This window comes from Salvelinus sp. IW2-2015, linkage group LG5 (genome assembly GCF_002910315.2).
Source record: "Salvelinus sp. IW2-2015 linkage group LG5, ASM291031v2, whole genome shotgun sequence".
Classification (NCBI taxonomy): Eukaryota; Metazoa; Chordata; class Actinopteri; order Salmoniformes; family Salmonidae; genus Salvelinus; species Salvelinus sp. IW2-2015.
This window is the reverse complement of record NC_036844.1, coordinates 3,561,459-3,623,407: the sequence shown is the minus strand read 5'-3', so window position 1 is coordinate 3,623,407 and position 61,949 is coordinate 3,561,459. Positions and strand designations below refer to the sequence as shown.

Genomic DNA, 61,949 nt, shown 5'->3' with positions numbered 1-61,949 from the left:
GAACTACCAGGCAAGTACTAGAACCTCTATCCCCTACAGGCTCCGCGTATCAACAATAGCGCCTTCCAGACGGAGCAAGTAAGCACAAAATACGATGAACGTACCACCACACACACAACCCACCAACCGCGAACGTTCCAGCCATGGCAGCTCCCCGCATCCACTGTAGAGGATTCACCATCCCACCTAGTCGCTGAAGCATAGAAACCAAAACCATTCCCTCCTCACTATCGACAACCCCGAACCGAAAATAACCAAAGCTTTAGCACAGGCCGAAACGCACTACTCATACCCTCAGTGGTCGCCCTGCATCAAGCCAGAGCCAGACCAGCTTGACCACTATAGTTACTGAGGTGTGTCCTCCCCCACAGCACTCCCGCTAGCCACAAACTACACCGTCAGCTCTGGTTCACTCCTCGCGCTTACACGGGCTCACTCGCCAGCGACCGCCCAGACTTGGAGAAATTAAAAAAGTACCAACTGATCGGCTTTCTAGGTACGATCTTAGCAAACAGACTCACCTCCATCCTTGGCTTGGTACTCTATGTCGCTCGACTGGCACTGCTACTCATGCCGCGACGCTGAGCTCCGTCACTAGGCTAAGGCCTTAGATAACATACCACCCTTACCTTCCCCAACTCCTAATAGGGTGGTCCCCTGCTACCCCAGGTAGTGTACCTGCCCACTAACCTGACCCCACCCAGGACCGAAGGGGGCGTCCGAGACCTGGCAGCTCAGCTCCTAGGTGAGCGTAAAACTTGTTGTTGTGTCGGTGTTCAAGTGGGTCTACGGAAGACCCTAATGAGTCCTCGAACACCGAGAGAGCAGTCAGGCGACTTACAAGTATAGGTCCGAACTCGCTGCCTAGTGGTGCCAAGACCATGTGTGCTGCAGCGCCCAAAAACGACCACCACGGCCAGACTAAGACCATTACGGTCCAGAGAAGTGCAAACGTGATTACAGGCCCAGCCCCTGCCAGATTGCAACCCATGCGCATGGTCTCCCCGACATCGCAATTACCCCCACAGGTTGACTCGTGGCCCTGCGGAGAACAGTTCCGAATCAGCCCCAACACCCCGAATCTGATCAGTAGAAAATAGGATAAAGACCATTCATTCTGATCCAGAGAAAAAACAGGTTTCCTGACCTCCTCTGGTCAGACCAACTGCCCCACCAACATCCCACGTTTATGTTCCCACAGAAGACTCCAAACCAAATACACCACAAACACCCTCTGAGGTGGTGATTTATGGAAAGAGGAGTAAAGGGTGGAGATCAACCACACGTCCTAAGCGTAGGATGGGAGAAAACAGAGATGGGTGTATAACAATGCTCATTCCCAAACAGTTCCCTTCTGGGTACCTTCTTTAATCATCCCGTTTCTTCTCCTCAAACCACGGCGCAGTGAGAGATACTTAGTTTTAGACACAAAAAAGCCTCACCTTTCCACCACACAGGTATACCCTCATTCAGCTACTTACCCCCCACATCACCCACCCTTTGCTTTTTCGCTCATTCTCCTCGTGTCTATCATCCAGCAAATGAGGGTCAATTAATAGAAGACTTCAACGTCCTCTGGTCCATAGCAGGTCGTGCTTGGCCGCTGTAACCTTGCGTGTCTGCTAAGATTTTAGCGATACAACGTCCCCTGCGTAGTTTTACTAATGGTTTTTCTTTTGAACTGTTGTGGTCCCACTCTCTCTCAGGTCATGACCAGTTTCTGCGTGTCGTCTGGTCCTGAATAACTCACCCATTCCTCAAATGATCATTGAATGTACCCCACGAGGTGAGTGCTCTTGCCTGGAACCCCAGACGAGCCTTGATTGAACCGTCATCTTGACACTTCTTCACCAATTTCTAATAATTGCGCCAACAGTTTTTGCCTTCTCCCCAAGCTGCTGCCTATTTCCTGTAGCCCATCACAGCCCTGTGGCATGTCTACATTATCCCTGATGTCCTCATACAGCTCCTTCTGGCCAATCTGGGAAGTTGGACTTTGATCTGAGTGTCGGACATGTTTACCTCTTACAGTAACCTTCAAACAGGCAGGTAATACGCGCCTACGAGGCCCGAGAACAGGAGGGCCCTTCCTAAAGAAAACCAATCTTACCGGACTAACGCTCGTGAGACCGGAATCTACGGTGTAGTGATCAAATACTTATCCATTGCATAAATGCAAATTAATTACTTAAAAAATATACATGTGATTTTCTGGATTTTGTTTAGATCGGCTCTCACAGTTAAGTGACCTTATCTGATAAAAATTACAGCTCAACATGCTTGTAATAGGAAAACCTGCAAAAATCGCAACAGTGTATCAAATACTGTTTCCCACTGATATATCAACTCGGCAACACAAAAAACGGCCAATTTTCAGTACCCTGTCTTTCAACATTATTTGATTTTAACAAATTATTATCCCACATGTCTTCATGTGATAAAGGTTATTTTAGACTCACTGTTTCCCAAGTGTCAATGAACCATAACCAATTAATGAACATGCACCTGTTTGGAAACGTCGTGCGACACTAAACAGCTTACAGACAGTAGGCAATTAAACCAGTTTATGAGAAACATGAGACACTTAAGATGCCTTCTGACTCTGAAAAAACCCAAAAAATATGCTCAGGGTCCTGCTCATCTGGTGGAAAACATGCCTTGGCATTGCGGCAAGGAGCATGAAGACTTGCAGATGGGCCAGGCAGAAATATCAAGTCCGTGACTAGTCTAGAAATACTCGAAACAGCACTTCGAGGAGACAAGCAACGGACAGCGTAATACTTAACAAATAGTGAAAGACATTCTGTTCTACTATTACGTTGCCCGCTCGATGAGACCAGTGGGAACAACACCTCACCAGGATGCGGACATGTTCCGAACATCCCCACCGGTGGAAGGTACAGGAGGCATACAATTACTGCGCCTCGGATTGTACACAGAGGAACGCACAAGCCCTCCAGCAGGGTGGCGGCCAGTCAGTCAATCTCCTCACTGATACGTGCCGCCTGGACACTGTGGTGTATCCTGGGACAATGCAGGCCTTGCACCATGGGCAAGACATGGGGTTTTACTCGATGCTTAGGAGTCAAAACAACCCGAATCTCTCAGTAACTAAAACCAGTCTCGTTTCGCTATTCAATTTGGACGCACAAGGTGCCATCTGACTGGGCAAAGATGCCACACTAGCATGAGTAACGCCTTTAGAGTCGTCACCTCAGTGGGTGGAATGGCGGATTCGTGAGTGTATAGTGTAACGCACAAGCACCATTGGATGCAGAGTAACACCACAAGGATGAACACGATACCTGCTGACGGTATAGCATACCCCAATGGGCTCAGGTGGGCGCGTGCGGGGTGGTAACGCGACGCAATGAGCTAAGCATGCTTGTAGCGTTGCGAGAGTACTACTAAACAGAGTAGACACCGGAGATTTCCAGCTGGCGGTGGTGTAAGCAGGGCATAGGTCAAAGCGCAAGCGGCGGGTGCGCTCGCTCCTCTCATACACGAAGAAGATTACGGCTTACTAGATGATATTACCCGGCATGCCACTACGGTGCCAAGGCAGCCTCAGTCGGACATGACCCATCCGATCGCACCTAATCCACATCAATTCTCATAGATGGCTTACAGTACTAGTTATACGAGAAAGATTCCTACACACTAGTACATTGCCTCGTACAAAAAGGTAACAACCCAGCGGAACTGCAGTAACAAGACACCCGCTGAGAACGACGAAAATGCTGCACACTAAGTAACGACAGACGACGAATAACGAATGCTCGAGATACTCTGTGAACTACAACACGATAAACAAGTACAATAACAAAATGACGAACGAACGAAACGCCTCCGTACTGGTGCGCAACAAAACACAGACACAGAGACGAACCACCCACTAACACTGGAACAGCCACAACTTACTACGTTTCAAACACGAAACGAACGTCAAAACCTGTCTCCTGAATTGCAGATACGACATATAAGGCTGATTACAATAGACCTAACAAGAAAACACAAACTATCAATAATACACCAACCCCACAAACATCCACTACGTCATGACACCACACAAAACATACACTACCTAACAGACAACAGTCAGGAACGCCGGAACATAACCCCTCGCCTCAAGGGAGGAACTCTGGTGCGCACACTCAGCACAAAGTCTGGCGGAGGGTCTGGGTGGGCAGTGCTGACACGGGTGGTTGCACCCTACACCGTCTACACTGTTCGAACCAATAGATCTTCTCGACCTCAACACAGATGCATGCGAATCGCCAAAGGACTCTAGCTTCTACACTCTCTTGTCCAGATCTGACCACCCCAATAGTTCCAACCTCGCTAATTATTGACAGACGAGCAAATCCACTCCTAAATAACTACTAGTCTCCGAGTCCCAAGTGTAGCTGCAGGACAGCGAGGTATGTCCAACGTCGATGGATGTCTTTTTGTATGAGAGAATAGCAGAAAGGTGGCCATATTAAGCAATCTCACAGTAAAAATAGAGTATTTGTAGTCTGCTAGTAAATACGTTGTTCGACATGATTCCATATATTTAATTCATAGATAGTATTGATGTTTCTTATTCTACAATGTGAAAATAGTAAAACTTGATGTGCTGTACATGAAACAGTGATCACTCATCATAGGGGGTACTTTAAACCATCTGATCACCTATGTGATTGCTAAAACTCACCTGATAGAATGTGTTACACCTAGTCTCAGCACTGCTTGTTTTGGTATGTAAAAGCTCATTTGTTCATCAACGCTTTACCTCGCATTATAATACAACTGATTAGACTGGCAAGAATAATAATTTTAACTAACAAGAGTAAGATGTGCGGCAACTCCGTGGAAGTGCTGTATCTGAAGAGGGCGAGCAAGGTGCTCCTGAGGGACAATAGATAACAGCAGCTCTTGCATCAGATATCTAGTGAAAAGGCAGTCTCGCGGCTGTAAACGTTCCTACCTAGACCTCTCGTACAGACGGCGTTCTTTGCTGTTATCTGACGCTCTTGGTCATCGCCTCATGGCAGAGCATGACTGCGTCTGAGGACGCTGGATTGCAAGAGGTGATGAAGATAAAAGTGCTGCGTGCGTCGGTGCTCTGGTACACAGCGTACCTAGACGAGTGGTGTCTCAGTGCCTTCTGACACGCTGCCCCTCCCATCGAGTTGCACAGGGACCTGATAGTTACAAACCATCTATACGCTCCCGCTCTCTGATCTCAACTACTAGTGGACCACCGGGATTGGCTACGCTCAAAACGGGGCCTTCCTCGCCAAGAGTGTCATAGGTATGACCCCATAGGCCTGAGTTTACTACTTTTTAACCCTTTTCTTTGACCTTGCCACGTTCACTCGCTAGCCACCCCACACTTCGGTCCATGCAGTACTCGCGATCCACTCTCTGTCTCCTGTCTCGCCCTTACGCCTCTCTCGCAGACTCGCTGCGTGTCTTACATATCGAGACTAACTATGTTAGCAAAGCTCATTAGCTCTGCTACCTTGTAATGTGAGTTGGTGGACGGAATAAGCGGTGGAAGACTGGATAAAAGTAAAATAATATTTTAAATCATTCCTACTCTTTTAAAAAGGTTTAAAGATTCCAGCCCGTTCTGTGAGCCCGACCACATGTTTTCATGCGGCTGCTCCTGACCGCAGTACTGGGTCCTGGTTTCCTTCAGCTGGTTGTTGGTGTTACTGCTCCTATGTCGTCGGCGTCGTAAACTGGCTGAAAAACAGCCTCTGCGGCCACGCTCTCAGGTGGCCACGTCCATGCGAGCTCTTCCACTCTCTTCTTATGACTACGTGAAGCTAGAGACCTTGGTCGTGGTGCACTATACCTCCTGGCAGAGAATACCTCGTATCTCTCAGGCTTACCAAAAGCTTACTGGCAAAGTCAATCCTATTTATAGTCGGTGAGCGCCTGCGTACACTCTATAAGTCTATGATTTCGCTGGATGCCTGGTGAGCTGTGCCCCTGCACCTGAAGACAGCAGATCTCTGTTACTGGTTGGCGGACATCTGCTGAGATTAACTCCCGATCACTGAATGTGTGCGCGTGCTCGCCATAAGATACTGTTGTCTGGTTGTGTCGCGCTTCGCGCAGTTGTACTGCGTGAATCTAAGAAACAGCAAATTAGGTCCTCTTAGCGGCTTCGCTGTGCTGACTAGATCACTTCTGACGGTCGTACAGGTTTACTTCTGAGCGCTGACATTTTAAGATAATGGCTCCGGACAGAGAGAGCGGCACTGGATCTCAGCGATCTGAGCACTAGTGCTAGACTGGAATTGCTGCCATAGTGAGCATCGGCGCGCGTATATCCGATGGCTCAGATGCGCTGGGGATAGAGCGGTTCGCACTATACTGCCTATCGCGTCAGATCGCGTGCGCGTATATAGGGAATAGGAGACCATACTGACTGAGTGCAAAGCCAATGTTAATGTAGCCTCTCTCTTTGCAGCTTTTCCCGTGGTTTTTCTCCCCGCAGCGTTTAAGGATCACCTGATTACGCCATCACTGATCTGCTCAGCTTATTCCCGCTAATCAACCGTCGTTTCTCTTTTCGTCATTCTATGCGTCATTGAGTATTAAAACGAGTAGCGGCCTCTCCGTCAATCTGCAGTTACTGGAAGTAATAGTAATCATACTGTTGTGACGCGTCACATGTAATGGGTCTTCTTTCAAGTTGAAAAATAAATCAGTTGACGTCAACATGCGCAGCAAATTTAAAATTCTAGATTTTTTCTGCTGGGTTAAGACCCTTTGGATACGGCACATGTTAGCCAGGGGAACCACCGTGTGTCATTGCGTCGGACAGGGGTGCCGGTGATCCTCTCACTAGCGCATCTCAGGGCTAATGAGACCTAACTGCATCCAGCTTCATGCCTAACCAGTACTGAGCATCTACACTTTTGCTGTCTCAAACCAGGGGCTAAACACTCAAGCGAGCTAACGTACGACAATGTAAGTCTGTGTTCTTCTGTAAACGTCGTTGACATGCATGGCGCTCCAGAGGTACGGGTCGTGTACACCGGACCAGGTGAGACAAATGTAGAAGAAAGGCCCGGTCAATCCGGCACCATGTCAGTGGTGCACGCTCAGACACAACCATCGCAATGCACTGAGGTGGGTCACGCACATTCAGCTAGCATCGTGAGACGGGAAGTGTGGAAACTACATAACGACGTGTCTACACCGGCGCCTCTCGAGCCTCCACTTTCTCATTGTGAAGTCTTACCTCTTAACAAGACGGTGCGCAACGTGGCTAGTGCTGTGACGAGTGATCTCAGCCAGCAAGGCCACACTCAGCAATGGCTACTCGTGCAACACTTTGCCCGCCATTCTCACTCTCTCTGACACTCACATAGGAAGAGTCAGCTTGCTACGATGAGAGAAACGTGATACATGGGTGCTCTAGTGAACGGACTAACAACGAGAAGCGACCTGCGCCCTGCCTGGCGTGTGTGAGTAAGCAGATGCTTGTCACCTCAGGCCCACCTCGTCCGCGTCTGGCCGCCTCCGTCCGTTCGCAAACGGGGGATCGGCGCGGGCCTCGCGGAACCGCCATCCGCCGCGCCACCGACCGTCCGCGAGCGATACGTAGAGACGCACTCCCCTTGCAGCATTAGCTGCCACCTGACCTGGTGAATGCTCCCCGTCGCCCGACCAGTGCCGGTGGAAGGTGGCATAACCGCACCCCGGGCTCCATGTAGGCGAACGGGACACCATTGCGTAAGGCCCCCTGGTGCCATGGTAAGCCCCGGCCGCGAGACGCACTGTAAAGGCCAAATATGTAGGGCGGGCTTCACGACATCCGCTCAATACTCATCTAGCTACAGTGCCGCGAGGTGGAATAAACCCGCACCCTCGCGGGCTATGCACACGTACAGGAGACACCGTGCGCTCTACTGCGTAACACGGTGTCTGCCCGTACTCCCGCTCTCCACGGTAAGCCTGGGAAGTGGGCGCAGGTCTCCTACCTGCCCTAGGCCCACTACCTCTTAGCCCCCCCCCAAGAATTTTTTTTTTCTTCATACGAAGAGGAGGAGTAGTGATTCGACCAAGGTGCAGCGCGTTGAAATGCCATAATGAATTTTATTAAACAAGAACAAAAACTAACTATACTTGAAATGATTACAAAATAACAAAACGAATGTAGACAGACTAGAACGACGAACTGACATAAAACACGCAGAAATAACGAACAAGTACTTAATACAAACAAAATGACGAACGAACGAAACAGTCCTGTATGGTGCAAACAAACACAGACACAGGAGACAACCACCCACAAACGAACAGCCAACCTATATATGGTTCTCAATCAGAAGACAACGTCAAACACCTGTCTCTGATTGAGAACCATATAAGGCTGATTACAATAGACCTAAACATAGAAACACAAAACATAGAAATGCCCACCCAAACTCACGTCCTGACCAACAAAACATACAAAACTAACAGAAAACAGGTCAGGAACGTGACAGTAAGGTTAAGCTCTCGGCAACACACACTTCCGAGTGTGTGGTCGACCAGCTTCATTATTGCAATAATTACTCGATATTAAATAAGGATGATTGTTTGAAGAAATGACAAAGTCTCTTTCACATGATTAGAACATCCCATGACACATGACAAACAGAAAAATGTATGATTGGCAAATAAAATCTCACAAACCCGATTGCCATCATTGGAGATTCAAACTTGAGCAGAATACCTTAACATCCATACAAACACATCCAAATTGATAGCACAGTTCCACCACATTGCCGGGTTCTTGGCAAAATCTACCGCAAATCACAACACCAAGGTGGTTGTGCTGTCTCTGGGCTTGAACAACAAAGTGCAAACACAGAAACAAACACCCATAGGACAACTGCAATCACTTCACAGTAAAGCAACAGCGATGTATCCCAATGCAACTATTTACTTCCTCATCATCAATTACTCACCCCACCTGTCAGAGAAACAACAAACCTGCTGAAATATATTAACTCACACATCGTCACACACTACAACCCCCTATTAGAAATAAACCATTTAGATTTCCACACAGAGAAAGGCAACACACATTGGACATCAGATACGGCGGCAACAATACTTAAACATTGGATGGAATAGCTAAAATAGTGAGGGAGGGTATGCCTACATCACAGCCCCTCCACCAAGACACAAACATCCTTAATCTTTCATCCACATTTCACTTATCACCCTCTGAGACTCGACTGCTGGAGAGGGGACTCACTTTTATCCCCACACCACTGCATTCTGACTATGGGGACCTCCAGAGGGACGGGCAGCTCCGGACTGAAGGGCAGCTCCGGACTGAGGGGCAGCTCCGGACTGAGGGGCAGCTCCGGACTGATGGGCAGCTCCGGACTGATGGGCAGCTCAGGACTGATGGGCAGCTCAGGACTGAGGGGTAGCTCAGGACTGAAAGGCAACTCCGGACTGAAGGGCAGCTCCGGACTGAAGAAGACAGCTCCAGACTGCAGGCAGCTGCTGGCAGCTCCTGCACGGCGGACGGCTCTGGCAGCGCGCTGACTGCGGGCGCTCTGGCTGCTCCTGACTGCGGGCGGCCCCTGCTCCTGACTGGCGGGGCTCTGGCGGCTCCGCGGGCGGCGTCTGGCGGCTTCCTGACCGCGCGGCAGCTGCTAGGCAACGGCGGCGCGGACGACGGCGCGCTCGGTGGCGGTAGCGGCGCTGGCTGGGACGGGCGCTCAGGCGCGCATGGACTGGACGGGCGCTCAGGCGCGCTGGCCGACGGCGGCTCAGCGCGCTACGGACGGCGGCTCAGCTGCCTGGCGGACGGCGCTGCCAGTGCGGGAGCAGAACAGGCCATACTGGCACTGAGGCGCACAGTAGGCCTGGTGCGTGGTGCCGGAACTGGTGGTACCGGGCTGGGAACACGCACCTCAGGGCGAGTGCGGGGAGCAGGAACAGGAGGCCTGGTACGTGGCGCCGGCACCAGAGGGCTGGTGCGTGGGGCTGCCACAGGAGAGCTGGTGCGTGGGGCTGCCACAGGAGAGCTGATGCGTGGGGCTGCCACAGGAGAGCTGATGCGTAGAGGTGCCACAGGACGTGCAGGGCTAGGGAGGCGCACAGGAGGCCTGGTGCGTGGGGCTGGCACAGTCTTCACCAGACGGCTAGCACGCACCTCAGGACGAGTATGGAGAGCTGACTCAGGTGACATCAAATCCCGGACACGCTCCGTCGGGCGGATGTCGTGCATCATGCACAAACACAGCAACTCCCTCATTTCTCTCTCCTCCAATCTCCCCATTAATTCCTTCACTGTCTCTGCTTCACTCCCCTTGCTCACCTCTAATTCCACCCCGACTGGCTCTGGTTCCATCCTCGGCTCCTTACGGTAAGCACGGGGAGTTGGCTCAGGTCTCCTACCTGGCTTAGCCACACCCCCCGTGTCCCCCCCCCCAAGAAATGTTTGGGGCTGCCTCTCGGGCTTCCATCCCCGCTTTCGTGCTGCTTCCTCATACTGCCGCCTCTCGGCTTTCGCTGCCTCCAGCTCTGCTTTGGGAATGCGATATTCCCCAGCCTGTGCCCAGGGTCCCTTTCCGTCTAATATCTCCTCCCAAGTCCAGTTCTCCAGGTATCGCTGCCTCTCGTTACCACGCTGCTTGGTCCTTTCTTGGTGGGTGATTCTGTAATGGTAGTCTTCGTCCTCCTCATCTGAGGAGTAGGAAATGTGCAGCGTGGTGAGTATTCATATTTTTTTGGATACTTTTAAGAAAGAACAAAACAATAAACAAACGGAATAAACGAAGACGCTACAGTCCCGAAATAGTGAACACACGACCATGAACAACATAACAGGAACAATCACCCACAAAACACACTACAAAACAGGCTACCTAAATATGGCTCCCAATCAGAGACCAATGACAAACACCTGCCTCTGATTGAGAACCATATCAGGCCAAACGAAAACCCCACATAGAAACACAACACATAGAACCCACCCAACTCACGCCCTGACCAACTAAAACAAAGAAATACAAAAGAACTAGGGTCAGAACGTGACAACACCAACATAGATATTTTGTCAGGTTTAGCAGCAGTGAAATCTGCACTCCGGAGATATCCAGATCCAGATAGACCAGACTCACACCTCCTACAGCTTCTACAACTTGGATTAAGAGACAATGATTTCACATTCAATAATAAACACTACTTACAGATTCATGGGACGGCGATGGGTAAAAGGTTTGCGCCAGCCTATGCTAATATTTATATGGCAGACTGGGAGTTGACAGCCTTGGCTAAATGCCCATTGCGTCCCATGTTTTATAGACGATACCTGGATGATATCTTCGGAGTGTGGGAACATGATCTGGTACATTTCACAACATTCATTGAAATACTAAATAACAATCATCCTACCATAACAGTTAAATATGTCATTCACACACATACAATCGACTTCTTGGACACAACCTTTTTTCCCCAGATACTGACACGTCTCTTTACAAACAAAAGTATATTTCAACGACACAGACACACACGCCCTACTCCACAAGTCCAGTTATCACCCAAAACACACGTTCACTGGCATTGTCAAATCACAACTCATTCGATTTCATAGACTACGTACACAACAGAAATACTTGAATTCAGCCACACAGACCCTCTTTAGTGTATTGGGGAAGAGGGGATGCTCAAAGCGGTTATTGAGGTATATAAAGGCAAACACACTAACAGGCTTTACCCAGAACAGAATGCTTGATCCGCCCAACCCTAACACACTGGCAGACCTCACCCAGAACAGATTGCCTGATCCCCCTAACCTTAACCAGAACCCCAACCCTAACCCTAACCTTAACCCTAACCTCCATAACTTTCCCTGCAGAACTCTGGACCAGGCACTGACTCCTGACCTGGGCGAAACGCCCACATCTATTCTTATCCCTTTCCCGATTCTGGGTCCGTATACCTATCCCCCCCATCCTATCCCTGTCCTCCACCCTCAGACTTTTCCCAGACCCACTGTTCCTATTTCCCCAACAGACACAGAACCCCAGATTATACCCATTATCAGCACCTTCTCTGACATAAACAGACTCCTTCATTCCAGACTCAAAGTCGCTTTCACCCAAACACAACATACCCACTCCAGGAATTCAGACCTACTGTATATCAGCATGCTGCAGGAACCCCAATCTAAGGGATATCTTAGTCTATGCATAATTTTCCAATAAACCCACTCCTAAACCACCTATTGAACAACAGTACTATAGACAATTCCCACACATTCAAAATCCACATGCACAAACCTCCAGTACTATTCCTCAACTCACGACCACAGAGCACCAATAGTGTCTATGCCATAACATGCACATTATGTCACAACATTTATATAGGAGAAACCAGTCACACAGTCTTGACACGCCTCAAACAGCACATCTACACGTATTACAAACACACCTGGTAAAACACTTTCAAAACCACCCTACAACCTCCCTGTCCATTACCAGTCTGGAGATGAAAGCTTCCTGGACCACAGGCCAGGGAAGAGCAGCTGAATCCAGGTGGATATCAAAACTTAAGACCTTGGCTCCACTTGGTATGAATAGTAAGGAGTAGTATGAAGCATTGACTGTGGGAGTTAGTGAGTGCCTAATTAAGAGAGCTGGAGGGGCCACCAACACGAGGAGGAAGTTCAAATAAAAAATGATGTATTTATTTGCTCAATCTGGTTTTGTCTTTTTTATATTTAATTGTATTATATCAAGCAATTTAGCATAGCACTTATCTTGGTAGCACTTCATCCCTTGGTGGGATTTACAATGATGTACTTATTTAATGATTTATTTATTTAATTGATCCAGTTTGCATGTTTTATTACGATTTTATTATATAATTAAAAAAAAAAAGTTTAACCTTTTTACCCTCAGCACTTTATTAATAATTATCTTCATCCTGTTATTGAACTGTCACCCAACTGTTATGGGTGGCCCCTCGGAGCTCTCGGGCTCATGTTCTCCCACCCTCTCCAGTCCGGTCAGATGTACAACATAGAAACGGGACAGAAAGTTGTCATAGGCCCGTGCAACCCAAGGTTTGATACCAGCATAAACAGAAACCCTCTTAAATCTAAACCTAACCCTAACTCTTTCACATTTGTAACACAAAAACTGTGTCTCCCATCATATGCTGAAGTAGTGGCATGGTGGATATTGCCTAAATCATGATTTTAGACCATGTTCATGTAAAACAGCTTAAAAAGTTATTTCAAGCTTGAAAAACTTAAATATAGTATCCTACATTAGTCCTTCCAGTGCTGAACTAAAACATGATTTTAGATCCTGTTCATGGAAAATGGTTTAAAAATATGTTTCTCATTTGTAACAAACACACTGTGTCTCTCATGTCATATACTGACGTAGTTGCAGTGTTGATATTGCCCAAAACATGATTGTGGACCATTTTCAGGGAAATCAGCCCAAAAAGTTATTTCACATTTGAAATACAATTATAACACACAAATTGTTTCTCCCTTCATGGGGTGAACTAGTGGCATGGTGAATATTGCCTAAAACATGATTGTAGACCCTGTTCATGGAAAAGGGTTTAAACATACACTACCGTTCAAAAGTTTGGGGTCACTTAGAAATGTCCTTGTTTTTGAAAGAAAAGCAAATTGATCAGAAATTTACATTTACATTTACATTTAAGTCATTTAGCAGACGCTCTTATCCAGAGCGACTTACAAATTGGAACGTTCATACATATTCATCCTTGAAATACAGTGTAGACATTGTTAATGTTGCAAATGACTATTGTAGCTGGAAACGGCAGATTTTTTATGGAATATCTACATAGGCGTACACAGGCCCATTATCAGCAACCATCACTCCTTTGTTCCAATGGCACGTTGTGTTAGCTAATCCAAGTTTATCATTTTAAAAGGCTAATTGATCATTAGAAAACCCTTTTGCAATTATGTTAGCACAGCTGAAACTGTTATCCTGATTAAAGAAGCAATAAAACTGGCCTTCTTTAGACTAGTTGAGTATCTGGAGCATCAGCATTTGTGGGTTTGATTACAGGTTCAAAAAGCAAAGAACTTTCTTCTGAAACTCGTCAGTCTATTCTTGTTCTGAGAAATGAAGGCTATTCCATGCGAGAAATTGCCAAGAAACTGATGATCTCGTACAATGCTGGGTACTACTCCCTTCACAGAGGAGTGGGAGGCCCCGGTGCACAACTGAGCAAGAGGACAAGTACATTAGAGTGTCTAGTTTGAGAAACAGATGCCTCACAAGTCCTCAACCCGGTAGTTTCATTAAATAGTACCCGCAAAACACCAGTCTCAACGTCAACAGTGAAGAGGCGACTCTGGGATGCTGGCCTTCTAGGCAGAGTTGCAAAGAAAAAGCCATATATCTGACTAGCCAATAAAAATAAAAGATTAAGATTGGTAAAAGAACACAGACACTGGACAGAGAAAGATTGGAAAAAAGTGTAATTGGCAGACAAATCTAAGTTTGAGGTGTTTGGATCACAAAGAGTAACATTCGTGAGATGCCGAAAAGATGCCGGAGGAGTCCTTGACACCATCTGTCAAGCATGGTGGAGGCAATGTGATGGTCTGGGGTTGCTTTGGTGGTGGTAAAGTGGGAGATTTGTACAGGGTAAACGGGGTCTTGATGAAGGACGGCTATCACTCCATTTTGCAATGCCATGCCATACCCTGTAAACAGGGCTTAATTGGAGCCAATTTCCTCCTACAACAGGACAATGACCCAAAGCACAGCTCCAAACTATGCAAGAACTAATTACCAGAATACCAGTCTGCTGGTATTCTGTCTATAATGGAGTGGCCAGCACAGTCACCGGATCTCAACCCTTTTGATCAGTTTTGGGAGCAGCTTGACCGTATGGTACGTAAGAAGTGCCCATCAAACCAATCCAACTTGTGGGAGGTGCTTCAGGAAGCATGGATTGAAATCTCTTCAGATTACCTCAACAAATTGACAACTAGAATGCCAAAGGTCTGCAAGGCTGTAATTGCTGCAAATGGAGGATTCTTTGAGGAAAGCAAAGTTTGAAGGACACAATTATTATTTCAATTAAAATCTTTTGCAACTCATTTCATGGAAAACAAGGAAATTTCTAAGTGACCCCAAACTTTTGAACCGTAGTGTTTGTGCAGTGCGAGCTGAATACGTGACAAATGGTTAAAACTACAAGACCCTCTGAAAGTCAACGAGTGAAGAAGACTAGATTAAGACATGCACCTCCTGCAGCTCTACATGTAAAGTAGTCGAATTTTGAGCAAAGACACGAGGAAGATCTTATCAAACGACCATTGGAATGTCTGATGTATCCATTCTAACAAACATTTCCAGAACAAAGAAAGCCTACTACTACAACTAGTAAGGACATTGTGACCTCTGGTAGACAGCCAGAGACTTACACAACCAGAAACTTTCTGTCAAACTATTCATCACAGACGGATCGAGGAGTTTCAACAGAGAGAAAAAGACAAAGACATCTAAGCGTAAATATATACATTGAAATTCATTTCGAATGAGCGGTTGTTCATGTGCAAAGTATTCACATTCCCATGAGGGTATTGTTCAACTGTATGTATGATAGTTGAATTACTTTGTCTCTCCTTCTCCCACTCCTTCTTTCCTCATGCCTTTCATTGTGTAACAAGCCTTAATATCGGGTTTGTCCACTAGGGACTTTTCATTGCATTATGTTAGTAATCAATTCAAGCTATATTGTGTGTGTTTATGTAATTCTGTGTGATTATTTAGTTAGTTAGCAAATAAATAATTAAGGCAATTAGTGTATCGCTGAATCATCATTTAGACTAGGGTTCATGCAGATTTGAAGTCAACGATGTTCAGAGTGAGACTGATATTTCAAATGATTGACTGCTATGATAGAGATTCTGATATTCTTGAGTTAATTTGGGAAACGGTAACTCATTAAACTTTTCCCGTGATGCCCCAGGTTACTAATGAGTTAATTGTTACATGATTAATTTAATCACTTTATAATTAAACATAGTTAATTATTCGATAAATAGCATGTCATCACATTAATGATCGTCACGTCACGACAGTCAAGACCGAGTCTGCGTCTCTCACATGGGTAGGCAGACCATTCCATAAAAACGCAGCTCTATAGGAGAAAGCCATGCTTCCAGCTGTTTGCTTAGAAATTATTGGGACAATAAGGAGGCCTGCGTCTTGTGACCATAGCGTATGTGTAGGTATGTACGGCAGGACCAAATCGGAGAGATAGGTAGGACAAGCCCATCTAATGCTTTGTAGGTTAGCAGTAAATCCTTTAAATCAGCCCTAGCCTTAACAGGCAGCCAGTGTAGAGAGGCTAGCACTGGAGTAATATGATATTTTTTGGAGGTTCTAGTCAGGATTCTAGCAGGTGTGTTTAGCACTAACTGAAGTTTATTTAGTGCTTTATCCTGGTAGCCGGAAAGTAGAGCATTGCAGTAGTCTAATCTAGAAGTGACAAAAGCATGGATGCTTTTTTGGACAGAAAGTTTCAGATTTTTGCAATGTCTACAAAGATGAAAAAAAGCTGTCCTTGAAATATTCTTGATATGTTCGTCAAAAGAGAGATCAGGGTCCAGAGTAATGCCAAAGTCCTTCACAGTTTTATTTGAGATGACTGTACAACCATCAAGATTAATTGTCAGATCCAACAGAAGATCTCTTTGTTTCTTGGGACCTAGAACTAGCATCTCTGTTTTGTCCGAGTTTAAAAGTAAAAAAATTGCCGCCATCCACTTCCTTATGTCTGAAACACAGGCTTCCATGGAGGGCAATTTTGGAGCTTCCCCATGTTTCATCGAAATGTACAGCTGTGTATCGTCCGCATAGCAGTGAAAGTTAACATTATGTTTCCGAATGACATCCACAAGAGGTAAAATATATAGTGAAAGCAATAATGGTCCTAAAACGGAACCTTGAGGAACACCGAAACTTACAGTTGATTTGTCAGAGGACATACCATCCACAGAGACAAACTGATATCTTTCCGATAGATAAGATCTAAACCAGGTCAGAACTTGTCCGTGTAGACCAATTTGGCTTTACAATCTCTCCAAAAGAATGTGGTGATCGATAGTGTCAAAAGCAGCACTAAGGTCTAAGAGCACAAGCAAAGATTTAGAGTCTTGGTCTGACGCCATTAAAAGGTCATTTACCACCTTCACGAGTGCAGTCTCAGTGCAATGATGGGGTCTAAAACCAGACTGAAGTGTTTCATATACATTGTTTGTCTTCAGGGAGGCAGTGAGTTGCTGCAGCTTTTTTTTTTTTTTTTTTAAATGAGAGGAATGGGAAATTCGATATAGGCCGATAGTTTTTTATATTTTCTGGGTCAAGGTTTGGCTTTTTCAAGAGAGGCTTTGTTACTGCACCTTTTCGTGAGTTTGGTACACATCCGGTGGTTAGGGAGCTGTTTATTATGTTCAACATAGGAGGGCCAAGCACAGGAAGCAGCTCTTTCAGTAGTTTAGTTGGAATAGGGTCCAGTATGCAGCTTGAAGGTTTAGAGGCCATTACAATTTTCATGAATGTGTCAAGAGAAGTTCATGAATTTATCACTGCTGAAGTGAAAGCCATCCTCTCTAGGGGAATTCTGCTTTTAAGTTAGCTTCACGACAGTATCAACATTTTTGGATTGTTCTTATTCTCCTCAATTAAGTTGGAAAAATAGGATGATCGAGCAGCAGTGAGGGCTCTTCGATATTGCACGTTACTGTCTTTCCAAGCTAGTCGGAAGACTTCCGGTTTGGTGGAGCACCATTTCCGTTCCACCACGTTCAATTATTATATATCTCAACCAGAGTACCTTCTTCCATATATCTCAATTCTCATTCTGAACATCGTAATATCCAAAAAATCTGCACGAACCCTAGTCTCCATGATGAATCAGCGATACACAACTTGGCTTAATTATTTATTTACTAACTAAATAATCACACAGAATTACATAAACACACACACAGGATAGATTATACATTGATTACTACATACTTGCAAAAGTATTCATCCCCTTTGGCATTTTTCCTATTTTGTTGCATTACAACCTGTAATTTAAATGGATTTTTATTTGGATTTCATGTAATGGACATACACAAATATAGTCCACATTGGTGAAGTGAAAAAAAAAACTTATTTCAAAAAATAATTTAAATAAAAAAACAAACAGAAAAGTGGTGCGTGCAAATGTATTCAACCCCTTTGCTATGAAGCCCCCAAATAAGATCTGGTGCAACCAATTACCTCCAGAAGTCATATAATTAGTTAAATAAAGTCCACCTGTGTGCAATCTAAGTGACACATGATCTGTCACATAATATCAGTATATATACCCTTGTTCTGAAAGGCCCCAGAGTCTGCAACACCACTAAGCAAGGCACACCACCAAGCAAGCGGCACCATGAAGACCAAGGAGCTCTCCAAACAGGTCAGGGACAAAGTTGTGGAGAAGTACAGATCAGGGTTGGGTTATAAAAAATATCTGAAACTTTGAACATCCCACGGAGCACCATTAAATCCATTATTAAAAATGGAAAGAATATGGCACCACAACAAACCTGCCAAGAGAGGGCCGCCCACCAAAACTCATGGACCAGGCAAGGAGGGCATTAATCAGAGAGGCAACAAAGAGACCTAAGATAAACCTGAAGGAGCTGCAAAGCTCCACAGTGGAGATTGGAGTATCTGTCCATAGAACCACTTTAAGCCGTACACTCCACAGAGCTGGGCTTTACGGAAGAGTGGCCAGAAAAAAGCAATTTCTTAAAGAAAAAAAGAAGCAAATACATCCGGTGTTCGCCAAAAGGCCTGTGGGAGACTCCTCAAACATATGGAAGAAGGTACTCTGGTTAGATGAGACTAAAATTTAGCTTTTTAGCCATCAAGGAAAACACTATATCTGGCGCAAACCCAACACCTCTCATCACCCCGAGAACACCTTCCCCATAGGGAAGCATGGTGGTGGCAGCATCATGCTGTAAGGATGTTTTTCATCAGCAGGGACTGGGAAACTGGCCAGAATTGAAGGAATGATGAATGGTGCTAAATACAGGGAAATTCTTGAGGGAAACCTGTTTCAGTCTTCCAGAGATTTGAGACTGGGGCGGAGGTTCACCTTCCAGCAGGAAAATTACCCTAAGCATACTGCTAAGCAACACTCGAGTGGTTTAAGGGGAAACATTTGAAATGTCTTGGAATGGCCTAGTCAAAGCCCCAGACCTCAATCCAATTGAGAATCTGTGTTATGACTTAAAGATTGCTGTACACCAGCGGAACCCATCCAACTTGAAGGAGCTGGAGCAGTTTTGCCTTGAAGAATTGGCAAAAATCCCAGTGGCTAGATGTGCCAAACTTATAGAGACATACCCCAAGGGACTTGCAGCTGTAATTGCTGCAAGATGAGACGGCCTATGTCCTTCGCTCTGTTTGTTTAGAATAGATAGCCTAGAGATACCTATAGATACATAAGAAACTAGCTCCCTAGTGTCATGACTTGCCCTCCTGGGGCAAGGAAATTGTTCCTTGTCTCTCACCTTCGTTTGAGTTTCCTAGGCGAACAGTGCATAAACAGCTGCAGACTGAATGTTCCTGTGTAGTCTTCTTCAGAGGGTCTTACCATTTTCTGACATTGTAGTCTTTAAACCATTTCGTAACGTATTCAGCTCACGCTGCACGTATACAAGTCTTTAGCTTTAAACCATTTGTGACGTCTGGATTACCGTCCTTATACTGGTCTAAATGGTTGATTATTCAGGGTACAGCTAAGACCACTGTCCACACCGGCAGCAACCTGGCATGTTTTGGTCTAATATGTTAATTTAGTTCCTCAGTTAGGTGGTTAACCGATTTTTGTACTCCGATGTCCTTGGGTAGGTGGAGGGAGTCTGGAAGGGCATCTATGAATCTTTGGGTTGTCTGAGAATTTATAGCATGGCTTTTGAGGATCCTCGGTTGAGGTCTAAGCAGATTATTTGTTGCCATTGCAAACGTAATAAAATGGTGGTCCAATAGTCCAGGATTATGAGAAAAACATTAAGATCCACAATATTTATTCCTCGGGACAAAACTAGGTCCAGAGTATTACTGTGTCAGTAAGTAGGTCTGGAGACATGTTGGGCAAAACCCACTGAGTCGATGATTGCTCCGAAAGCCTTTTTGAGTGGGTCTGTGGACATGTCCATGTGAAAATTAAAGTCACCAAAAACGTGAATACTCAGTGATTAGTTCATTGACTATAACTGCCTTGGGAGTGAGGGATCTAATATTAAGTAGCCCTATTTTGAGATGTGAGATATAACAATCTCTTTCAATAATGGCAGGAATGGAGGAGGTCTTTATCCTAGTGAGATTGCTAAGGTGAACACGGCCATGTTTAGTTTTGCCCAACCTAGGTCGAGGCACAGACACGGTCTCAATGGGGATAGCTGAGCTGACAACACTGACTGTGCTAGTGGCAGACTCCACTAAGCTGTCAGGCTGGCTAACAGCCTACTACCTGGCCTGCACCCTATCTCATTGTGGAGCTAGAGGAGTTAGAGCCCTGTCTATGTTCATGGATAAGATGAGATCACCCCTCCAGCTAGGATGGAGTCCGTCACTCCTCAGCAGACCAGGCCTGGTCCTGTTTGTGGGTGAGTCCCAGAAAGAGGGCCAATTATCTACAAATTCTATCTATTTATACGTTTCCATCAAATCTCCTTTAATGGTTTTAGTAACCCTGTATGTGCAATATACCAGGTAAAATCTTCCCAATGTAGGTGTAAATTTGCTTTAAAGCCAGAATCATTGATCACACTTTTTTTTTACTTAAAAAGGTATGAGATACACCCATTGATTCTTGAAGAATCGTAACTTATAAATGCTTCATGAGCTTAGTTCAACTGTCGAACCCAAAATATAAGCTTGTTTTACTCCAATGTTTGTAAACATCGTAAATGTAAACAAACACGATATTGCCTCAAAACTATCATTTTGATATTGATATTTGAGAGTGCCCACTGGGCATAGACATCAGTTTGTCTATACCACATTGCTTCAACATAACGTCATTGAAATGACGTGGAAACAACATTGATTCAACCAGTGTGTGCCCAGTGGGTAGTTACATTTCTCCAGGTCCATCCCTCAGCTTTTTACCAAAACAGAGGCAGAGTGATCCTTTGTTGTTGTTTCAACTGTGGAATCTAGCTTTAAAGGGGATTTTTCTGGATCCTGGATCCTCTTCCATCAATTTCCAATGGGTCAAGTGGCTGCAGAATTGCTTCACTATTTATGGAACTGCCCCCAAATTATAAAATTAAAGGGGAAGTGACAGTGATTTTCTTGGACCAATCGTTCCTCTCTTCCTATGACATCTTCCCACCTAGTACCCAGCCCTGCAAGGTACAGCCTGTCCTTTAAAGAGCGACTGCACCTAAAAACGAATGAATCCCTTTGAAAACGTCCTATGTGGCATTGATATGAGTCAGAAACATTTATTCCAGTGTCAAAATTTACTACAAAGTATAAATAGGAACATTTTGGTCATAAAGCCAGTATCGTCTAAAACTGAGTTTGGAATCTGAGTGTGTCACAACGAGTAAATTAAGGTTTGGTTTGGACAGTAGTGGTGCGTGGGTATAATCACTGGGTAAGCAACCAGTCCACAAAGCATATTGCATGTACATTAACAGACAGTTACATGACCTACAGCATGGTCAAGCAAGTTAAAGTTTCCAAAATTTTCGGACCACTAAACAAATATTGATTTAGAACCACAGAGAGTTAATGTAAGTCACAAAGAAAACCGGAGCTGCCTCCACTATTCCAGCACCATTTCAACTTAAACATTTCAACATCATCAAATCACCACTGCATAGTCTAATAAAGTAACCCACTATAAGATACCATAAACAATTTAGATCAATCAACGTAAGCTAAATATGATGTAGCTGTCAATGGTCCTGATTTCTGTGTGTGTGTGCATTCGTGAAGGAAAACGGTCTATCACTCTGTAATACAGTACAGTTAACACTTTTATTTTTTGTAGTCCTAGGCTACCTGGCTAAAATGCTTCCTTGCTAGCCTAACTTCCATTCATGGGATACTTTAGCTAGTTAACATTAGCCTTCTACATCTAGCTACATATTGAACTTCCATTCTCTCAGGTCAGGGGCAAAACAGTGGATGAATTAATGGTTGAATCCGAATCGCTGTTATAATCATTGGCCATTACGGAGAATTAAGTTAAATCACAAGTCCAAATCCCTATCTCCATCCATGGCTAATTTAGGAAAGGGCAAATTTTAGCTAGCTGGCAAGCTAGCCACCAGAGGACAACAACACAACGAGATACAACAATTCAAGTTTTTCTGTCAATTACATATGCTCTCAATGGGTTTTGATAGGAGTGATGCTAAATCCAAGCTGGCTTCCCTTGACACTTTTTTTTTGGTGTGCCAGGACCATTCACAGTTGAGCTAGCTCAGTTTAGCTCAATAGTGATTGGCTATTATTTTATACTTTTTTTTATCAAGGGAGGCCAAATGCTTGCTGGCTTCCCTTGAATTCAATGCTACGGGCGGCAACAATGTCATTCTCTTTATGACCAGACAGAGGCAGATAGATGGCGTTTTTCGTTCGCTCTGATGCTTTCTCCGGTGAGATACATTCAGCCTCTTGTGAATTGAATTACGTATGTTTTCTTGGTCAATTTTTTGGGGAAGCCTGGCTTCCCTTGGCATCCATGTATGAATACAAGTCACTGCCGTAAAATTGGTGTCTCAGACGGGGCTTTACCCAAACCCCTGCCCTGTGCAAGGTCCATGACAGGGGTTTGGGGGCAGCCCATGAGCCCGACAGGGACTCGGTATCCTTCTCCACGCAATCCGTGACTTGCATTCACAAGATAATAAGCATAGGCCTATGAGGTTACTTCATTGGAAATGTACATAAAACACCATGCCATTACGCACACAATTGTAAGTTAACCTTTCGTTTTGACAAATAGGCTGCTGGCCTAGCTGTTACTCTCTAAGGCAGGATTTACCAAACTCGGTCCAACTTTATTCTCGATATATTGCCAATTTATTCACAAAATGGTATTTCTACTTTATTCTCGAAATATTAATTTGGGGACATGTCAAAAAGCATTAAACATTTATGGCAATTTAGCCAGCTAGCTTGCTGTTGCTAGCTAATTTGTCCTGGAATATAAACCTTGGGTTGTTATGTTACCTGTTTCTAGTATCTCTCCTCCTTCAGGTTTCTTATTTTTCTTTGGATTTTATATGGCGGTTGTCAACCAACTTTAAGGTGCATTACCACTACCGACTGGACTGGAGTGTGGACCTCAGTTCATCTTTCAATCGCCCACGTGGGTATATGCTCCTAAAAACCAATGAGGAGATAGGAGAGGTGGAACTTGCAGCGCGTCAAGCGTCACGTGACGCGAGCGGTGTGGTTAGCATGTTAGCCTACATTGGACGCGCCCTCGTGGAAATCTAATTAACATAATAAAAAATACCCATCATAGTCCGTCTGTTTAAACTAGATATTATCGTTTTTCTTGTTGCATGGGCTGAGTCTCAATCCACCACAGCATCCACCGATATCGCCCTTCTGCATCTGTGGTGAAATGTGCCAGAGCTAGAGGTGTTTGTCAGACCATGAGACATCCCGAAAATCAGTCTTCTCACAAAATCCTATGTAGCTTCCGAACAGTTTGGCCTTCAAACTATTATGACCACTCTATTGTTCTAGGACGCCCACAAGCCTCAGAAGACTCCTCTGAAGGTCCTGGTACCAGTTAAAAATAAAAGTGGATAAATACATGTAAAAAATTAAAAATACATGTTTCCTGTTCTTTCTTATATCTCTCAGATATAGGACAGACACTTCAGAACAAACTTCCTTTAGATGTTTCTATTGTTCCATGTACTGAATCTGTTATTCAATGTCTTTCTATTTGCTTATAGCAGTAATGTCAAATTTAATGTTTCATCCAATAATTGTTTTTAGATTATTTTTGGTACCTTAAGGGGTCTTAAAATTCAAAATCAAATAGCTAAATAATCCTTGGTATGACCACTTTAAAACAATTCCATATGTTAGTTTAGAAACACACACCGGCTTAGACAGGGTTTAGGGTTAAAGTACTGTCCTGCCCCCAAAAATATCCAAGTACCACACCCATAGCCGTTCATTATTTATTTTTCTCTTCACTTGGCCCTAATACTCTTCCATATATTGCGTTATTTATTGTGTTGGTAAGAAAAAAGTGCATCGTTGCTCTTGAAAATGAAAGACTAGGGACTCAATTCAATCCAACCCGCATTGCCGTATTTAAGCTTTTTTTCCCAATGGTCAAATTAACTCAAAGATTGGTCTTGGGTATGTTACTATATAAAAACCTACAACTAGCTACTACCAGGGCGACCTTCCCATAAGAAAACGTTGGTGGTTGTATTCGCTAAAAGTTTTTTGACCATCATACAAAAACTCCTCGCTTGATGAGCGAAAAAAACGAAAAACGTCACCTGCTGGAGAAGACAGGTTTTGGGACCAGTTATGTTCTTCATACCTCAGTCAGTCATCCCTCTCGCTTCGCCTCTTCCTCTTTGGCTTTAGTGAGGCACGCTTCCCGGAAGCTGGAATTCAGTACAGGAAAAATGTCGACATTGTCAGTGTGCCAGACGCAGCTTGGAGGTTTCAGTTTCGAAAATTGTAAGAGGTAAGGACTCATCGATAATTAATTTTTAAAAACGCGGCGCATGTCCACATGTTTTGTGACTTTGAAATATTGAAATAATTTAGAAATGTATTCTCTGAGTTATTTGATGTTGCCAATCCATCCTCTTCACGGCCTGCTTAAATGACTCAGACATTTCTAAAAGCTGTTTTTTCTACCTAGAATGTTCCATTAATTCATCAAACTGATTTCGTAGGCTGCGACATTTTTACGTTTTGATAAACTGTTTTCAAACTCACATAAATAACCCTGACTGAAAGTTAGCCACCGTTTGTTGACAATTAGCGTAGCTATAGAGCTAACGTTCATTGTAGCTAGTATTAGCCGGCTAGCGGAAAACAATGCATGCCTTGTGTTAGAAAGTTTAGTTAGCCAGCGAACGTTAGTTAACTTAACTGACTACCAATTGTTTAGTCACTGCAGTGTTGAATTTCATAATGAAAATGTATATTGAGTTGTCACATTTTTGGTATCACCTAATTTCCCGTTGACTTGGCTTGCCTTGTTGCACTCAAACACGCATACGCAGCCGTAGCCTGAATACCCGACGTTGAATTCCATTGAATTCTACATCGAGCAAAAATGTGCGTTTGGATCAGGAAAGTTTACACTCACTAACGTTACCTCAGAAACTTGAATAAAATTATATTTGAACTTTACCGGTTTTGAGTGTGGTTGGTCCTTTTTCAGGTAGGAATGTGAGACAAACAAATGTATCCACAGGGAAGTATATTTGCATTAACTTTTCTAAGCGCTGGTAGTGGATTCATATTTCCATCACGTAAAACATGCACACGATATAAAAATACACGCATTAGACTCATGCATACTTGCCGAGCTCGGCGAGGTGTTTACATGGTTCTACAAATGCGATAAAAAAATAAATGCACCACCAGGCTTTGAAAAGTTGATTTAATTATACTTTCCTGTGGATATATTGTCTCGCATTCCTACCTGCAAAACCACATGGACAACGGATAAAGTAAGTTAACATATAATTGTATTCAATGTTCTGGCTTGTAGAGATTGTGAGAGGAAATGTTCTAACAAACGTGTAGCCATTAATCTGACTGTTAACCAGAGGTATCACAGTCTGTCAGGCAACCCACACCAATAATGCAGCAGATTATCAAACTAGCTACAGTCTGCCCAGGTAAATTGATAGCTATTTAAGATTGTTGTGTGCAATGGGTGTAGAATATTTACCATTACATTGGATATTGAATTACCGCATCATTTTGTCCACATTCGTGTTAATAGTGACAGACTACATAGCTATCATGTGTCCATTACTTTCTAGCACAGTCTGTTTCTGACCATGTTTCTTGTTTTAGGAATGCGGTCTTGGAAACTGAAGTTACCAAAGTAGGATGTAGGATGCCTGCTGCCCGGAAAACAGGAACCACAATCGTTGGGGTTGTTTTTAAAGTAAAGATGACTTTGTTTACATAACGTTCTCACCTTATGCATCTATACTGAACAAAAACATTTCAAAGATTTGACTGAGTTACAGTTCGTATAAATAAATTGGGCTGTAATCTATGGATTTCACATGACTGGGAATACAAATACGCATATGTTGGTCACAGATACCTTTAAAAAAAAGTAGGGGCCACCCGAGTGGCGTAGCGGTCTAAGGCACTGCATCCCAGTCCTTGAGGCGTCACTACAGACCCGGGTTTGAACCCGGGTCAAAACCAGCCATGACCGGGAGTCCCATAGGGCGGCGCACATGTGGCCCAGCGTCCCCAAGTTTGGCCGGGGAGGGCTTTACTTGGCTCATTGCGCTCTAGAGACTCCTTGTGGCGGACTTGGGCGCCTGCAGGCTGACTTCAGGTGTCAGTTGGCTGTCTGTTTCCTCCGACACATTGGTGTGTCTGGCTTCTGGGTAAAGCGGGCAGGTGTTAAGAAGCGTGGTTTGGCAGGTCAAGCTTCTGAGGATGCATGACTCGACCTTAGCCTCTCCCGAGCCGTTGGGAGTTGCAGCGATGAGACAAGATCGCAATTGGGGAGAAAAGGGGGCAAAACAAAAGTAGGGAGTAGTTCAGAAAACCAGTCAGTATCTGGTGTGACCACGGTTTGTCTCATGCAGCTCTTCATCTCCTTTGCATAGAGTTGATCAGGCTGTTGATTGTGGCCTGTGAAATGTTGTAACACTCCTCTTTAATGGCTGTGCGAAATTGTTGGATATTGGTGGGAACTGGAACATGCTTTCGTACATAACCCCACTGCCACCATGGGGAACTCTGACAATGTTGACTTCAGCAAACTGAAGTTGTGAGGCCGGTTGGAAGTACTGACAAATTCTCTAAAACAACGGAGGCGGCTTATGGTATAAATATGAACATCAATTCTCTGGTAACAGCTCTGGTGGACATTCTTGCAGGCAGCATGCCATTTGCAGGCTCCCTCAAAACTTGAGACATCTGTGGAATTGTGTTGTGACAAAACTGCACATTTTAGTGGCCTTTTATTGTCCCCCAGCACAAGGTCCACCTGTGTAGTGATTATGCTGTTTAATCAGTTTCTTGATATGCCACACCTGTCAGGTGGATGGATTATCTTGGCAAAGGAGAAATGCTCACTAACAGGGATGTAAACAAATTTATGCCCAACATTTTAGAGAAATAAGCATTTTGTGCTTCTGGAATATTTCTGGGATCTTTTATTTCAGTTCACGAAACATGGGACCAACACTTTACATGTTGCGTATATATTTTTGGTCAGTGTATTTCACCTCTACCAAAGTGATAAAGATCACACTCCAAAAATGTACTGATAAGGCATGGTAAGTTTTCCTGAAATAGCCCAAATTCAGACTGAGCGCTCTATAATTCCACCATTCTGTTATCCTGTATCTGGTTAAATGTGATGTCATGTATGACTTTTTTTTATTTTATTTTTTACTTCAGAGCTATCAAACATTAAGCAAGAAATGCATGCAATGTGGCTACTCTTTTCCAAAAATGTTTTCCAAAAATAGCTATTTATACTATTTGATTGAACGTTGTTTTCATCCCTGAAGGATGGGCTAGTTCTTGGTGCTGACACCAGGGCCACAGAAGGCATGATTGTGGCAGATAAGAACTGCTCTAAGATCCACTACATCTCCCCCAACATCTAGTAAGTGCCCCCCTTTGTTTTTTTATTCTGTTTTTAGATGATTTGTGTGAATGACTTGACAGTATTGTGGTGTACCACTGTGTAACAGGTATGATAATGGTTGATGTGTGAATGACATTGTATCGCTGTGCTTCAGTGAACTATACACGGAATACGTGCTGTTGTCTTAGTCTTTAGACAATAACTGACGCGTCACATGATATCAACATTTATTTAAAGCTTAGTTTCATAAATGCATGTCAACGCCGTAATCCTAGGCTCCACTGTGTCATGTTTTGTGTCCATCCAGTTGCTGTGGAGCGGGCACAGCGGCAGACACTGAGATGACCACCCAGATCATCTCTTCCAACCTGGAGCTGCACTCCCTGTCCACGGGCCGTTTGCCCCGCGTGGCCACTGCCAACCGCATGCTCAAGCAGATGCTGTTCAGGTACACCACCCATCCAATGAGATTGTGCAATATTTGCTCGTTATTCTTTTCAAAATTCTTCAAGTTCTGTCAAGATGTTGGGATCTTGGCAGGCCAGTTTTGCCATAGATTTTGAAGCAGATTTAAGTCAAAACTGTAACTTTGCCACCCAGGAACATTCACTGACGTCTTGGTAAGTTACTATAGTGTAGATTATTTGGCCTTGTGTTGTAAGTTATTTTCCTGCTGAAAGGTGAATTCCTCTCCCAATGTCTTTGTATTTAGGCCAAAAAGTGTGTTGCTGTGAATATTTTTATTCTGTATATGAGTATTCTTCTTTTCACTCTGTCATTTAGGTCCCTATTGTTGAGTCACTACAATGTTGATCCATTCTCAGTTTTCTACCATTCTCAGTTTTCTACCATCAGACATTAAACCCTGTAGCTGTTTTAAAATCACCAATTGCCTCATGGTAACATCTCTGAGCACTTTCTTTCCTGTCCTACAGCTCAGTTCAGAAGGATGACTATATCTTTGATGTGTCTGGGTGGTTTAATTTATAATCCACAGCATAATTATTAACTTGACCATGCTTAAGGTGATGTATTCAATTTCTGATTTGTTATTGTTGCCCATCTACTAACCACTGCCCTTCTTTGAGGCTATATCACAACTGCCCGTGATAGGGAGTCCCATAGTACGCCGCACAATTGGCCCAGCGTCATCCGGGTTTGGCCGGTGTAGGTTGTCATTGTAAATAAGAATTTGTTCTCTGCTGACTTGCCTAGTTAAATAAAGGTTCAATTTTAAGTTGAATCTGTGCTTGAAATTCAATACTTGACTGATGGACCTTACATATGTATGTATGGGGGTCAAAGGAAGAGTTAGTCATTAAAAAATCATGTCAACCCCTATTATGTCTATGTAATTTATGGGATTTGTTAGTCTTAAACTAATTTAGGCTTGCCTAAACAAAGGGGCTGAATACTTATGCAACGATTATATTTTAGTTCATGAAAAAATATATAAGTTGAACATCTCATCCTAAAATCATGGGCATTAATGTGGAATTCCCCCCCCTCGCTGCTATAACAGCCTCTACTCTTCTGGGAAGGGTTTCCAATAGATGTTGGAACATTATCTGCTGGGACTTGCTGAAGCGTGATTCATCACTCTAGAGAACACGTTTCCACTGCTCCAGAGTCCAATGGCGGCAAGCTTTACACCAGTCCAACCGACGCTTGGCATTGCACATGGTGATCTTAGGCTTGTGTGCGTGCGGCTGCATGGCCATGGAAACCCATTTCATGAAGCTCCCGACTAACAGTTCTTGTGCTGACGTTGCTTCCAGAGGCAGTTTGGAACTCGGTGTTGCAACCGAGGACAGGCATTTTTTTTCAGCACTCAGCGGTCCCATTTTGTGCAATTGTGTGGCCTACCATTTTGAGACTAAGCCGTTGTTGCTCCTAGATGTTTCCACTTCACAATAACAGCACAGTTGACCGGGGCAACTGTGCTGGAAATTGGAAATGTGGCATTCTATGACGGTGTCACGTTGACAGTCACTGAGATCTTCAGTAAGGCCATTTTACTGCAAATGTTAGGCTATGGAGATTGCATGGCAGTGTGCTCAATTTTATACACCTGTCAGCAACGGTTGTGGCTGAAATAGCCAAATCCAACAATTTGAAGCGGTGTTTACATAGTTTTGTGTATGTAGTGTATATTCTTCCACTTTGACATTAGAGTATTTTGAAAAAATTAGGGCTGATCCCATTTAGTCGACTGATCGATTGTTTGGTCGATATGCTGTTGGTCGACCAAGATTTCTTTAGTCGAGCAGTCACAATTATTATCATTTTCACCTGTCTGATTGGCTCTTGTCTCAGTGGACTAATCCATTGCGGAAGCCACAGGGATGGCACAGTCCATCACTCTAAGACGCAATACTGAATTAATGGTGCAGCACTAATCAATCGAATATTTTTTAACAAATGTACTTTCTCCCGCGTTGGATATGATCGCTGTCCTCGTTTCTGGAACAATCTTCAGTGCGCCGTAGAATTGGCGTCTTTCCCGATGTTGCTATGTGCATAATTGCAAAAATAACCAGCATATTGGGATTGAAAACAATGTGGGTGAGGCAGCATATAGGAGGAAACAGCCCTTGCCTTAAGCCCTATTCGGACACGATTAGTTTTACTGGGGGTGATCGGTTATTGTTATCTGCACAAGCCCAAACACCATATCTGTTATTTTAGTCCCGTCCGAATCTTCCATGTCAGTAAATTTGTAACATGGCAGGAGACTAACAATTCCAGCCAGAGTAACCTACTCTATTTTTGCGAACCCCTAGGTCCTCTGATAATACTAGTCCCATGTGAATCGACATCCCTGTGTTTTCAGAGAAATGTCTGAGTTTGACAGCTGTTGCTCACGGTTTGAGCAAGAGAACAATAACTGATTTGATAAATAGCCTATATATGAAGGGCCTACATGTATTAACTTACACAGTGAATGCTTTTGTTCATATGTTTTGTCTGTATGAATTGAATATTGCCAAATGCATCAGTAAAAAATATTGCGCCTATTTTAATGTAACCCTTACTGTTAATAGATTGCAAAGCAGCATACAAGCATTCACTTTTGCATCCATAGCCTTAAAATGCATCTAAAGTGCAAGTGCACTGTTTAGCTCACATCTGAAGGCTGGGGGGCATTTACGACGTATAGATAAAATATCCTAATGATTATGATCACACTTCCTCAATTCAAATATTATGGCGACACTATCAAAGATGGGAACCAAGCTTGAGTTGGTCGAAATTACAGAATGACTCTCGGTCGACATACTTTTTATTTTTTATCGTGGACAGCCCTAGAAGAAATCTGAGGGTGTCTGAATTATTTTGCAAAGCATTGCTTGGATCAACGGAATGGGAACCCGATATGAACTGTATCAAAAATATTATTAACGGGTGTGGAAGGACACGAAAATCTATTTATATGTTTAGAGAAGAGTTTATTTTCCCTAGTGAATCATAAGACATGAACAAAATGCATCAGTGATTCATATTTTCCTGCAACTTTCTGAAACGGCACAGGACCTGTCTCTTATACACATCTAGATGTGTATAAGAGACAGGATTCATATTTTCCTGCAACTTTCTGAAACGGCACAGGACTGCCCCACAGCAGTGGTCACCAACTGGTTGATCTCCAAGGCATGCCTAGTCAATCGCCAAACATTTCTGTAAAAAACCCAAGGATAAAGCCTTGCGTTCCTATTTTTTATTTTTTTTTCATCTCGCGCTGTTGGCGGTAGGTGCACGGGATTCAACTGCACTGCGGGCCAGGTAGGCCAAGTGTTAACATTTCATGTGGCTGTAGGTACAAACTTTGCCTTACCAGCGGGGCCTGAGAGGAAATCCAAGTGCACTATATGCCTACCGCTGGCAAAATGGATGGCTGATACTGTAAAGCTGATACTGTGAGATGTCAAAACGTTTAAAACCATGACTAGAGTGAGATTCAATGAATACAGCAAAGAGCTGCTGTTTTTGAGTGAGTTCATGTTTCATTTCTTACTCGGCACTGTCAACACTTTTTTTTTTATTCAACACTTTTATAAGCCATAAAATGCATCTTCTTCCTACTTCCACTCATGCTACAACCAGCATTGCAGCTGTAACGAATGAGTAGAAAAGTGTATCGATATGAGCGGTAGATCTCTGCTTGCACTTTAACTCTGTGATCTTGACTAAGAAAATGTTGGTGACCACTGGTCTACACCGGTGTAGGCATTGGCAATGATGCTATTGATGACCAACTTCTGGTAGAGATGGAAAAGCTTTCCCCAAAACCTTCTCAATTAAATGTTAACTATAAAGTAGTCTATGGCTACCTGGCAGAATATTATTTCCATCAATCCAGTGGTCATTTGTTTTGCAAAGTCTGCAATCACATGAGTGCTACAGAAACAATACTAACAAAACAAAGTTCTCTGGCTGGTGGCACTTAAATTTAAAGGGGAACTACACCCAAAAATATACATTTCTTAGATTTTTGCCAGACCTCAAAAGTGGTCTTTTGATGTGGTTTAAGCCTTGTTGTGGACTTAGAACATCCAATTTGGGTGTTTTTCTTTTAAAACGTATGAGTTTGAGAGCGGAAACCTGGAAAAACAAAACTGAATTTGGGACTTGGGCACTGTTGACTGAGGTAGAATAAAATAAGTAGTTCATTGACTTTGCATCCAGGGGCCTCATTTCAGCTAAATCTAGGGTATGGCAAAAAAATAACAAAATTGAAGCTCATTTATTGCATTTCTACACAATTTAATGCATTTTGGGAAAAAACTAAAACAAGCTAAATTTACTCCTGCCATTATCACCCTGTTGCTGGAGCTTCATTCACCTCAGTCAACAGGGGACTTAACATTCTACAAACACGTTATACAAGAATTAGCTCCCTGCTATGCACTAGCTCAGCGCCGGAATTCAATCTCTAGTTTAGTTTCATGCCAAGTCAAACAGCAGTTACACAGCCAAAGCCATCTACTACAGCCATCTTCTGCAATATGTTGATTAAACGTCCTGCTGTTCCCTGCAGCTGCGTCGATGCACACTCCACAGAGAGGAAGAGGCGAAGCAAGTGCTTTCACTCTCGCCAAAAATCTGTCCAAAATAAGCCCAATGCTTTTCTATGGGCTTATTTTGGACCTAAGCTTGTCGTCTGCCTTTCTGCCTTTGGGACAATGACTCTGATTGTAAGGACGGAGATATGAGCATCTTGTTGTTATTATATATATGTCTCTAATCTCCATAAAACCAGCCAGCCATACAAACCGCCTCCCCTCCTGGTCCTAGGCATCTAAACTGCAGTTTCCTTTTATTCAGGATTGGAATGATTTTAGTAGCCTATTTTAAATTGTTGGTGTTGAGCTAGTGTAAAGCGACTGCCATACCCAATTGACACCCCTGTTTGCGTCCTCAGATACCAAGGCCACATCGGTGCTGCCCTGGTTCTGGGTGGAATGGACTGCAATGGCCCCCATCTCTATAGCATCTACCCCCACGGCTCCACCGACAGGTTGCCCTACGTCACCATGGGTGAGTCTGCCAGCTAATACTTACCGTTACCGCTCATTTCTTTCCAACTATTTTTCTTGTAATCTGTTGCTCTCCATCTCCTATCCTCTTTCTCTTTCCTTTTTTCCCTAATCACTTTGTATCCCTCTTCTCGCACTCTATATCTGCACTCTTGCACTCTCGGATTATCACTTTGTTTGAAGGAGGTGCTTCAGACCTCAGCTACCTGGACTATCTGCATTGACCTCTTTTGACAGCGTTTGCCACATACGCTGCTGCTACTACATATTTATCTATCTATCCTGTTGCCTAGTCACCTTAACCCCTAATCTCGGTTACCCAGAAGTAAAATTCTTGCGAAGTTTGTCACTTCCCGTGTAACTTCTGGGGGGATGTGTTGTGAAATTGTGATTTCCGTTGTGTGAAGGAAGAAGCGAAGTCTCCTCCCTCGCAAAAGGAAACACTCTGCCAATTCCCTTCCTTCTGCTAATTTCACCCTTGTTTATGATATGTGTGGACACGCGCCAACTAGTAAACATGGAAGATGTGAGTGAGGATGTTTTCAACACAGCTATTTCAAATCTTGGCAGTGTCCATTCAAACCCTGTCGTTTACGCCACTGCAACAGTTCTTAAATATTTTGACTGGCAAAGGGGATATTTTAGTATGCTTGCCAACTGGCTATGGCAAAAGTTGAAAATATCAAGCGATGAATGGATAAAATTGCTCAAACCTCCGTGTTCAGCAAGCGGTCGATTAGACTGGGCAGTGGTAGAAGTGCACACTGTTGTTCACCGGTAAGTCTACATTATATGAACTCCTTCCTGGCTAGACATTGGCATTGCAGCTAGCTGACTATCATTCACTCTACTTTACTATCAACTGGCCAGCTCTATCAGGCAGCTTTTAGATGCGAGGGAAAACAAATATGTTCGCTAACTATCCATCTAATTGATGGAGTTGAGAAAATGCCATTAAGATTAACTTGTTCGCTAGATTGAAACTGCTGGGGGGAAAGCTAGCTAACGTTAATTCCCACCATCAGTCTGAGGTGAGTTCATCTTAGCTTAGCAAAGTGGACTAGCTGGGTTTATAGAAAATAACTAGCTATATAATTGCTAGCTATATTTTAAAGACTAGTTACTGACTATTAAACTTTGTCAAACTACTTCGTTCCCCTGTCTTGTTGAATTGGAAATCTATCTAAATGCCCTCCTGATTTTACTGCAGATAGGCAAACTGCTCGCCCACACAATTGCTACACAGAAACCACAGTTGTCTACTCCATTGTCAACACCTCAATCATATCAGTAGGGCTATATCAGTATCTTTAATAATAATACCATTTATGCATCATGACATTATTAGCTTTTTGGACCAGAATGAGTCTCTCTCTACTACCTATTGCTCCTGCAGTAAGGATTCAAATTCTTCATCAATAGTTTTCATAATTTATTTTCAGATCATCGCTGAAAAAGCAGTAGTAGCCTACCAGTATGAAAATTGGGGAGCCAAAGGAAAGACTCTCTCGCTGTTTCGGTACCGTTCATCTAAAAGATCCGCTATTCATTCGCAAACAACTCATCACTTGACTACAATGGCAAACAAGTCACTTTAGCTGCCACTGGCAAGTCTCGACATGGGTTTCGGATCCTAGGAAAATACAAACAAGGTCTTTGGTAGGTTTTATGAATAACAAAGGGATATAGGAGCTGGAATTCAGTCAATTCGACACCTTTTATAAACTAGTCAACACAAGCTGTTCGGTCGTCAATCAAAGAACTGTAAATAGCCTATGCGCGTCAACTCCGTGGCTGGCTGTAGGCCTATGAAAATAAATGAATGTGCCACAAAATAATACGTAGATTTCAACTCATTGTTACCACATACAGTTGAAGTCGGAAGTTTACAGACACATTTAAACTCAGTTTTTCACAATTCCTGATTTTAATCTTTGTAAAAATTCCCTATCTTAGGTAGGTTAGGATCACCACTTTTTATTTTAATAATGTGAAATGACAGAATAATAGTAGTGATTTATTTCAGCTTTAATTTCTTTCATCACATTCCCAATGTGTCAGAAGTTTACATACTCAATTAGTATTTGGTAGCATTGCCTTTAAATTGTTTAACTTGGGTCAAATGTTTCAAGTAGCCTTCCACAAGCTTCCCACAATAAGTTGGCACATTCCTCCTGACAGAGCTGGTGTAACTGAGTCAGGTTTGTAGGCTTCCTTGCTCGCACACGCTTTTTCACTTCTGCCCACAAATGTTCTATATGATTGAGGTCAGGGCTTTGTGATGGCCACTCCAATACCTTGACATTGTTGTCCTTAAGCCATTTTGCCACAACTTTGGAAGTATGCTTGGGCTCATTGTCCATTTGGAAGACCCATCTGTGAGCAAGCTTTAACTTCCTGACTGATGTCTTGAGATGTTGCTTCAATATATCCACATAATCTTTCTACCTCATGATGCCATCTATTTTGTGAAGTGTACCTGTCCCTCCTGCAGCAAAGCACCCCCGTGCTTCACGGTTGGGATGGTGTTCTTCGGCTTGCAAGCATCCCCCTTTTTCCTCCAAACATAACGATGGACATCAAATCAAATTTTATTTGTCACATACACATGGTTAGCAGATGTTAATGCGAGTGTAGCGAAATGCTTGTGCTTCTAGTTCCGACAATGCCAAATAAGTAGGAGCGCAGGACAAAATCTAACCTAACAATTCCCACAACTACTACCTTATAACACACAAGTGTAAAGGGATAAAGAATATGTACATAAAGATATATGATGAGTGATGGTACAGAACGGCATAGGCAAGATGCAGTAGATGGTATAGTTGACAGTTCTATACATATGAGATGAGTAATGTAGGGTATGTAAACATAAAGTGGCATAGTTTAAAGTGCTGATGATACATGTATTACATAAAGATGGCAAGATGCAGTGGATGATATACAGTACAGTATATACATATACATATAGATGAGTAATTGTAGGTATGTAAACATTATATTAAGTGGCATTGTTTAAAGTGGCTAGTGATACATTTTTACATAATTTCCATCAATTCCCATTATATAAAGTGGCTGGAGTTGAGTCAGTATGTTGGCAGCGGCCACTAAATGTTAGTGGTGGCTGTTTAACAGTCTGATGGCCTTGAGATAGAAGCTGTTTTTCAGTCTCTCGTCCCTGCTTTGATGCACCTGTACTGACCTCGCCTTCTGGATGATAGCGGGGGAACAGGCAGTGGCTCGGGTGGTTGTTGTCCTTGATGATCTTTATGGCCTTCCTGTGACATCGGGTGGTGTAGGTGGTCCTGGAGGGCAGGTAGTTTGCCCCCGGTGATGCGTTGTGCAGACCTCACTACCCTCTGGAGAGCCTTACGGTTGTGGGCGGAGCAGTTGCCGTACCAGGCGGTGATACAGCCCGACAGGATGCTCTCGATTGTGCATCTGTAGAAGTTTGTGAGTGCTTTTGGTGACAAGCCGAATTTCTTCAGCCTCCTGAGGTTGAAGAGGCGCTGCTGCGCCTTCTTTACAACGCTGTCTGTGTGGGTGGACCAATTCAGTTTGTCCGTGATGTGTACACCGAGGAACTTAACTTCCACCTTCTCCACTACTGTTCCGTCGATGTGGATAGGGGGGTGCTCCCTCTGCTGTTTCCTGAAGTCCACAATCATCTCCTTTGTTTTGTTGACGTTGAGTGTGAGGTTATTTTCCTGACACCACATTATGGCCAAACAGTTATATTTTTGTTTTATCAGCCAGAGGACATTTCTCCAAAAAGTATGATCTTTGTCCCCATGTGCAGTTGCAAACCGTAGTCTGGCTTTTTTATGGTTGTTTTGGAGCAGTGGCTTCTTCCTTGCTGAGTGGACTTTCAGGTTATGTCAATATAGGACTCGTTTTACTGTGGATATAGATAATTTTGTACCTGTTTCCTCCAGCATCTTCACAGGGTCCTTTGCTGTTGTTGTGGGATTGATTTGCACTTTTCATACAAGTACGTTCATCTCTAGGAGACAGAACACGTCTCCTTCCTGAGCGGTATGACGGCTGCGTGGTCCCATGGTGTTTATACGTGCGTACTATTGTGTGTACAGATGAACGTGGTACCTTCAGGCTTTCAGAAATTGCTCCCAAGGATGAACCAGACTTGTGGAGGTCTACAATTTATTTTCTGGGGTTTCGGCTGATTTCTTTTGATTTCCCCATGATGTTAAGCAAAGAGGCACTGAGTTTGACAGTAAGCCTTGAAAGACATCCACTGTACCAGTGGATGTCCAATTGACTCCAATTGACTCAAATTATGTCAATTAGCCTATCAGAAGCTTCTAAAGCCATGACATAATTTTCTGGAATTTTCCAAGCTGTTTAAAGACACAGTCAACTTAGTGTATGTAAACTTCTGACACACTGGAATTGTAAGTGAAATAATCTGTAAACAATTGTTGGAAAATTGTTTGTGTCATGCACAAAGTAGGTGTCCTAACCGACTTGCCAAAACTATAGTTTGTTAACAAGAAATTTGTGGAGTGGTTGAAAAACGAGACAAAGACAATGAATAAGCTTCATGCTCTCCTTCTGTTAAAATACATTTTACTGTAGCCAACCAAAGCGCACAAGAAATAACACCTGTACGACGAAATGGGACAGACATCACTGACAAACCAGCCGCTTCCCTGTCATTGCTCACTTATTGATTGACCGACACCTGTCCTATCAATGGATCGGTAGAAGATGCATATTGTTCATTCTAGCAGGGGAATGCTGTACAGCCTTTTTAAAAACGTTTTCTTGACACACTGCTCGCTTAACCCGAAAGCCAGCCGCACCAATGTGTCAGAGGAAACGCCATAGAACTGCAACCAAAGTCGTCTTGCAGGTGCCTGGCCCGCCACAAGGAGTCGCTAGAGCGCGATGGGACAATGAAATCCCGGCTAGCCTAACCCAGACGACGCTGGGCCAATTGTGCACCGCCTCATGCGTCTCCAGGGCCGGCTGGCTATGAAGACTTCTCTGTCTAGGGATTGTATCCTTTTAATTGAAAAGAAGACTAGTTAACTTATGAAGTGGAGAAGGTAGCCGTCTGACAATTAATTATCGTCAGTTTTTTTTATGCGCTTATGGAAAACACGGGTGCACTGGTCTCTGCCTGACGACTCAAACTAATTTCTGCCGTTGCTACATACTTCAGTCTACGACTGCCATCATTGAAGTCGTTTGCTGTTACGTCAATGTGGGGTGTTTTACAAAACAAAGTAATCAGCGAGTGGATCATCTCTAACCAATCAGAGGATCAAAGCCAATGACGAATGTTCAAAATGCTGCTTTACCCACGTGTGTTCTAGCTATGGCCCAACCCATTGGTTTCTGGGACCAATCAAAACGGTTTGAATGTGTGTGCGTTCTAGAAATCATCGGGGAAATTCCTCAGATCCAGATTCATTGTGGAGAATAAACTAACGTCCGTATGGCAAGGCGTAGGATTTCGCCAGAGCTGTGTTTGGGTAGCCAAGCAACTGGTCTCCAGGCCTTTACTCTCCTTTTCACCTTCTACCATACTGGGAAAACCACAGCAAAACTCAGCTGGTGTGCTTCTTAATGCCTCCCCCGGGAACCTGGCTATGAAACCAGATATTGGCAGCACGGAGAGGAGGATGGCATGATGGATGCTGTGGGATTAAAGAGAGGGAGAAGGGAAGGGAGAAAACAAGACTAAATCTCCTAAAGGGATTGAAAAATGTAGGTAAATCTTCTCCGTTTCCCTCTTAAGTTAAAAAGACACAGCTGTAGAGAAGTCCTAATGGCCAGTCTCCACCAAAACAAAGGGATTTTTCAACTTCCTGCTTTTTGCATCTTGCTTTTGTCACAGATAAGCACTTTCTTCAGCGGGCTAATTGCCCCACATGTCTGATGTGCTTTATAAAATGGACGCCAGAGACTCCGTTAGGGAGAGATGGTTTTTAAAGAAGTGTGCGTTCAAAATAAGCAAGCTTCCGGTGCCGAAAAGAGATGGCCGCCTCGCTTCGTGTTCCTTGGAAAATATGCAGTATTTTGTTTTTTTACGTGTTATTTCTTACATCGGTACCCCGGGTAATCTTAGGTTTCATTACATACAGTCGGGAGGAACTACTGAATATACGATTAACGTCAACTCATCATCGTTCCTACCAGGAATATGAACTTTCCGAAACGGATCCAGTGTTTTGCCTTCCACCAATACAATGGATCTGATCCCAGCCGGCGACCCTGTGGCGACGCGAAAAAGGGGAAAACGAGGCGGTCTCGTGGTCAGGCTTCGGAGACGGGCACATGCGCTCCACTCCCTAGCATACTACTCGCCAATGTCCAGTCTCTTGACAATAAGGTTGAATGAAATCCGAGCACGGGTAGCCATTCCAGAGAGACATCAGGGATTGCCAACGTGCTCTGCTTCACGGAAACATGGCTACTCAAGGGACGCTAACGGAGTCGGTGCAGCCAGCTGGTTTCTTCATCGCATCGCGCCGACAGAAACAAACATCTTTCCGGTAAGAAGAGGGCGGGGGGTATGCCTTATGATTATACGAGAAGTGGTGTGATCATCATAACAACCACAAGAACTCAAGTCGTTCTGTTCACCTGAATCTAGAACTCCTCACAATCAAATGTCACGACGCATTATCTACCAAGGGAATTCTCGTCAATCATAATCACAGCGTATACATTCCCCCCAAGCAGACACATCGATGGCCCTGAACGAACTTTATCTGACTCTTTGTAAACTGGAACCACACACCCTGAGGCTGCATTTATCGTAGCTGGGATTTTAACAAGGCTAATCTAAAAACAAAACTCCCTAAATTCTATCAGCCATATCGATTGTGCTACCAGGGCGGGAAAAACACTAGACCATTGTTATACTAATTTCCGCGACGCTTATAAGGCCTCCCCCGCCCCCTTTCGGAAAAGCTGACCACGACTCCATTTTGTTGATTCCAGCCTACAAACAGAAACTCAAACAACAAGCTCCCGCGCCTCAGGTCTGTTCAACGCTGGTCCGACCAATCTGAATCCACGCTTCAAGACTGCTTCGATCACGGCGGATTGGAATATGTTCGCATCGCGTCCAACAACCAATATTGACGAATATGCTGATTCGGTGAGCGAGTTCATTAGGAGTGCCATTGACGATGTCGTACCCACAGCAACGATAAAAACATTCCCAAACCAGAAAACCGTGGATTGACGGCACATTCGCGTGAAACTGAAAGCGCGAACCACTGCTTTTAACCAGGCAAGGTGACCGGAAGCATGAGGAATACAAACAGTGTAGCTTTCTCTCCGCAAGGCAATCAAACAGGCTAAGTCTCAGTACAGAGACAAAATCGAGTCGCAATTCAACAGCTCAGACACAAAGGGTATGTGGCAGGGTCTACAGTCAATCACGGATTACAAAAAGAAAACCAGCCCCGTCGGCGGACCAGGATGTCTTGCTCCCAGAACAGGCTAAACACTTTTTTGCCCGCTTTGAGGACAATACAGTGCCACTGACACGGCCCCTACCAAAACCTGCGGGTCTCCTTCACTGCAGCCGAGGTGAGTAAAACACATTTAAACGTGTTAACCCTCGCAAGGCTGCAGGCCCAGACGGCATTCCCAGCCGCGTCCTCAGAGCATGCGCAGACCAGCTGGCTGGTGTGTTTACGGACATATTCAATCAATCCTTATCCAGTCTGCTGTTCCACATGCTTCAAGAGGGCACCATTGTTCCTGTTCCCAAGAAAGCTAAGGTAACTTGAGCTAAACGACTACCGCCCGTAGCACTCACTTCCGTCATCTGAAGTGCTTTGAGAGACTAGTCAAGGACCATATCACCTCCACCCTACCGACACCCTAGACCCACTCCAATTTGCTTCGACCCAATAGGTCCACAGACGACGCAATCGCAACCACACTGCACACTGCCCTAACCCATCTGGACAAGAGGAATACCCATGTGAGAATGCTGTTCATCGATTACAGCTCAGCATTTAACACCATAGTACCCTCCAAACTCGTCATCAAGCTCGAGACCCTGGTCTCGACCCGCCTGTGCAACTGGGTCCTGGACTTCCTGACGGGCGCCCCCAGGTGGTGAGGGTAGGTAACAACATCTCCACCCGCTGATCTCAACACTGGGGCCCCACAAGGGTGCGTTCTGAGCCCTCTCCTGTACTCCCTGTTACACACGACTGCGTGGCCATGCACGCCTCCAACTCAATCATCAAGTTTGCGGATGACACTACAGTGTAGCTTATTACCAACAACGACGAGACGGCCTAAGGAAGGAGGTGAGGGCCTCGGAGTGTGTGGTCAGGAAAATAACCTCACACTCAACGTCAACAAAACAAAGGAGATGATTGTGGACTTCAGGAAACAGCAGAGGGACACCCCCTCTCACATCGACGGGTCAGTAGTGGAGAAGGTGGAAAGTTTTAAGTTCCTCGGTGTACACATCACGGACAAACTGAATTGGTCCACCCACACAGACAGCGTTGTGAAGAAGGCGCAGCAGCGCCTCTTCAACCTCAGGAGGCTGAAGAAATTCGGCTTGTCACAAAAGCACTCACAAACTTCTACAGATGCACAATCGAGAGCATCCTGTCGCGTGTATCACCGCCTGGTACGGCAACTGCTCCGCCCACAACCGTAAGGCTCTCCAGAGGGTAGTGAGGTCTGCAGAACGCATCACCAGGGGCCAAAACTACCTGCCCTCCAGGACACCTACACACCCGATGTCACAGGAAGGCCATAAAGATCATCAAGGACAACAACCACCCAGCCACTGCCTGTTCACCCCGCTATCATCCAGAAGGCAGATCAGTACAGGTGCATCAAAGCAGGGACCGAGAGACTGAAAAACAGCTTCTATCTCAAGGCCATCAGACTGTTAAACAGCCACCACTAACATTTAGTGGCCGCTGCCACATACTGACTCAACTCCAGCCACTTTAAAAATGGGAATTGATGGAAATTATGTAAAATGTACCACTAGCCACTTTAAGCAATGCCACTTAATACAATGTTTACATACCCTACATTACCCATCTCGTATGGTATATACTGTACTCTATATCATCTACTGCATCTTGCATCTTTATGCAATACATGTACCACTAGCCACTTTAAAACTATGCCACTTTATGTTTACATACCCTACAGTACTCATCTCATACGTATATACCGTACTCTATACCATCTACTTGCATCTGCCATGCCGTTCTGTACCACCACTCATTCATATATCTTTATGTACATATTCTTTATCCCTTTACACTTGTGTGTGTGTGTGTAAGGTAGTAGTGTGGAATTGTTAGGTTAGATTACTGTTGGTTATTACTGCATTGTCGGAACTAGAAGCACAAGCATTTCGCTACACTCGCATTAACATCTGCTAACCATGTGTATGTGACTAATAAAATTTGATTTGATTTGATTTGAAGATCAGCTGAAACCTGGACCAGATAGCCATTCAGTCATGGTTACCAGTAGGAAATTTGTGAGGGACCTTTTGTTGTAAGAAGCATTTTTAAGTGTTTCTCAACGCTGTATGTGTGGTCCTCAACATTTACTTACCACTGCAACTGTTGTAAACTATTCGGTCCACGTCTTGGTCACTGACTGGTCTCATCTTGGTTACTTGTGTATTTTTTTTGTCATTCCAACAGTCATTAACCATGCAGTTGTTGTGTGTCTGCTCTCCCAGGTTCTGGCTCTCTGGCTGCCATGGCAGTGTTTGAGGACCGCTATAAGCAAGACATGGAGGTGAGTTGGACCTGGCCCATTTTGTACATCCACCACACACATCTTCAAATGTCATAATGGAGGCCATACCTCGCCTGTATTTTGCGTAATGACTTTTCTATTTTAAGCAATAATAATCAAACTCACAACTTGAAATAAGTAAACTATGATACAACTGCAGAAAATACACTGAGTGCCCTCAGAACTGCGTCAATTCGTTGAGGCATGGACTCCACAAGGTGAAGAATACATTCCACAGGGATGCTGGCCCATGTCGACTCCAATGTTTCCCACAGTTGTGTCAAGTTGGCTGGATGTTCTTTGAGTGGTGGACCATTCTTGATACACACGGTAAACTGTTGAGCGTGAAAAACACAGCAGCGTTGCAGTTCTTGACACAAACCAGTGAGCTCCGTTCAAAGCCGCTTATATATTTTCCCTTGCCCAGTCACCCTCTGAATGGTACACATACACAATCCTTGTCCCAAAGCTTAATGTTTTAACCTGTCTCCTCCCCTTAATCTACACTGATTGAAGTGACATCAATAAGGGATCATAGCTTTCACCTGGATTCACCTGGTCTGTTTATCATGGAAAGAGCAGGTGTTAATGAACGTAGTCAGCGTTCCAATTCATCCCAAAGGTTTTCGTTGAGGTCAGATCTCTGGTGCGGAAGAACAAGACTGGCCTGCACAATCTCGACAAATAATTTCTGTATGGACCACACTTTGTGCACGGGGGCATTATCATGCTGAAACAGGAAAGGGCCTTAACCACAAATTGTTGCCACAAATTTGAGAGCACTGAATCATCGAGAATGTCATTGTATTCTGTAGCATTAAGATTTCCCTTCATTGGAGCTAAGGGGCCTAACCCGAACCATGAAAAACAGCCCCACACCATTATTCCTTCTCCACCAAACTTTACAGTTGACACTAATCATTGGGGCAGGTAGTGTTCTGGCATCCACCAATCCCAGATTTGTCCGTCGTACTGCAAGACCGTCGGACTGAAAGCGTGATTCGTCACTCCAGAGTGCGGTTCCACTGCTCCAGAGTCAATGGCGGCAAGCTTTACACCACTCCAGCCAACGCTTGGCAATGCGCTTGGTGATGTTAGGCTTGTGTGCAGCGACAGTTGGAACTCTGTAGTGAGTGTTGCAACCGAGGACAGATGAATTTTTCGCTCTTCAGCACTCGGTAGTCCCATTCTGGTTTCCACTTCACAATATCAGCACTTACAGTTGACCAGAGCAGAAATTGGATGAACTGACTTGTTGGAAAGGTGGCATCCAATGACAGTGCCACATTGAAAGTCAATGAACTCTTCAGTAAGGCCATTCAACTGCCAATGTTTGTCTATGGAGATTGCTTGACTGTGTGATCGATTTTATACAAGGGTGTGGCTGAAATAGCCAAATCCACTAATTTGAAGGGGTGTCCACATACTTTTTGTCTATATAGTGTATCCATTTTTTTTTGCATTGGATGCCTCTCAGTCCACCGCATCCGCCTATGTAACACTGGTGAAAGAGCTAGAGTTTGTCAGAGCATGAGACATCCCGAAAAACGGTCTTCTCACAAAAGTCTGTAGGGTCCGAACAGTTTGGCCTACAAACTATCACCACTCTAGGTGACTTGCACGAATGCGATGGTGTTCTCCGTTTTGCTCTATGACCCCCCCCCCCACACACAAGCGTCTTGGGTCTCCTCAAGTCGGTACAGCTGATCTGCCAACTTCTGTCTGTAGCGTCCGAACAGTTTGGGCCACACACTAATATGACACCTCTGTGGAAAGGTGAGACTCATGAGAACACGTACATGTAGATTGTTTTGCTCTAGGATGCCCAAAAGCTTCACGAGTCATCTGAAGGTCCCCCGGGACCAGTTGAAAACAGTTATGGAAGTATATATGGAGACTGTTTTAGTGCCTGAAATATGGGGTTAAATACATGAAGATTTTTTTTTAATATAATTTAATGTTTCCTGATCTTATATCTCTCAGATCTAGGACAGACACTTCAGAACAAACTTCCTTTTAGATTTGTTTTGGTACTATCTGTTGTTCCATGTAATGAATCTGTTCAATGCTTTTGTATGGGCTAATAGCAGTAAGGCCAAAAATAATTTTTCGTCATGGATACAATTTGAATGTCTCTGTGTGCAGGAAGTTGCTAACTAGCGTTAACGCAATGATGAAGTCTATGCTAACTGCTAGCATGCTAGTAGATACCATAGACTTCGTTGGGGCGGCAGGTAGCCTAGTGGTTAGAGCGCTGGACTAGTAACCGAAAAGTTGCAAGATCGAATCCCTGAGCTGACAAGGTAAAAATCTTTTGTTCTGCCCGTGAACAAGGCCTTTAACCCACTGTTCCTAGGCCATCATTGAAAATAAGAATTTGTTCTTAACCTCACTAGGGTATGTGGGACGCTAGCGTCAACAGCCAGTGAAACTGCAGGGCCCCAAATTCAAAACAAAAGAAATCCCATAATTAAAATTCCTCTAACATACAAGTATTTGATACCATTTTAAAGGTAATCTTGTTGTTAATCCCACCACAGTGTCCGATTTCAAAAAGGCTTTACAGCGAAAGCACCACAAATGATTGTTAGGTCACCACCAAATCACAGAAGAACACAGCCATTTTTCCAGCCAAAGACAGGAGTCACAAAAAGCAGAAATAGAGATAAAAGGAATCATTAACCTTTGATCTTCATCAGATGACACTCATAGGACTTCATGTTACACAATACATGTATGTTTTGTTCGGTAAAGTTCATATTTATATCCAAAAATCTCAGTTTACATTGGCGCGTTGTTCAGTAGTCCCAAAAACATCCAGTGATTTTGCAGAGAGCCACATCAATTTCCAGAAATACTCATAATAAACGTTGATCAAAGATCAAGTGTTATACATGGAATTTTAGATCCACTTCTCCTTATTGCAACCGCTGTGTCAGATTTCAAAAAAGCTTTACGGAAAAAGCACACCATGCAATAATCTGAGGCCGGCGCTCAGAGCCCAATCAAGACAAAAATATATCCGCCATATTGTGCAGTCAACAGAAGTCAGAAATAACATTATAAATATTCACTTCCTTTGATGATCTTCATCAGAATGCAGTCTCAGGAATCGCAGTTCCACAAATGTTTGATTTGTTCGGTAATATCCATAATTTATGTCCAAATAGCTACTTTTGTTAGCGCGTTTGGTAAACAAATCCAGTCACGAAGCGCGTTCACTAAAAGCAGACGAAATGTCAAAAAGTTCCGTTACAGTAAGTAGAAACATGTCAAACGATGTATTGAATCAATCTTTAGGATGTTTTTAACATCACTGGGGCCAAGCTTCCTGCCATCCAGGACCTATATAATAGGTGGTGTCAGAGGAAAGCCCATAAAATTGTCAGAGACCAGTCACCCAAGTCATAGACTGTTTTCTTTGCTACCTTTTTTAAAATCTAAAACAACTTAGCACATGTACAGTCAGAGCAACAACAAAAACATACTAATAATAATCAGGAGTAGCACTGGTGCTCCCAATGTAAAATAAATATATTTGTTTTATTGATTGTGATGCAGAATTTTTTGGGGCTATATGAATCCTACCTTCTTTTGAAGCACATTAATGAGCTATGAGATGGCAATGGCATCCACCTTGGAGAGTCTCTGTGGAAGAGCTCACCTGGGAGCACGGCTCCTCACCTAGCCATTGTTAAATGCATCCGTCAAGTTATGCTTTTTATCACAGGGCCTTGAGAGGAATGCTGGAAATCAGCATTTATCTCTACTTCAGGAAGGCTCTACTGCTGTTACCAGTGATGGCCAATAAGAGGGAGCCCTTGCTTTTCCCATGGCATTTTTAGCTTGGTGGGACTCACCACTCGCTACTTACAGCTCAACTTGAGTTGTTTTCTTCCCATAAGAAGCAGCAGCTCTAGCCCACTTCATCCAAGCACAACGATGTGACGGACGTGTGCAAAAGGTTTATACTAAGGGCTCCTCTATCCTCTCAATCTGAAGCAGTAATTGAATGAATACGCATTGGATTAATTCACTCAATACACAATGAGATTGATGATCATGGTTACAGTAATGATGGTGTTTGTTCTCTCCTTAGGAGGAAGATGCCAAGCGGCTGGTTCGGGATGCCATCGCGGCCGGCATCTTCAACGATCTGGGCTCGGGCAGCAACATTGACCTGTGTGTCATCACCAAGGGCAGGGTGGACTACCTGAGGCCCCACGACATGGCCAACAAGAAAGGGGTCAGGTAAAGCCAACTACCCACCTCATAATTTCCCATAACGTAACGTGGTCCCCCCCAGACTGTCCCATTGCTTGTCTCCATGCTGTTCCCTTGGTAGTCCCCAACGTGTGGCTGCGATGGTCCACACTTGTCAGAATCAATAATGTGTAGAACATAATTATGTACTGAAGAATTGCCTCTAATAAGAACACAATCGCAAGTGGCACAAACCACTGCACGTTTTGAGAGTGCGGTCACTTCCAAACCACTGCACGGTTTGAGAGTGCGTGGTCACTTCCAAACCACTGCACGTTTTGAGAGTGCGTGGTCACTTCCAAACCACTGCACGTTTTGAGAGTGCGGTCACTTCCAAACCACTGCACGTTTTGAGTGTGGTCACTTCCAAACCACTGCACATTTTGAGAGTGCGGTCACTTCCAAACCTTTATTTACCCATGACGGAGAATATTTTTCCCCCATAGCAGTGCATCTTTTGAATAATCTAGTCTAGTTTCTGAATGCGTTGTAATAATTTTGTGGCCTTTAATCTGTTAAGAATGCATTACCTTTTGACATGTTGAATGACTCAACACTTTGGCCTGTTTTTTTGTTTGAAGACGTGTGTATGAGCTTGAAGCCTTGCCCCACCAGTGAGTAATAAAGACACGGGTCTGTGTGGAGTGCAGTAGACTTTACCATAGCGTTGTCTCACCCACCTCTGAGTACTCCGTTTGACTACTAACACACTTAACCCAGCAAGTGCGTACCCTTATCTTGCCCTCTAAAGCTGCTTGTGTTGAATTTCACATAGAACAACTTATTTGCATGGTTGTTGTGTTTTGTCGTAAACCCAACAAAGCCCCATGGCTGTGTCGCAGTAGATAAAAATAATGATGAATTCTCCAGAGTTATGCGACTGGTGGAAGCCATTTTTGTGTTTAACATCCGTTGTAACATTTCATTTTGCATCCAAGAACCAGCTCCCGGAAGCTCATCAGACCTGTCTCTGCTGTGTTGAATCAATAATATTTTGGAAACAAATGTCTTTCTTTTTCCAATCAGAACCGGTAATTACAAGTACAAGCGAGGAACAACCGGAGTCCTGACGAAAGCTGTGACCAAATTGGATCTGGAGGTGGTGGAGGAGACCATACAGACTATGGATACCTCTTGAAGCATCACTGTAACATTCTGCTAATTACTATTGTGACTGTTCTGATGTCCCTCCCCAACTTCGCCCTTACTTCCTTCAGTGAAAATGGCATGTTTTTTCATGGTTTATAATAAAACGTTTGAGTTAAGTGTGTCCTAAGTGTTTGAACATGCCGTCTCAAATTGAATTGCTTAGCTGGCAGTTTGACAAATACTTGAATTATTATTTAAGCTATAGTTAGAGATAATATGAATAACAAAGTCAATGTCTGTTTTAGGAAATCTATAAAATAAAATAAACCGGGAAATATGAGTTTCTAATATTTAGTAGTCTGCTAGTGAGTTACTTGATCCTGCTGCATAAAACACTTTGGTGCAGACGATGGATATCTCTTGGGTGAGTATCTAAAGACCACAGGTCAACAAATGTCAGTGGTGTTCCAGGATTGTGACAGATTGCAATCAGTTTGCCAGCTGTAGTCAGTATAGGACAGTCCTCCATATTCCTTCTAAATCAAGTCACCTATCAAATTCCTTATTTTGACAGCTTACATTGTAGGTTGTGAAATACAACTCGCTGCCTTATGACGCAAACACACTACGGGTAAGAAAGGAATTGAAATTGGGTCGTATGTAAGTAAGAAGCCGCCACACATTTTCCACTTATCTAATACAAAATGCAAAAAGGGAAACACTTGAATGAAATTCCACAAATCACAAAAATGTATGTCAAATCCCCAAATGAAAGTTATTGCCTCCACACAATACTTCTGAGTGAAAAATCATTGCAATAAACAATAAAGTAGTTGCAAGTGCTAATACTTTACAAGTCTGGTAGAATTGCTAACATATTAGTACTGTGTTTTTTGCAGTCTTCTAAACTAGTATGAGTCACTTGCCCTCTCCATCTAGCATCTTTATGTTCACCTGATTGCATAATGCTGTCAAGGCAGAAACGTAATACAATTCTACTAGTTGTCAGGTTAAGGTAATCTTCAAACATGCTTTGTCCTTTGGTACTGCGATGTACCAGCTCAAATACGCGCCATACATTTTCTAAATGTTTTGATAAGCACTATTCTAACTTATCTTGCTTTTCCTACATGTAAATCATTTCACAGTAAAGTATCTTTGTCTAACAAAATCAAAGCCTTCAATGAATGAAGTCATAAGTAGACAGTCGAATGGATTTTCATTATCTATCAACGCAATTACAATATGGCATTAGGGCTGTGACGGTCATGTACTTTTGGATGAATGTTATTGGTCAGCTAATGTAAATGTACTTTTAATCCGTCTCTGCATATTTCAAGACATGGCATATAAGGGTGCATTGAGATACCCGATGTGTTGGATGATATTTTTCTTGTCAATCATCTTGAAAAAAATGTATGCCTAAACTGGAAATCAACCAATCCTCCGTCGTTAGTGCAATGGAAAGGTAAAATGCTTTATCTGAGTGTTGAGAGTGAGTGGGCGACAAACAAAATGGTGCAGTTTGAGGCCATGTGGCAGAGAATGATGCGGGTGCTGGGTATGAGGGTGTGAGCAGGTGGGTTTGGGCAGGTGTGATGTTTGTGTTCGTCTGTATGTATAAAAAAATGACTGGTCACCGTAATAACCGTTTAACTAGCAAAAAAAAAAAAGATGCGCATTTTCTCCTCTGCCCCAGACCTCATGTGCTGCTGCTGAAGGGAGGGGGATGTTGTCTAGGCAACCATTTGCTACAACACTGCTTGTTTCAGCAAGGAGCAACAAAGTTTAATCATGTTATATAGAGTCCATGTTAGAGCAGAAACGGACTCAAGCGCACGAATGCCCGGCCATCCTGTCTTCAGTCAGCTGTTTGTTTCACAGTTTTTAACCGGTTTTGATGGTTATTTCATTTTCATGACAGGTCTTTATCCATAACCGTCACTTATATGGTAATTGTGCCAGCTCTATATGACATTGCATCAAGCAACAACATACAAACAAACATCCATCACCCAATCAGTTACCTGCAAATAACCATAATTGAAAAATGTAATCTAAAGTTTTACAAAGCTCAGGCCATGAGCCTTAAAAAGTATGTGGACACCTGTTTGTCGAACATCTCATTCCAAAATCACGGGCAATACTATGGAGTTGGTCCCCCCCTTTGCAATAACAGCCTCAGGTTTTCTGGGAAGGCTTTCCACTAGATGTTGGATCATTGCTGCGGGGACTTGCTTCCATTAAGCCGCAAGAGCATTCGTGAAGTTGGGCACTGATGTTGGGCGATTAGGCCTGGCTCGCAGTCGGAGGTTCCAATTCATCCCAAAGGTGTTCGATGGGGTTAAGGTCAGGGCTCTGTTCAGGCCAGTCAAGTTCTTCCACACTGATCTTGATAAACCCTTTCTGTATGGACCTCACTTTATGCACGGGGGCATTGTCATGCTGAAACAGGAAAGGGCCTTCCCCAAACTGTTGCCACAAAGTTGGAAGCACAGAATCATCTAGAATGTCATTGTATGCTGTAGTGTTAAGATTTCTCTTCACTGGAACTAAGGGGCCTAGTCCTAACCATGAAAAACAGCCCCAGACCATTATTCCTCATCCACCAAACTTTACAGTTGGCACTATGCATTTGGGCAGGTAGCGTTCTCCTGGCATCCCCCAAACTCAGATTTGGACTTCCAGATGGTGAAGCGTGATTCGTCACTCCAGGGAACACGTTTCCACTGCTACAGAGTCCAATGGTGGCGAACTTTACACCACTCCAGCCGACGCTTGGTATTGTGCTCTAGCAGGGGAGAAATTTGATGAACTAACTTGTTGGAAAGGTGGCATCCTAGGACAGTGCTACATTTGAAAGTCACTGAGCTCTTCAGTAAGGCCATTCTACTGCCAATATTTGTCTATTGAGATAACATGGCTGTGTGGTTAATTTTATACACCTGTCAGCAATGGGTGTGGCTGAAATAGCCGAATCCACTAATTTGCAGGGGTGTCCACATACTTTTGTGTCTAATCAGCACTGGAAAAACGTGGCATGTTATGCCATTTGATGTCCTTGAAAAGGAAGACATTGTATCATCAAGTCCATTTCAAACCAGCGCCTCTTTCCTTGGTTGTGGTAGCAAGCGTCTTCTCATGACGTCACATAACTCACTAGAGGTGTGACCTGGGAGGATCTAGCGTTGACTCCAAAATGCTTTGCATGTATGGTAAGGTTAATTTTGAAACAAAGCCTGCTCAACCAAATTCCTCCTTAGGATCACAAATGACATTACACAATGATATACAAAATACAGATCCGAGTTATTTAAAGCAACATAAAAAGTAAGCGTGATTTCTAAACAATGGTAAACATGTGTACTAAAACAATAAAGCAAAAAAATATATATTTGTATCTAAGCTTTCGGTTCAACATGTCACAGGAAAATTGAGTGAATCCACATGGTTTACCTGAAAGAGACAGGGGATCGGTTTGGAATGCAACCCCTGCCTAGTGAAAAAAGGCCTGCCTAGCTGATTGGAGTACCCTCTGTGACATCATCATGAGACAGAGCTCTCTCCCATTAGTGAAGAGACCAGACAAGATGCCTTCATTTGCCAGAATCACAGCAATAGTCTAAAAACACAATGTCCCATTATCACCGTCAAAGCGACTCCCAGGCCATTGAGGACAAAAGCAATAGACTTAAGCCTAAGTCATTTGAAGAGAAAGAAAAAAATTGGCAAAACAGCTCAGTCCAGACATGCCAAAGTCTCCATCGTCTCATCAGTTTCTCGATTGCTGAGACACGAACTAAACAACCAGGTCCCAGTGAGACCAAGCCAGGCAGGTTGGCAGTGGGTCTGGTGGTCTGAGGTTCAGTCGTCAGGATAGAGGTCCACTCGGAGTACTGAGGCGCTTAGTGGAGGGATCCTGGGGCTTGTGCTGGAGGTCCACAGCTGCATCTGTTTGGATATCTGCAGGACAAATATGATGTCAGGGCACTGGTCAGGGCTGATGTACATGCTGACCAGGTCTCACAACTGTGGACGACACAAGAAGCCATTCAGTGTATTGGTCATTGTACGACATGTTACAGTCCATCAAGAATATTCTAACAGACCGAAGAGGACTTTCAAAACTCCTAGACAAGACAAAAAGCTTATTTCTCTCAAATGTTGTGCACAAATTTGTTTACATCCCTGTTAGTGGGCATTTCTCCTTTGCCAAGACAATCCATCCATCTGACAGGTGTGGCATATCAAGAAGCTGATTTAAACAGCATGATCATTACACAGGTGCACCTTGTTCTGGGGACAATAAAAGGCCACTTTAAAATGTGCAGTTTTGTCACACAACACAACGCCACAGATGTCTCAAGTTGGGGGAGCATGCAATTGGCATGCTGACTGCAGGAATGTCCACCAGATCTGTTGCCAGATAATTTAATGTGCATTTCTCTACCATAAGCCACCTCAACGTCATTTTAGAGAATATGGCAGTACGTCCTACTGGCCTCACAACCGCAGACCATGTGTAACGACGCCAGCTCAGGACCTCCACATCCGGCTTCTTCACCTGTGGGATCGTCTGAGTCTAGCCACCCCCGACAGCTGATGAAACTGGGTTTGCAAGAACTTCTGCACAAACTGTCAGAAACCTTCTCAGGGAAGCTCATCTGCATGCTTGTCGTCCTCACCAGGGTCTTGACCTGACTGCAGATCGGCGCCGAAAACCAACAGTGGGCAAATGCTAACCTTCGATGGCCACTGGCACGCTGGAGAAGTGTGCTCTTTACAGCATAATCCCGGTTTCAACTGTACCAGGCAGATGACAGACATGGCATCGTGTGGCATCGTGTGGGCGATCGGTTTGCTGATGTCAACGTTGGGAACAGAGTGCTCCATGGTTATGGTATGAGCAGCCATAAGCAATGGACAACGAACACAATTGCATTTGAATACACAGAGATACCGTGACAAGCTCTTGAGGGCCAGTTCTTCCATGGCCTGCATACTCACCAGACACGTCACCCATTGAGCACGTTTGGGATGCTCTGGATCGACGTGTACGACAGCGTGTTCCAGTTCCCGCCAATATCCAGCAACTTCGCACTTGAGCCATTGAAGAGTGGGACAACATTCCACAGGCCACAATCAACAGCCTGATCAACTCTATGCGAAGGAGATGTGTCTCGCTGCATGAGGCAAATGGTGGTCACATGAGATACTGACTGATTTTCTGATCCGCGCCCCTACTTTTTTAAAGGTGTCTGTGACCAACAGATGCATATCTGTATTTCCAGTCATGTGAAATCAATAGATTAGGGGCTAATTAATTTATTGACTGATTTCCTTATATGAATCTTTGAAGTTGTTCCATCTTGCGTTTATATTTTTTTCAGTGTACAATAAATCGTGAGAGATTGCCCTAGCTAAGGGTGAAGAAGCTGTCATGTATAAGATCAACACTTCCTATCCAACTGACTCCAGAGCACAGATAAAGTTGAACTGTGCAACCGAACTACCCAAGAACAGACCTCTGAGTTCTGACTTCTTACATTTCATCACAAGATATCTTGGCATTTTGAATCACGTGCAGAAGCTTCGGAGAAATGGCGACTAACGACTCATGTCAGATGTAAGAAGTGCCTGGAGCGTGAGTGCCTGTGAGAAAGTTTCAGTCGGTCTGTACCATGTTTTGTCAGGTTTCAGCAAAAAGAGGACCTCTCTAATGCCAATCAGAGGTGATGAAGAAAAAAAACTGTCATTAAAACCCCATTTCCTGAGCTCTGATTTGAGTGGCGACACAAGCTGTTGGAGTCCTGGCCTTTAAAAACCAACATAGGGATAGAGAGCAGGACGTGAGAAAGAGAGAAATGGAGAGACAGGTGCTGCGCTAGAAGCGAGAGGTTAAAAGAAAGCAGAACAAGAGAGGGAGAGACTGACAGACAAGGGCTGCACTCTGAGAAAACCAGATGGGGATAGCGGGAACAGGACAAAAAGAGAGCGATGGAGAGACAGACAGAAATGGTACACCAGAGAGAATAAGAGAGAGAAAAAAGAGCAAGATGGAGAGATTGTGGTGAAGGGCAAAAAGTGCTATGTATAGAAGGCTAGTCGGTAGAGTGATGATGTACACGTCTTTATCTGGCCTCATTTAAAGTGCTGTTAGCCTTTCTCCTCTTCTAACGTACAGTGCCAGTGGTGTAATACTGTAGCTAGTCAGTCTCTGACACTGTGCTCTCTTAAACTGCCAATGTTTGAAAAAAAGAGAGGGCTCAGACTGAGGCCTTTTGTTCTCTGTCTCCATCTGAAGTGCAAACTGGTCACACTTAAAACTAAACTTAACTTTAAAGACCTAATGATGGGCTTGTGCTATCGGAGTTATCAGAAACTCAGGACAAAAATACAAATACTGCTGTTGATCACCCCGATGAGTCATCATAACTTGACGCTTACAGCGTCCAAAACCATCAAAAATGTACTTTTAAGAGGTAAACAGAAGTGGGAGATCTCGGGTAGCATGTTGTACTCCAAGTTGGATCATTTCGATTAACACATGAACGCAGCAAAATGAAGCCATAGGCTAACATCCACATCAATGACCCCTAATGGAGTTCAAATCACCTACTTTAATATTGTCTGAATTGCATGTGAAAATCAACTTAGGCCTCGATTCAACCAGATGGGGTGTTGGCCGGCATCCGCAGAGCTGTGAGGCTGTCATGAGGGCAAAGGGGGGGTGCAACTCAATATTAGGAAGGTGTTCCTAATGTTTGGTATACTCTGTATTTAAATCATTATTAATTTCATCATTACTTATTTTCTCTAAATCTCTTGTTTCTCTCATTTCTTTCTAAATCTGCCCCAGTTGCCTGGTAATGGTGAGAGGGGCAGAGTGGACCTGCCTAGTAGAGATGGTTCTATTTTTAATCGGGAGGAATCTGATAATGATTGTCAATAGTCAGTTTTTCCTGCACATTTGAATGAACTCACAACATTGACATTGGCACTTTCCTCAATAACAAAACACAAAAAAAAGATGAATCTCAAAGCAAGCACACAGTCAGACAGAAACCAGCAGCTAATGTAAAGGGAATCCACTACCAATATGTGAAACACCTCACTAGCGACAATACACTGATGCTTGATTTTGTTTGGGTGAAAGTAGATCCACAAAACCATAAGGCATCATACACTAATTGGCTCAACACTCATCCCAACTCCAGCCCCAACCCCCCCTAAAAGCAATCCCGTCTATCCATCTCTACCTTAAGGGGAAAAGCAGACGCAGACACTGAATATATTTGCAAATGCATAGGTCAGCGACCTTAATTAATGGAACTATGGCACTGTGAGCGGTTGCCAAGGAGACTAGAAAGGGCTTGTTTAAAAAGGTGCTGCTCTCTGAGGCTATACCCAAAGTTATTGATGGAGGTTGTCTTGTGTGTGTTACTTTGTGTGTACACTGTGTGTACATGCAGGTCTGCACATTGTTTGTGTTTCTCAGAATGTGTGTTTGTGTTTCTCAGAATGTGTGTTTGTGTTTTTCTATGTGAGCGAGCATGTGTGAGAGAACATTTTAGAATGAGTGTATGACCGTTTGAGCATGATTTTGTGTTTTTCTCTCTTTGTGCCTGTGTGTTTGTACGTGTGGTACCTAGGGTGTGTGTGTGCACGTGAATCTTCCTTCTGCGTCTGTGTGTATGTTCCTGTGTTTATATATTCCTGTGTGTCCTCGTTCCTGCCTGTGTGAGTTCCTGAGTATGCGTGTTTGTGTTCCTGTGTGTGTACGTGTGTTACCTAAGGAGTGTGTGGCGGTGGTCATGGAGCTGAAGAAGCGTCCCGGTCCCAGGTCTCCCAGCTTTACCTCTCCTGTAGCAGTGATGTGACACGTTGGCCGGCTTGATGTCTGTCAGAGAGAGAGAACAGACAGCCAGTTATTTTTGGATTGTTTCTGTATCCAGATGAGTCCCATTGAGATAGAATTCACTTTTAAGGGAGCCCTGGCTGTTAACAATACTGGGATGATCATATAGAATAGACATCTAATCTCTTTGCATTGATATGGTAGTTTTATGTTCATTTTAAGATGATAAAATACATGTAATCTTCTAGGTGAGTGTTTCTCAACCTAAGGACCCTCTGTTGGCACTTGTCCCCGGTATAGTCGGCTATGGCAAAACTATTCCCTCGATTGTGTGAGTGGATGTGTGGGGCACTGTGGTTTCAACGATCTGACCGGCCGGTGATTGTGTTGTTGACTGCCTCTGACCCAGCCTCACCTCTTCCTGTGAGAGATAAACCTGTGGCAAGGCTGGAGCTGATGTCATGGCAAAAATGCTACCCCTACTCTAATCTGTTTCCTGTATCTACTCTGACCCGAATCCCTGCCACCAGAGAACTCACTTACCTGCCTAGGAAACATATTTCCTCAACAAGCTCTCACAGTCTGATGTCAGAATGATATGTTCATCCATGTTTCTCAAGCACCACATGTCGGTTGTTTTGCTCTAGGACGCCCACAGGCCTGATGGGACTCGTCTGAAGTCGGTACACCCGATCTGCTAACTTCTGTCTGAGCGTTCTGAACCGGTTGGGCTTCACGTTAATATGACCCCTCTGTGGAAAGACGAGACTCTCACGTACATGTCGGTTGTTTTGCTCTAGGACGCCCACAGGCCTGATGGGACTCGTCTGAAGTCGGTACACCCGATCTGCTAACTTCTGTCTGTAGCGTCTGAACCGTTTGGGCTTCACGTTAATATGACCCCTCTGTGGAAAACGAGACTCTCACGTACATGTCGGTTGTTTTGCTCTAGGACGCCCACAGGCCTGATGGGACTCGTCTGAGGTTGGTACACCGATCTGCTAACTTCTGTCTGTAGCGTCTGAACCGTTTGGGCTTCACGTTAATATGACCCCTCTGTGGAAAAAACGAGACTCTCACGTACATGTCGGTTGTTTTGCTCTAGGACGCCCACAGGCCTGATGGGACTCGTCTGAAGTCGGTACACCCGATCTGCTAACTTCTGTCTGTAGCGTCTGAACCGTTTGGGCTTCACGTTAATATGACCTCTGTGGAAAGACGAGACTCTCACGTACATGTCGGTTGTTTGCTCTAGGACGCCCACAGGCCTGATGGGACTCGTCTGAGGTCGGTACCACCCGATCTGCTAACTTCTGTCTGTAGCGTCTGAACCGTTTGGGCTTCACGTTAATATGACCCCTCTGTGGAAAGACGAGACTCTCACGTACATGTCGGTTGTTTTGCTCTAGGACGCCCACAGGCCTCACAAGACTCATCTGAAGGTCTCCCGGTACCAGTTGAAAACATTTATGGAAGTATGTATGGAGATTGTTTAGTGACAAAAATAAGAGTTAAATACATGTAAAAAAAAAAAAATGTATAGTATCCTGATCTTTCTTATATATCTCAGATATAGGACAGACACTTCAGAAGAAACTTGCATTATTATCTGTTGTCCCATGTAGTGAATCTGCTATTCAATGCATTTGTATGGGCTAATAGCAGTAAGGCCAAATAAAAATGTTTCTTGTATACATTTTTTTTATACTTCAAGGGGTCTTAAAATTCCAAATCAAATAGCAAAATGATCCTTAATAGGACCTTCTTAAATCAATTCCATATAGCTTAGATGTACCCCCCATGGCTTAGACAGGACTTAGATTCTTATGGGTTAACTCAAAATGTTAAGGTTAGGCATTAACTCCAAATGGTTAAGGGTTAAGGTTTGGGACAGGCTAAAAAAATCATTCTATCACTGGATTCAAAATTGCAACTTCTGGCACCAGAGGCAGATGCTTACACCCATCCTCCATCCCAGTCCACAAAATCCTAGCAAAACCAAAACCTACTTGAAGGTAACAGCGCTCACTGTTGCCTCTAGTGGCTGGTTTCCACGTCATCTCCCGACGTCCTCAGACATGGATGGATGTCGAACACTGACTTGTTTCACGGGTGACCTGGCTGCATTTCCTCCCAAGCCATAGGAGGAAATAAGGGAGGAATGACAGAGATCCCCTTTACAGACAGACTTTCCCAAGGCAAGCCCATGCTTTTTCATCTATGTTTCATCTGTTTGCCTCCCTCACTCCGCTTTGTTAAGGAGCAGGCGTAGGGTTTTACATTTGAGAGCATCTTCATCATGATACCGATTGGAGAAAAAAATAGCAATCTATATTTGAGACTCAAATATAGATGTGTCTCGTTTTCATGTTTCACAACCTCTGCTGGCTTTTGGAGTTGCCTTTGTGATCGAGCAAACTAATAGGCCTGCACGTTATTTAGCTTACATTAATGCATGCTAAATGTTTCTGATCAGTGATAGATGAGCAAACGGATCGATGAGCTATACCACCTTCACCGATTTACCCAGCCACAGAATGAACCGACTATACAGATGGAGAGTCCGTGAAACACAATCACATAGATTGATTAAGGCAAGTCACAGGCTTTAGGTAGGGAGTAGGCCTAGGATACTAAGCGACTGCAAGCGAAGAGCAAAATAATCCACCTGTTAAGCTGAATACTGTAAGTAATAAAGTGCTAACAAAATGTTCTGATAAATAAATGAGCCATCTAGACAAGATGATCATGAGCCACACTCGCCTCAATTTAGCTAACATTTCCACAGCCTAATTGTAGCTTAAACAATATCCAAACAGATTTTGTGAAAAGAAAAATCTGACATTGATTGATTTATCAAGACAAATCCCCAAAGCAGCACGAAACTGTGCTGAAATAGTTGACCACACACTGGTAGGCTATTGCTTAAAATGTATTACATTGGATGACTTTGGGAGTTTCAGTAGGCCTAAGCAAGAATTTGATGCCTTCAATTGCATTGCCCTACTTTATTCCAATATTTTCGTCACACAGTGATATTTATTCCCACAGTAATTCTTTATTGGTCCATCCAGTTCTGGTTAAGAAAACAGTGAATGTGGTTGGCTATGCGAAGGGATGGGTGAAGTGACATACCTCGCAAAGTTTAGAACTGCCAGGAGGACAGTAGTAATGGGAACTGAGTGTAATGCCGCCTCATCGTTACGGCTACATTTCAAACTAAGCAGGCAGAATTGAACCGCAATCATGACTAGGTCGTTCGGCGGAAATAAAATTAGAGGCTTTGTCGCTGGCAATGCATTTAATATACTGAATAAAGAAAAGTTGGCAAAGGTAGGTGGGCTTTGCTAAAATTGGTGGAAAAACATTGGTTTAAAAGTTGTAAGAGAAAAAAGGTGGAGGTAGTGGGAGAGATAAAAAAAAAAGAGGAAGAATTAGTGAATGAGTGGTAGTTTACCACGGTGCATGACTCTGCGGGAGTGCATGTGCTCCAGGGTGCTGCACAGTTGGACAAAATATTTCCATATTGTCCTCTCCAGGATGAGCCGCATCTTTTTCTTAAAGGAGAGGGAGGAAGGGGAAGTTAGAAAAAAATAGATAGAAACAGCTGCGAGGAAAACCTGTATTCCCCTTACACTCTCTCTCAAAACCCCCTGATTCAATGTCAGACAGCCCCCAAAATAGTGTGGAATATCTGAAGAATTATTAATCTGTGCATTACCATTTAGCCCCTTCCCTGCCTCTGTTTGAGTGCGTAATGAGAAGCCATTTGGCAGAGGCAGCCTAACGAGAGTTGACACCACCCACGCACAGAGCCAAGCACCTAATTAACAATAATATGGCTAATTAAACTGCCAAAACTTTGTTTAATGACCCAAAACAACAAATGTTTATTTTCTTCCGCTTTTTACTGCCACCAAACTTCTGTTTTTTTTGTTGGAATTAAGTGCGTATTTTAATGATAGCTATGAAATTTGCCGCCAGCAAGAGATGTTTTTGACTGATCTGCATATTGGTTGAGCTGAGAGCCTAGAATTAGGAATCTCTTTCTACATCATAATGATTCCTTGATAAAAGAAAAGACAAGGAGAAAGTCAAACTGAAGATGGGGAACAGTTTGGATTTGAACTTTTTGGGAACTTTGCAGAGAGAAAGGTGCCCCGAAAGACATTTGCACGTTATGAGTACAGTTCTGTACAGTGTGTGAACTGGAGAGACTGAGCGCCTTCAAGGGTAAAGTTTTGAGTGAATTAAGAGAGAAAATTAGGAGAGAAAAAAATGTCAGGAACAGGGAGAAAGAAGAGCTAGAAAAGAACAGAATAGAAAAGGAGGAAAAGTAGAGATTTGGAGAGGGAGAGAAGGGTTGGCCAATAATCCATGAGAAAAGCTGAGGATTGGGGAAGGGAGTTGGACGAGGAGAAAATAACAAAGATTAGTGATTTGTGGCAATGAGAGGAGCAGGACAGACAAGGACATGAGTTGAGAGGAGAGACGGACAAAGAGAGGACAACGTGCAAAGATGAGGAACAAATAATAAGAAAATGCAGAGGCAAGAGAGAGGCAAGAGGAGAGGAAAGCGAGATAAGAAGAGGTAGAGAAAAACAGATGCGGAGAGGGACAAAGAAGAAGAGAATAGATGAGGAAAGTCAAGAAGAAAGGAAGGTGGACCGATGAGGAGAGAGATTGTGTGGAGGGTGTGTGTGTGATGGGGTGTGACAGTGTCAGGCCGTTGGAGCCTCAGAGAGGCTAAGGAGAGGTCTTGTCTGTCAGACGTGTCAGAGCCTTGGGCTCTCCTTTCCTCATCCCTCTCTCTCTCACACACATCCCACCCCCAAAAAATGGCATCTCTCCAAACAAACACCTAGTCTGGTCTCTGTTGGTTGACATTTAAACGCACACAATCTCTGTTTCACTCGCTCTCTCTCTCGCTCTAACCTCGGCGCTCACCTTGATCATCTGGGAGAGGTCGCCAGTGTCTGCCAGCTCCAGTACGATGTTGAGCTTGTTGTCCTCAATGTCCAGATATTTAATCACGTTGGGGTAGTTCAACTGCTGTGAGGTGCCAGGAGAAAGAAAAAGCGTCAGTCCAGGTTCTATGTTCTAGGGCTGGATTCAATCCGTATAGCGGATTGCGTTAAAATGTAAAGGTAATTTCCGATTGAGCCGAGAACATTGCCTTTCAATTTAAATGGAGCTATAACGTGATCTTCCGCGATACTTTTGTGATAATATTTAAATCCAGCCCCTAGTCTGGTCTCTGTTGGTTGACATTTAAACAGAAAAACTCTCTGTCATAGAATTTGAATAACACCGTTTGTTTTTGGAAATATAGCTAGGTTCAAGAAGGTCTGTGGTGGGAGTTTTCGATCTGGTGTGTTGTAATTTATGAAGATAACAGATCGTAACAGGGAGAGACTGAGAAAGAAAAACACATTTTTTCCCCGTTGCAAAATGTTTTAAAACGTTTTCTATTGGATGGCCCACTGCACATGATCTGGTCTTGTTGACTCTACTTCCCTGGAAAAACGCAAGGACAAATATAG

At 43.8% G+C, this 61,949-nt stretch overlaps 1 protein-coding gene across 1 annotated transcript; it reads left to right on the top strand.

Moving 5' to 3' along the window:
• The first annotated feature begins 24,649 nt into the window (after window positions 1-24,649).
• Window positions 24,650-48,724, top strand: LOC111963812 (proteasome subunit beta type-7). The gene is made up of 8 exons (XM_023987352.2): window positions 24,650-24,759; window positions 26,112-26,205; window positions 27,803-27,900; window positions 28,190-28,330; window positions 33,305-33,420; window positions 43,138-43,196; window positions 47,296-47,447; window positions 48,486-48,724. The coding sequence occupies exons 1-8, from the start codon at window positions 24,698-24,700 to the stop codon at window positions 48,595-48,597; spliced, it is 834 nt and encodes a 277-aa protein (XP_023843120.1). The 5' UTR covers window positions 24,650-24,697; the 3' UTR covers window positions 48,598-48,724.
• Window positions 48,725-61,949: the final 13,225 nt, after the last annotated feature.

What these genes read in the sequence shown, in the direction of transcription:
- LOC111963812 (XM_023987352.2), top strand. Translation starts at nt 24,698, where the DNA reads ATGTCGACATTGTCAGTGTGCCAGACGCAGCTTGGAGGTTTCAGTTTC. An exon ending in GTTGCCCTACGTCACCATGG is followed by an intron (nt 33,421 to 43,137) that starts GTGAGTCTGCCA and finishes CTGCTCTCCCAG; the next exon opens with GTTCTGGCTCTCTGGCTGCC. An exon ending in GCTATAAGCAAGACATGGAG is followed by an intron (nt 43,197 to 47,295) that starts GTGAGTTGGACC and finishes TTCTCTCCTTAG; the next exon opens with GAGGAAGATGCCAAGCGGCT.